Source organism: Arachis ipaensis, chromosome B6 (genome assembly GCF_059453495.1).
Source record: "Arachis ipaensis isolate K30076 ecotype BB chromosome B6, ASM5945349v1, whole genome shotgun sequence".
Taxonomy (NCBI): domain Eukaryota; kingdom Viridiplantae; phylum Streptophyta; class Magnoliopsida; order Fabales; family Fabaceae; genus Arachis; species Arachis ipaensis.
The window spans coordinates 148,727,169-148,799,257 of NC_142441.1; the positions used below are offsets into that span (position 1 = coordinate 148,727,169).

The 72,089-nt window shown below is 30.1% G+C and overlaps 7 protein-coding genes across 10 annotated transcripts; 3 read left to right on the forward strand and 4 right to left on the reverse strand.

The window, feature by feature from the left end:
- The first annotated feature begins 13,714 nt into the window (after nucleotides 1-13,714).
- LOC107648549 (uncharacterized) lies at nucleotides 13,715-14,379 on the forward strand. The gene has a single exon (XM_016352370.3). It carries the CDS (start codon nucleotides 13,843-13,845, stop codon nucleotides 14,197-14,199), a length of 357 nt encoding a protein of 118 aa, XP_016207856.1. The 5' UTR covers nucleotides 13,715-13,842; the 3' UTR covers nucleotides 14,200-14,379.
- A 5,034-nt stretch (nucleotides 14,380-19,413) lies between these two features.
- LOC107605487 (putative magnesium transporter NIPA9) lies at nucleotides 19,414-23,599 on the forward strand. Its single transcript, XM_016307379.3, has 9 exons — nucleotides 19,414-19,676; nucleotides 20,049-20,147; nucleotides 20,404-20,533; nucleotides 21,107-21,195; nucleotides 21,740-21,796; nucleotides 21,923-21,981; nucleotides 22,275-22,395; nucleotides 22,516-22,664; nucleotides 23,064-23,599. Exons 1-9 carry the CDS (start codon nucleotides 19,566-19,568, stop codon nucleotides 23,281-23,283), a joined length of 1,035 nt encoding a protein of 344 aa, XP_016162865.1. The 5' UTR covers nucleotides 19,414-19,565; the 3' UTR covers nucleotides 23,284-23,599.
- Nucleotides 23,600-24,196: 597 nt separating this feature from the next.
- LOC107647700 (RING-H2 finger protein ATL79-like) lies at nucleotides 24,197-24,817 on the reverse strand. The gene has a single exon (XM_016351754.1). It carries the CDS (start codon nucleotides 24,815-24,817, stop codon nucleotides 24,197-24,199), a length of 621 nt encoding a protein of 206 aa, XP_016207240.1.
- Nucleotides 24,818-26,722: 1,905 nt separating this feature from the next.
- On the forward strand, nucleotides 26,723-27,440 carry LOC107605491 (Nucleic acid-binding, OB-fold-like protein). Its single transcript, XM_016307383.3, has one exon. The coding sequence runs from the start codon at nucleotides 26,783-26,785 to the stop codon at nucleotides 27,245-27,247; it is 465 nt and encodes a 154-aa protein (XP_016162869.2). The 5' UTR covers nucleotides 26,723-26,782; the 3' UTR covers nucleotides 27,248-27,440.
- LOC107605488 (cytochrome P450 711A1-like) lies at nucleotides 26,745-34,548 on the reverse strand. The gene is made up of 5 exons (XM_016307380.3): nucleotides 34,291-34,548; nucleotides 30,708-30,860; nucleotides 28,909-29,707; nucleotides 28,610-28,705; nucleotides 26,745-28,528 (listed from the first exon to the last, which is right to left on the reverse strand). Exons 1-5 carry the CDS (start codon nucleotides 34,527-34,529, stop codon nucleotides 28,196-28,198), a joined length of 1,620 nt encoding a protein of 539 aa, XP_016162866.2. The 5' UTR covers nucleotides 34,530-34,548; the 3' UTR covers nucleotides 26,745-28,195.
- Nucleotides 34,549-40,225: 5,677 nt separating this feature from the next.
- On the reverse strand, nucleotides 40,226-43,134 carry LOC107605489 (heat stress transcription factor A-2). Of its 4 annotated transcripts, none has more exons than XR_001612525.3 (3): nucleotides 42,602-43,134; nucleotides 40,713-41,602; nucleotides 40,226-40,620 (listed from the first exon to the last, which is right to left on the reverse strand). XR_001612525.3 is itself a non-coding variant. In XM_016307381.3 (2 exons), the coding sequence occupies exons 1-2, from the start codon at nucleotides 42,866-42,868 to the stop codon at nucleotides 40,796-40,798; spliced, it is 1,074 nt and encodes a 357-aa protein (XP_016162867.1). In that variant the 5' UTR covers nucleotides 42,869-43,089; the 3' UTR covers nucleotides 40,226-40,795. The 4 variants fall into 4 exon arrangements, 1 of the variants encoding a protein (XP_016162867.1); XR_001612524.3 differs by having other exon boundaries at nucleotides 40,709-41,602; nucleotides 42,602-43,094; XR_002349490.2 differs by having other exon boundaries at nucleotides 40,226-40,464; nucleotides 40,709-41,602; nucleotides 42,602-43,090.
- A 10,415-nt stretch (nucleotides 43,135-53,549) lies between these two features.
- LOC107648550 (uncharacterized) lies at nucleotides 53,550-56,211 on the reverse strand. Its single transcript, XM_088491990.1, has 7 exons — nucleotides 55,719-56,211; nucleotides 55,591-55,653; nucleotides 55,309-55,397; nucleotides 54,770-54,843; nucleotides 54,330-54,411; nucleotides 53,869-54,084; nucleotides 53,550-53,690 (listed from the first exon to the last, which is right to left on the reverse strand). The coding sequence occupies exons 4-7, from the start codon at nucleotides 54,781-54,783 to the stop codon at nucleotides 53,550-53,552; spliced, it is 453 nt and encodes a 150-aa protein (XP_088348116.1). The 5' UTR covers nucleotides 54,784-54,843; nucleotides 55,309-55,397; nucleotides 55,591-55,653; nucleotides 55,719-56,211.
- Nucleotides 56,212-72,089: the final 15,878 nt, after the last annotated feature.

Consider the following 72,089-nt stretch of genomic DNA (forward strand, 5'->3'; position numbering starts at 1 on the left):
ATGCCGTCTGCCATTCTAGCAAGCTCTGTCAAGTTGCTCAGTGAAATCCAAAAAACTCCCAGTTTAGGTCGTCATGACGTCATCTCCATGAGGCAAGCTTTTAGTTGCATTCAATTTGATTTATCATTCTTTCTTCTTTGAGATTTTTCTTCTTTTTTCGACCACACACCATTAGATGAATACCTTCAGTGTAGTGTTTTTGGAAAATCCCCACCTTTCATTATGCTGTTCTGCTTTTGGACATCTTTATATTCCATTTTTCAATAATTAATAAAATATAACCTATTATATTTGAAAAAAAAAACTAATTAAGAATAAAATTACTATTCACACATTCTCGGGCCACCCAATGAGTTTTAAAATTCATTATATTTGAAAGGCTTTAAACGTGGCTTTTTAGATTGAGTGATCTAATTATCTAATATTTCCTTAGAAAATTTGGCGTGGAATTTCTTTGATATCCCTTTCATTGAATATTGTAATTTTTTATTCGATAATTTTAGAAACTACAACTAACTTCTTGAATTTTTTTTTTAAAAAAATTAATATTTTTTATTAATAGTAACGATCACTGAATCGTCCTGTTTAATTACTTCATCAGTAAATATTCATATGAAATATTTTATTTAATAAAAATTTAAGGGGAAAAATGTTTACACTACTACTATCAAATGTAAAGTTAATTTTACAATGATTTTACTTCTTTCTTTACCTTTTTTTTTTAATTACATGATAATATCAGAAAAAATAAGAGATATTTCATAAATAAGAATAAACAAATTCAATAATAAAAGACTTTTAAATTCAATGGATAGACACCGAAGAAATACTTTTTTTTTAGTAATTCGTTAACTAGTACTAATATAAAAATAAAAATAAAAAGTAAAAAACTTGTTGCATAAGTAATAACACAAGCATCCAATAATTGATTGTTTAAATAATTGAAAGTAATCAACCCTACTCAGTAATAGAACGTTAGGGGTCTCTTTGATTTAATTTGTTTTTTTTTTTTTTTACTTTTATTTTCAATATATTCTATTTTTAAATTTTTATAAAATAAAATAAAAATACAAATAAAATTATATTTTTAATTTTCAAATTCTGTTTACATTTTTTAAATTCTAAATACAAAAATCACTAAAAATAAAAAATAAAAACACAAACTAAATATTCTTCAACGGATACTTTTATGGTAAAAACTCAGGTGAAGTCAATAGTTAATACCTGAGAGCCGTTAGATGAAAATTTAGTCAAATAAGTCACAAAATTTAACGGCTCTCATATATCAACTTCACGTGAAGTCGACTGTACCTGAGTTTCCATCTACTTTTATATATACCACTCTTTAACAAAAACCTAAACAATAAAGTAAAATTAAAGAACGTAGTGTATGAACAAATGACACATTTCATGATTTAACCTCGTGATTTGAGGAACTAATTATACTAATTAATCACCTTTTGCAAGATAGAAGAAGCTCCTATGATTATAGCTATACCCTAAGATGATTTTTATAATATTGCATTAGATCACGCCAACATACATTTTATTGTTTCACGCTTCACCGGCATGCATGAATGTACAAATTTTGAGGTCATATATATTGCTATTTATGAGCCTAATCCCCAAATGTTCATAGCAACTATATATGTATATAAATAGGTTTTTTTTATATATAATTATATTTAGTACTTCTAATAATGATGATATACGAGGTGGGGTACCACAAAGGGCAAGAAAAAACTTTCCCAAAAGGGTAAGGAGCCATTAGGGTTACCCTTTTTGGTGTGACAAGAAGGATATGTTGTTAACATTACTAGTTGATTCCATGTGTTTTAAATGACAAGAAGTGACATTGTGATAAAAACACAGTTTTATTTTGTGGATTAAAGAAGTGCCACTTGCATCATCATCAACACCAATTATGGTGAGCATCTTCTTTCTACCATTGCCAAATCCTTTCTTTTCTACTCTTTCTAGAAAAAAAAAAAACACACACACATATATATATATTAAATCTAAATATTTTTTTAGTTGTCAACGAGTGAGTGGTACTCACTCGACTTACTCAAATTGATTTAAATTAAATCCAAATATAAATGAGTTGATATAATATTTTATTATAAAAATTCAGGTACAGTCGACTTCACGTGAAGTTGATAACTAAAAATCATTAGATAAAAATTTTGTTAAATCAGTCAAATCATCTAACAACTCTCAACTATCAACTTCACGTGAAATCGACTACACCTGAGTTTCCACCATATTTTACACTTTTTTATAAAAGAAATAACTAATTCTTTCTTTTATTTTTTTTTTTAATTAATATTGCTGCTAAAAAAAAGAGGTCAATCTTTATGGACTAGCACGTTCTCCACAGGGATCCTTCCAGATGTGCTACTACCACTTTCGGCAAACCTAATCTGGGCATTCATAATGCCCATCAACTCATATATGATTCCTCCAATAATCCAATTTCAACAACATATTTTAATATATATATATATATATATATATATATATATAATTTACGATAAATTATTAGTGCAGTGAATGTGTTATATTTGTAAAAAAGTTATATCTAGAAAATTTTATTTTATTTTAATAACATTCAGTTTTCACAATGACCTAGTATATGGAAATATTCAGAGATTAATTCAATTCATGATATTATATATTCAACTTTATCCTTACAGGTTAAATCACATTATTGACCCTAAATTGTAGCAATTTTTTTTTTTTGGTTTCTCATGGTATCCCTAATCCGACAGGTCAAGGACTAATCCGTTGTGAATCTGAGCTCCATTTAAGGGTCTGCCGCTAGCTAATGGGTTGCTGTATGCACAAGGCGGGATTCGAACTCCCGACACTTGCTTAAGCGTACGAGTGAGCTGATCACTCGACCAATCCAAGTTGGTTAAAAAAAAAAAAAAACAGAAGAGTCCAATATAACCGCTTTATATTATTCCTTATTAGTTACTATTTATAAGACTATGATAGATTGGTTAAATAAATTATATTATATAATAGAAAAAGAATAAGATTCAAATGCAGTAGTGAGACATAGAGAAGATATATATTGAAATCAAAATCCCACATTGGATGGTTGGGGTTGCTTTGCACTTTGCAGTGGCATATGATCAATTGGTTCATATATGTGGATTCCATAAACCCTAATAACAATAATCCCTTATTATTATTATTATAGACTATAGAGTGAGAGAGAGAAAAAAGGGGCATGTCCTTCGGAATTCGGTACAACCAGACATGTAGTGTGTTGGGAACAGGCCAACAAAGACTATTCAGTCAAACCACACCAGCCTCTCATTCTTTCTTTGCCTTATCACAAAAAAATAAAAATAAATAAAAATAAATAAAAAAAATAAAAAAAATAATGCCGATATGGAGATCTTTCTTTCTTTTTTTTTTTCCTTTAGTGAATGATTGGTATTTTGATTTTTGATTGGTTGAATTCGACCTAATTGAAGTTTTATAAAGAGATTAAATTTTTGTAATAAAGTGTATTTTTTTTTATTATTTTTAATACTTGAATTCAACATTCTAATTATTATAAAGTTGTTTTGTTACCATCTTAACCAATACAATATTAATAGGATAATGGGAAAGAAATCAATTAGAAAACCAATTTTTTTAGTAAATATTAGTTAATTTTTTAAAATTATATTTTTTATCTTAAATTATAAATTTCAAATCTTAAACTTTTAATTATTCTAGATTTTAAATTTTAAATCTTCTAAAAATATGAGAGTCTTACTTTTACAAAAATATTTTTTGATAATTTAAAAAAATCAATTAATGTTGACTAGTTAAAAGTTAATTCTCTATAATTTAATAAAAACATTATTGCATATTTATTGAATAGTTTAATAAAATATATTTCATTTACTTATAGAATAATATTCATATTCAAATTCAAATAAAAAATATAAAATCATCAATAGTAAATAATAATGACATACGGTGTATCAGAGCACAGTATCACTTTATAAATACATAAATTATAATCTTTTAAAAGTATTTTAGGAAAATCCAATAACATCTCTTGTATGGAGTAGTAGTAAGGTCAATTCTATTGTTTTTAAAAAAAAAAAATATTTAAAGAACATTGTATTTTGATTGGTTATTAATAATTTGTGATGAGAGAAGAAAGATGGTGGGGTGGGGTTAGAGGGTTTTGCCAACTAAGGGTGATATGAGGATGCATGTGACTTGAATTTGGAGGCATGTGCTATGATCACACACAGGCATTCACACACATCTTTTGCTGTGCACGCCAATCCCATATTGGCTCAGTGTGGCGGTGTAGCAGTGTCTTTCTTATCCCCACCTTTGCATTTCAACTCAAAAAGGACTCATTTCTCTTCATTTTTTTTTTATAATTATTTGGTAAATTATGGTTTTTAATTATTTAATATTTATATATATATTTATTTTATTTAAAAAATATAAAATAAAAAATTATATTTTATTAAATAATAAAAAAATAAAATGATTTATTCTCAACTCAAATAACTACTGTTAGTGTGCTTTTTAGGGTTACCTAGATTTATGCAACCTAAATTTTATATTGGCCAAACTTAGGTGTAATACACATACATGAAGATAGAGAAGTGTCATAAGTTTGTATTGGCAATTTAAAGAGAAAAACAAATGGATCCACCAATTTTTGAATTTGATATAAAAGGTAACTCAGACTCTCAGATGATCTAATTTATGGGATAAAAAATCAGATTCTTTAATTTTTGTTTTAAATAAATTAAAAAATTTAAAATATAAAAATCGAACCTTTTGATACTGTTTCTTTCTACGATTTAAACAAAAATCTAAAATTATAATATTAGAATATACCATTTATTTTGTTTCCATAAAAAAAATACTCTTATATAATGTCAATAATATTTGTCGCATACTTATAGTACATATTACATGTTATCATAGATAACCGTTTATTTTTTGTATACATATCTATTGAAATATAGATATAGGAGTACAAGGAAGTACATATATAATTTTAATTTACTAAAAAAATTGATAAAAAATATTGTTATACATAAATATCCATTAAAAATATGTATTTTGTGTTTTTTTTAAATGTTAAGACATAAATTTTTTATTTGACGTACTAATTTTTTTATCAAATATAATATAAAATTAGTATCTTCTTATATCTATATACTCTTATATATCCATGTCTATATTTTATTTATGTTAAAACAACAACTACATGTAGATAAAAAATCACTGTTGTGTGTTGTATATCCCTATCAAAGCAACCAACTTAATTAATACATAGTTAGAATTTGACTCATCATTGTATTTGCCCTAACGGTTAGGTTAATTCTTTTAGATATATAGTCTAAATAAAATATATGTAAATTACTATAATCATGCGTTGATAATTATTACTTGACATGTAAGTAGGGTGGCTTTAAGTTTGTTAAGTTGTTAATTAGTTAGTCCAACTCAGTTTGTTAGTTAGATAATAAGTTTAATTTGTTATATTAGTTATTGTTATAAGTTAGTTAGATTTGTTAGAAGTTAGTTCAATGAGGGTGGAGCATGATGTACGCTAGAAGTTAGATAGAGAAAAAATGTGGTTTAATTTGATCCAAAATTATTTACCATTTTTTCAGAATAGAAAATCACGTTTATTTTTTATTTTTTATCAAAAATAAAAAGATTCAAACTCGTAATCTCTTAAATAAGTATGAAAAATTATGTCATTTGAATTATAACTCATTGACATTATTATTATTATTACATGTAATCGGTGATGAGTTTGTGCAATTTACTCAAAATTACATAAGATGACATTAATTTAGCCAAACCTAAAAAATTAAATAATATAAGAAAGTATTTGTTTTCATAATTTTATTATTTCATGGAGTGAATTTGCACTTTTAAAAAAACAGGAAATAAATAATTTCACATGAAATAAAGAAAAATTAATTACAATTTCCTTTTATTTATTGTTGTTCTTATATATATATATAATATCTTAAGTTTTTCATATAAATGATTTTGAATAGTATAAGAATTTTCATAACAAAAAGTTTGAAAATTTGATCCTTATTATTTAAAAAAATATAAAATAAACAAAAAAAATCTATAAAAATTTTAAATAAATAAGAAAATATAATTAAAGTGCAAGAAAATTATAATCACATAGTAAATTTTATAAAAAATTATGTTATTTATAAAAGAAGTAAGTCATGAAATCAATCATGTATATAAAATATATATTAAAATATAAAATATTTATTAAAAAAATATAAAATAATATATAATAAATATATAAAAAATATTTAATAACTAATTTAATGATTGAATTATTGTGTGTTTATAAAATTTTTGTTTTACGAATTTTTTGATTAACACTATATTGTAACTAATAAAGAAGAGACAGTAAAAACACTTTAATGGTAATGTTGTCAGCCTAACGAAAGAAGAGACGTATCTTTTTTTTTGTTCATGAACAGGGACGAAATATACATATCTTTATTTTTTCTATTGAGCTGATAAAATAAAATACTTGATCCACTAAACGAGGCCCAAACAGCTGATTGGGCTATACAAGTGTTAATAGGTAGTAAGTACATCCTTTACAAAAAATCATATATGTACTAAAATAAAACACATGAAAAGATGTCACACCATGAGATGAAATGACTAAATACAAAATTTTGGTAAATACAAGAAAAAAATATATTTAATTTTTTTAAAAATTTTAATTTTTAATTTGGCTAATTTTTTTTATTTATCAATGCAGAAAATCACGGTTACAAAAAGCAACTATTCTTAATTTTTACGTTTTACTAATGGACTTTTAGTCATTAACACTAAACATTTATTTACCTTTTACAAATTTTATGCTTTACGTATATTATTGTATTATTTATAAAATTCTTATTATTTCTGTTTATATTAGCTTTTTTATTATTTATTATTTTATTTTTTTAACTATTTGTTTGACATTATACACTCTTATAATTATGATTTTGTGTATTATTTTAGTTATTATCTTTTTATAATATGATATATTGATATTCACGAGCTTCTTTTTTTGAAAGGTAAAGTAAATTAAATAAAAAACTAACCGTAAATAATAATAGTAAAAAATTATAACATACTAAAAAAGAGTACTAAAATATTAAAATTATACTGTATAAAAAATATCATCAAGAACTTTTAGATTTGTTTCGATCACTATCAAAGTAAATATTTAATTTTTTATTATTTTTAGTACTCTCTTTTATAATTGTAGTTCTCTTATACTATGTTTTAGTGTAATTTTTTTATAATATAGATTATGATCCTATTAAAAAAGACAAATTAAATAAAAAATTAACCATAAGTAATAATGAAATCATAAATGTTAGATTTTAAAATAATATTAAGAATAAGATTATTGAGAGTATTAGAATAAGGATACGATATAAAAATATTACTAAATTAACATTCTCACGTTAATACTTAAAATTTTAAAAAATTTAACATATTTGATTAAATATTCTTTTATATATAAAATTTATATTTTTTGTTTTAATTAAAAGTATATTTTGCCAATTTTTATATGTTATTTTTATTTTAGTACGCAAATATTAATTTTATTATAAAATTAATTAATAAGATCTATTCAAATATCTAAATTAAAATGATAGGATAATATAAAAAAAATTATTTCAGTTGAAGTCTATTTTAGTAATTTTTTTATCTAAAAGTAATTTTGAATAATGTAATCCAGACAACATTTATTTTACTATAATCCATTTTGATATAAATTAAAGATTGCCAAACATAAATCACCTTAACAAAAATTTGCTTTTCATTGAAATCAGTTTTATTTGTAAATTGTAATCCAAACACACACTTAATCCTTTAGGCAGCGATTGTTTTGAGGTATTGAGACGAAGATTGAGAGGTATTGAGACGAAGATTGAGAACTGATATTTAGTATCATGTTTGTTAGTTCATAGACTGTATTAAAATTTCAGTTCCATCCTCAAAATTTCAGTATTTTAGTACCTCAAAAAATTAAGAAAACAAGAAACTAAATTTTTTTGAGACGGAGACTAAAATCTAAATAATATTTTCTAATCAAAATACCCTCGTTCTAATTAATTAATTCTAAATTTATTCTTTATACAAATTAAATTAGGGCCACTTCTTTACAGCTTCTCATTCATTTACCTTCTCATCCTCAGGACCACTGCTGTGTGGTTGCTGTTGTAGCTCCAACAAAAAAATTTGAGCTTGAGCAGGTTCCTGAAAATTATCACACAAAAATTATCAATCAAATTATAGTTAGAGATTATGTAATTATCTAGACAAAAAATGTACCCCAAAATTCGGATGATATATGACATGAAAGAGGAACGCAGAGATGAAGAGAAAGAGAGGAGAGCAGAAACACAATTCTAAAATGAAGAACAGGCCTAATAAGGAGGAGGTGACGAGACAGAAGACGGCGAACAGTGACGGATCTAGAAAATTTATGTTGGGGGCAAAAATAATACACATTATTATCAAAAGATATATTAATTTAAATTTAAAAATATAAAAATGCATATTCATTATTCGAATACAAAAAAAAAACTAAAAATTACATTAGCTGCTAACTTTTTTCTTCGCTTCAATTCTAAGAACTTCTTTTTATTAGAAGAGAAGACTAATAGAGTGATTTTAGATTCTAGTGGTAGCTTTTTTTGAAATATTTTTTTATTATTATTTCTAAAAATAAAAAATATATATTTTAAATTAGTAAATTGATCAATTTACTTTAAAAATTTATATGCAACATAATTACATATAATAGAATAGAACGAAAGATAAACAAATAAATAATAAGAATCACTAAATTGAGAATAAAATAAAATAAAATATATAAATTTATGAAGAGAATAAAAAATAGATTAATACCTAAATTATAATTATTTGAATTAAAATTTACAATTGAAAATATAAAAAAGAGAAACAATGAAATTGAAAGATATATAGAGTCATAGAGAGCTATATAAAATAAAATAGAGAATTTAAAATTTACCTTTTGATGAAGCGAAGATGATCTCTAGATAAAGAATAGAAAAAGAAGATTGAAAATATGAAACTAAGAAAATGGTTTAAGAGAATAAATGAGTGACGGCTGTGATTTGAAAATAAAAGAAGACTAAATTTAATTAGATTAACTAATAGTCAAAACAATAGAAAGATAAAATGGGTTTAGGGCTTTTAATAATGGTGAATTCTACTATGTAGATGGCTGTTGACTTCTATAGGTATAGAATTGTAGTGATAACTTATGGTTATGACAAGTGTCACGGAAGGATATATTTTTTGAATATTTTAAAGCATGGCTGCAGGATAGACAATTTACTTTATACTATTCATCCATGTGATGAGAGATTATTGTGTTAATAATTAATTTTAAATTTTTAATACAATAAATTAGTAAATGCTTAATAGTGGACCTATATCTATTGGATTAACATAATTTTTGTCCCTTTTTAACAATAAAAAAAACCTTAGTTTACAAAAAAGTATATATGAAGTAATTACAAGTCTTTGATTTTTTTTTTCTCTTTAATTTGAGGCATGCTCTTAATCTCAGCTCTTTGTTTTTTTTTTAAGTAGTTTTTCAAAATGTAAGGCATAAATTCTAATATTATATATATTTTTTTGTTATTAAATATATGATGAATATTTATATAAATGTCTTTTAATTTGAGATATGCTAAAAAGGATTTTTTATTTTTTTATATCCAATTTTTTTTATCCAAACGTATTCCATAACAACATTTTTAGGGTGCAAACATATATACTATAATTATCAATTTATCATTAGAAAATTTTTTTTGTTTATGTTCATAGCAACAAATATTATTTTTTTTATAACAAATTTTTAATAACTTTTTGCTCTTTAAATTTTTTGTTGAGTATAGTATATTGATATTTTTAATAACTTATTTATAAATTATAAATTTATAAAAAAATAATTAATATTTGTAATTTAAATCATATAAATAATTTCATTAAAATAATATTTTAAGCATATATATTTTAGTATTTATTCATAATTATATATTTTTTATTTTTGTTTCTTTTGCTTATATTTGTTTATAATAATGTGTTTAAATAATATTTAATAATATAAAAAAATGTGCAATTCTATAAGAGAAAAATTAATTTTTTTACTATTATTGTATACTTGAGTTTTTTTTTAAATTCAAATAAATATAAAAAAAATAAACTTTATTATTTGATTTACTATTATAAAATTCTTATTTTAATTTAAAATGATTCATTAAATTAATATAATTAAAATTAACTATAAATTGTTTTATATAACACATGCAGATTTAATTAAATGGTGTTCAAAATTATTTCTAATTATTATTATTATTATTATTATTATTATTTTAATATTAACTTTTTTTGCATATGGATGACTATGAGGGTAATGTATGAATAAGAAAATGGCATACATAGTAGTAGTCAGAATATTTTTTTTTTTTGGGTATTGAATAGTAGCAGTGATATTTTTGTTTTTGGGTACTGAATAAGAGTAATATTTTTAGACTTAAACATGAAAACATCCTTCTAAAAACGTGAAAAACCCAAAATACAGGACAATGGTAATCAACTTTAACTTAATAATCATAATAAAATATAATTATCAAATCAAAGCATTAATCTCCTCTACTCCTCACATGAATACCACTAAATCTTTTCTATAAGTTTTCTGCCAAAATTCAGATTCTGTCTCCTTTTGGGACAAATGTCTTCATCTATATTTGCCACTACAATTCTATACTTATAGAAGTCAACAACCATCTACATAGTAGAACTCATCTTTAATAATTGAACTTAATTTATTTATAATGAGGTCATTTAAAATTTAAAATAGAGCATATATTATCAAATCAGAGTGGGGCAAGTGCCCCCCATCATGATGCTTGGGTCCGTGCCTGGCGGCAAAGGACACCAAACAGACGACCATGTGAAGTACTTGGTGGCGCAATTGAGAAGCTATAGAGACGCTGTGGTGCGCTAGGCTCAACGGGAGAGACTTTTAAGCCGGCATAAGCGACAAACGGAGAAGTTGACAGACAACTTGTGTCCTGAAGCTTTGTGAAATTTGACATAGATTGAGAAAGGGTTTGGATTTTATAATTTTAGGGTATTTAAGTAATTTGTAACATTTTCAATATTTACTTTTATTTCAAATCAAACAGGATACCGAGATATAATTCAATTTTGTACACTTTTATACCAAACACAATATTGATATTTATTTCAGTTTCTGTCTTCTAATCTTAGTCTCAGTCTCTCTTCTAAACACTACTTTGGTGCTTTTTAAAGGCGGAGACACAGGAACTAAAATTTTTAAAAATAGAGCAGAAACTTTAATAACATTTCTTTTTAAAAATATTTTTATTTAACTTTTTAAATTCTAAATATATCTTTCTATCTCTATATTTATCTTAAATCAAATATTAAACTAAAATATAATTTAATCTTATATATTTAATACTAAACATAATCCATAGACTTATTTAATTTTTATCTTTTGGATTTTATCTTTCAATCTCTATCTTTCAGTTTTTGTCTCCTTTTTAAATGTCTGTCAAAAAAAAAAAAGATTGTCCAAGTTTGTTTCGCCAGAATGATCTGCCGCCGGATGCCACTGCATGGGTGAATAGGCAATTGTGATGTTTGGGGTTAGATTGAAATGAATTAATTCTGATTTAATGTTTGATATAATATTTAGAGTTGTTTTAGAAATATAAAAAGTCATGTTTAAAATGAGCAAATACATACAAAATAATAAGATTAGATAAATATATATTATTCTTGTTATGTTTACATTCTTTATAATTTTAATATTAGTATTTTTTTAATAAATAAATATTTAATTTTTTATTTGATTAGTTTAAAAATAATTTAAATATATAATTAATTAATTAATTATAATCGTATTTTATATAGATATTAAAAATATTTAGTGTATGAATATTATTTTTAATATATTAATATTTTTGACGAATCTATTACTCCAAGTCAATGGCAAATAATGATTTCCTCCAAGCACGCTGCATAGACAAGAAAATTCTACGGCCAAAGTCAGTAGTATTTGTTGGAATTTAGATGAGAAAATGATTGAAACTTGTCTAGCTATGTGATTAGCTCATTTCATTTTTCTTTTTATTTATTTTGTTTTTCAAATTGTAAGGTGTTTATTAGTGCCGTCAATACTGAAGAAATCTCCTTTGAAAATTTGAAAATTTATATTTTTGAAGTGAAACTGCCTCTAAATGAAACCTTTCTTAAATGGAGTTTTTTTTTTTTATAATAATAATGTCTTTCTCAGTGACTTAAAAAATATTCGTTAAGATTTTTAAAGTGAAAAACTTTAATTGAAAATATAAAAATTTTTAAATTACAAAAGTATTCAGTATATTTAAAGTTTTTACTCCTACAAATCTTATGAATATGTTTTAAAGTTCTTATTAACAAATTTTTCTTTATAATTTTCATTACGTGTGTCAAAAAAAGAAGATAGAGACTAGAGGTGGCAATATGTATCCTACTCGCAGGTATCCAATCCGATTCCACCCATTCGGGTAGAGTAAGATGCAGGTAGGGTTTTCGTGCAGGTCGGATAGGGTGCGGGTTGAACTTCAACCCTACCCGATCAGCCCGCACTCTATATATATTTATATTATATACTTATATAAAAATATATTTTAAGTAGATGTTGAATCAAAGATCTCTCACTAAATGTAAAAGATCTTTAGCCACTAAAAAAAATCATTAATTGATAATTTAATATTTTTTTTTACATAAATATCAATTTTATTTTAAATTATCATCAAGTTATATAATAATGTTGTATATTTTTTGTAACCTGCGGGTTAAGAGCGGGTAGGGTTAAGGTTGGAATATTCTCAACCCACAAATAGAATAGGGTTAGATTTATATAAAAATCTCAACCCGCGAGTAGAGTTAGGGTTGGATTCAAACCCTATCCTACCCTACCTATTGCCTAATAGAAACTCGTATTTTCTCTTTCAGCTTTTCAAAAATGTACAGAAAATAACGTGATTTTTCTTTTTATTTTTTATTTCTTTTTTAAATTTTATCTTTATCTTTATTTTTATAATGGAAGAAATTTTTGTATCCTTTATATCTATAATCCTATCCTAAAAGTACAGTATCCAAATGCAGCATTAAACATATGTTTTAACTTTTAACACTCCTTAAGGGAGATAATAAGAGTGCATTTGATTTATATTTATATTTTTAGTATTTTTTATTTTTAAAATTTTGTAAAAAATAATACAATTTTTTTATTTTTATCTCTTGTTTTCTTTTTTTTTTCTTTTTAAACATATTTATAAAAAATATTAAAAATAAAAAACACAAATGAAATACTCTATAATTTTTCTTAACTTTAATTCTTTGTTAATAAAACAAAAAAAAAATATAGAATAAAAATTTAAAATAAAAGTAAGACATTTAAATAATATAATCTTCTCATCCTCATTTATAGGTTTCGAATTCGAATCTCACCCCTAACTAAAAAAAAAAAAAAAAAAAAGGCAAGGCATCCAAGTTCCAGTTCCAGCCCTTAATTGTCTCTATTTTGGACCCCACATTTCCACAATCCCCTCAAAAATTCTCATTACCCCTTTTCATAAAAGAAGCCTTTAGAACCTTAAATAGAAGAAGAGATTAGAATATGCAAAAATACAAAAATCCAATTAATCTTCTTCTTCCTCTACTACTATTTTCTTTCTTTCTTTCTTTCTTAGCCCAATTTCCATGGAAAATTACAACAGATCAAGGTCCTATGGAAATAATAATGGGCAAGTAGTGGTGCATATGGAGAGCTACTATGGTGCACCACCACCAACTATGCCTCATGATGATCATGATCTAAGGTCCTATAGTAGTGTTTCATATGCACAAAGTAAAAGTCATCAAAGGGGTATTAAGTTGAAGAAAGGGAAAAGTGTTTCAACAAAGTCATGGGGTTTTGGAAGTGATCCTGAGTTTCAAAGGAAGAAGAGAGTTGCAAGCTATAAGATGTATTCTGTTGAAGGAAAAGTCAAAGGTTCTTTTAGGAAGAGCTTCAGATGGCTCAAGTATAAGTACACACAAGTTCTTTATGGATGGTGATGAATCAATGATCTAATTATTGGTAATGTTTGTTATTAATTCTTTTTGTAACGTTTGTATGCTCTAATTATCTGTTTACAAATTTGAATATTCTGTTCATGAGGATGAGAAATTAATTGTAGATTCATGGATCTTGATATAATTTTATTTGAGGACTGATAAGTTTATTTTGTTTCTATATTATGTATTTTCATATATATTTTATGAATAAGATTGATTGATTTTGTAATCAAATAAACCGCTTCATTCATTAATAGGGAAATAAGATTTAAATTTCCGACCAATTAGTTCTTCATTTATCAAACTAAAAAAATTCTATAAAAAAAATCTTGTAAGTGTCCTTTTAAAGATAAATATTTAATACATTAAAGAGAAAAATTCAAAATAGTCCTGACAATTATTTTAAAAGACAACGAGATCTTTGACAAAAAAAAATCTAACTTGACCCCTAATAATTATCTCGAAATGACAACGAGATCCCTATGCCAAAAAAAAGTCAATGTTATTTTTTTTGGCACAGGGACTAATCAGTCTCCAAAAAAGATCAGGGATCGAATCGGGTGTTTTTTTTTTTTGGGGCTTCATTGTCATTTCGAGGTAATTGTCAGGAGTCGGGTGGGATATTCATTCTAGATTAAATGACAACAAATAACTTATTAATCAACTTATTAATCAAATAAAAATTTGATTTACAATTAATTAGCCATTAATCTATGAAAAAAAATGTATTCACATAATTTAGAATTGAGCTAGGGACTTATAATGCAATTTTTGTTGAAGCGGTTTAGGTGTAAATTGTTGTGATTATTTTATAATAATAATAATAATAATAATAATAATAATAATAATAATCTACTAAAGCCAAGAAGCAATAACTCAAATGACATAGTCTCCCCATACTTAACTAAGAGGTTGCGGGTTCGAATCTCCATATCTTCGGTAAAAAAAAAAAATAGTAATCTACTAAATATTAAATATTTTTTTTACTATATAGTATAGGAAAATTATCAGGTGTACCGGGAAACATCGGTGTTCCAGTTGTTTTAACCGTTGATTTTAATTAATATATATTATATATATCTTTTATAATTAAGATCAACGGTTAAAACAACTGGAACACCGGTGTTCCCGGTACACCAGATAACCTTCCTATAGTATAGTCTTTAATTTCTATCAATCCATCCCATTTCCCATCTAAAAGAAAGTCTTTCTGTCATATCAACACAAAAGAATACCATTTCTAGTTTTCTATCTGAGAAATTACTAGATCGGATGTTCATGTTATTATATATTATATATTAACAATAAAGATTTTACGTGATGATCTAATTGAACCAAAATTTTCTTATCCATTGTGTATATTTTTTTTGGTGACTATCCATTGTGTATATGCTAAATCACCACATTTCTATCTAATAGAAAGTATTTCAATATTTAATAATTAATTAATATAGTCTAAGAGTGAGTATATTATTCTAGAACATAAAGAGCATAATTTGTTTCTTAAAATTATTGTTGATCATGATTATTCAAGAAGCTCCCCACTTGTCATGGCCCATTGATGATGCTTTATTTCAGATCAGAGTACTTATCATAATTTATAATCCATTATCTTCACTCTCAAGAAATCATTGAACATTATATGATGATTTTTTCTTTTTGACAAATAAAAAACTTCAAATAATTTTCAAAAAAAAAAAGGGGGTATGGACTAAAAAGTCCTTTTCATATGAAGTGCTATAGGACTTAACCTAGCATTATATTGGACATATTCTAATTTAAGGGTGTTAAATTTAGTGTTGAATATTTCTAGATTTTTATGTATAAAACTATAAAAGTAACAGTAAATCTTACTATCAAATAAACCAAAACAATAGTTAATATCTCAAAAGGATTTTTTTAAATTTTTTGACGTAAATTTTTCATTCTTTAGCCTTTAGTTAGTGCCTTTTAAAACCTTGATTAAATTGCTACAAATTAAAGACTATTATATAGATAGATGATATATACTCCCATCCCATGCAATAATTTCTTCTTTCTTTTCACACAACGATATGATATGATATATATGTTATCAAAATCAAGATCTTTTTGACACAATACATGATAGCATGCTTTGATTCCACTTATCTTAGTGTTATACAGTTTGTGGCTTTGTGCAATGCTGTTTTTTGTATAATTATTTTGCAATTGTCATTTTCCCCAAACATTAATTAAAGTTGTCTCATAGACATATATAAAGCATGTCATGCATGTGGACCAAAGTGAAATATGGTAACTCACCAACAATAACATTACTTTGATAATGTATTATTGAGCCTAATTCTACCCAACACAAACTTATAAAAGCAACTAGAAAACGTGTCTAACCTTTTCTTTTTGGAAAAAAAAAAAAAAACACAAATTTAGGTTTTTCTTCTTTTTTTTTCCCTACAAAAAAGCATAAACTTAGAAAAATTGCTTTTAGTAACTGAATAACTCAAACATTGGCCAATGAGAGACCTTTAAATTGAACCTAGATTCGTGACGAATTAGTCCTTAGCATGTCAGATTGAAAGATATCGTAAATAACAAAAAAAAATAAATAACTATTTTATTTAAAGAAAAAGATTTTGGGTCTCTGTTTAATTATTTATGGAGTTATTAAACACATTATTACATTTTTGGATTTGAGCAATTAACTTTAAGTACCATTAAGTGGGTTAGGCCTTTGTACATGTGGACTGTGCCCAAGTTTAATGAAACCCTAGGCAAATATGAAAAGAAGATCCAATTTGGTAATAATATGCTTAAATGTAGATGTGTCCAATCCAACTCACTCACTTATGTTAGGTGAGGTGGTTCTCTATAGCAAATACAGGGATAAAAAAAAAGAGTTTTTTAAGACTTTTTTATTAATATTTTTTGTTATTTTAATAAATAGATAATAAATATATTAAAAATTCAAATTTTATATTTTTATATATTATTTCTCAATTAATAAGAACATATATTGACTAAACATATTTTCTTTATTATATTGTATAACAAAATATATGGATGGTTAAAAAAGAATTTAATTTATTATAAAAGAGTTTTATAGAAACATTTAATTATGTATTATAGTGTACTATCCAATATATAAAAATGATAGGTGATCAACATTTTTTTATTTTTATCTTATATTTCATCTAACACTAATCAATTTTTTACACTAAAAATATTGACTTTTAATATTATCTAATATATTAACTTCATTTGATAACTGTATAAAACTATTTATATTTTTAGTACATCACAGTTAAATTCTAAAAATACTTATAAAAATTATATCTAAATAACATTGAATAAAGAATCAATTTGGATTAATTTAAAAAAAATAATTATTTTTTGAAAAAAAAATTAATAGACAAAAATTACTTAATATTTGAATAAATTTTTTAAAAAGAATTTTTAAATATTAAAATGTCTTTTATTTTTAATTTTTTAAAAACAAAATATTGTTGTTTTTAGAAAAAACAAAATTTATTTTTTAATAAAAATATTTTTTTTAAAATACATCCAAATAGATTTAAAATTAAATAATTTTTTTTTTTACAAAAAAATTTGCCTTTTTCAATAAAAAACCAATCCAACCAACACTAAAATTAAAAACGGAAAATGAAAACATGGTTTCGTCTGTTTTTAAAGTAAAAGGGATATGCTAAGCATCTAAATTTCGTGTTGTAGTGTTCTTTGCTTTATTCTCAATTCTCAAACCCTTTTTTGGGTTGAAGGTGCATGCAACAACCGGTAGTTCCGTAGACCGTACCTATTAGTAATTAATTAATAATTAATTTACTGATATTAATGAGTGATGTGTACCAAAATAAATAAATAATTAACAAAAAGGAGGCAACGCTCACCCATACGAGCGTGTTGCGAGTGTGTCAACACGCGCACTACTCAATGATTTTTGAAGCATATTTTGTGTTCATTTTCTTCCTCCTTTTCCTTCTTTTTCTCCTTCTTCTTTACGTTTTTTCTCTCTTTTTTCACGTGTTTCATTTTCATCGTCGTTTTTTTACTACTGTCTCATTCTCTTTCTATTGATTGTGCAACATTATGTATTTTTTTTATTTTTTCTTCTCAATAAGAATTATGAGAATATGAAATAAGAAGATGAAAAAGAAGAAGCAGCAAAAGATGAAAAGGAGGAAGACGAAGAGTTTTGAATTATGCATAACTTATTAGAATAAAAAAACACCCAAAATTCTTAAAATACATCCAAATATCTTCGTGTTACACTCAAATTTGTTGCAATACAGACAAATATTTCTTCTAGTGCTGCATTTTTTTCTTTATTTCTTTCTTTCTTTTTGTTAAATGAATGTAAGTTCATCCTCTTCCAAGTAATTTTGCAGCATTATGTGTTTCTTCTTTTTTTTGTTTGATTTTTTTGTTTTTATGCTTGTTGAGAGAGTAAAACAAGAAGAAACTTGAGAAGATAAAACAAAAAGGAAAAGATGAATAAAAAAAAAGTAATAGAAGATGAGAAGGAGGAAGAGGAAGAGTTTTGAATTATGCAGAACTTATCAGAATAAAAATACACCCAAATATCTTCGTGCTACACCCAAATTTGCTGCAAATACAGAAAAATGTTCTATTGCTACATTTTTTCTTCTGAATTGAACACCTCAGCTACTTGATTGAATTTAAAACAATAATCAATTTTGTTCTGGTTCAATTGACAATCTGAACCTGAATTATTCATTTTCTTCAACAACGAGATAACTAATGACAGAGGAGAAAGAGAAAAAGAAAGGAAGAGAATAAATTCCAATGAAAAAAGGAGGAGGAGGAGGAGGAGGTGATGTTGATGACGATGAAGAAGATGAAGAAGACCCGTGCAATAACGGTACGAAACGCGTGAATATAAATGACTTATAAAGACTTGTATAGAAAAAAATGCTTTTCTGAAAGGTGGAAACTTTGATGCAGGCGACTTCATGTGAAGTTGATACTTGAGAGTCGTTAGATAATTTAATTGATTTGACTAAATTTTTATCTCAGATATCAACTTCACGTGAAATCGATGTGAGTTTTTACCTCTCTAAAAACACATGTTAAGACGATCAATTAGAAAAATTTTGTTTGAAAAGTGAAAACACAAAAAGTTTAAATTTTTACTGCATTAAAAATATTTAAAATATTTTATTAATAGTGATTTTATGATATGTTCTTAAGGTACATGTTAACTAAACCCATCAATTAATTAATTAATTGCTTTGTTAGCTATCAGTCTCTCAAAACAAGCACAGATCTTGAACCACACCAAGAAGGAAACACAACACAGCAAAATAATAAAAATAATAATAAAAAAGCATTGATTTTGAGAGATTGGAATCATGTGGGAATCCATTGTGTTAACGGTGGCTGCCACCGCCGGAAACAACATCGGAAAAATCCTTCAGAAGAAGGGCACCGTCATTCTTCCTCCTCTCTCTTTGAAGCTCAAGGCATGTCTCTTCTTCTTTTTTTGGTTCATATTTTTTAAAAAAATTTCTTATTTTGATGTGCCTCGTGACTCCATCTCATTAAAGGTTTTACCTTTCTTTGATAACAACTTGATTTGAAGCTTTTGAGCCATATTGGTATCCCTGAAATTAGAAATTGTATAGCTTTTAATGTGAAAGCTGCAATATATAATGATGAAGTTTGAATATTTTCAATGCATGCGTAAGATTTTAGTGTGAATCTGGAAATGGGTTAATGACAGGTTCACATTTTTTTTAATCATTTAAACCTTAATTCAATGCTTATGAGCCATTAGTCACTGTTTTGTTACTGATTCAGATATTGTGATCTCTATCTGTGTTTGTTTCATTCAGGTGATAAGGGCTTATGCATTTAACAAAATCTGGGTTATAGGTTTTCTGATGGATATAGGTGGTGCATTATTGATGTTAAGAGCATTATCTTTGGCCCCGGTAAGAACTCTAATAACACTTGTTGTCTATATTTAAAATAAATACATACATTAATGAATGAATGAATCTGAACTTAATGAAGATGGATCAGATTTTGTTTCTAAAGTTGTGTTGAAAATTCTTCTATGTACTTAAAACTGCATTTTCACTCTCATACTAAACTGATCTTTTATCATGATCTGGCAGTGTTTTGCATAGATTATTGAAATTGGGGATCCTGGGGGATCCTTGTGGGTTTTTGTTGTCTAATATACAGGTATCTGTGATCCAACCGGTTTCGGGAGTCGGACTAGCAATTCTTTCAATCTTCTCTCATTTTTATCTGAAGGAAATCATGAATGCTGTTGATTGGGTTGGCATTGCCTTGGCAGGTGTTGGCACAATAGGTAATGTAAGTTTTGAATCGCCTGCATAGTATTACTTTATGTTTGATTCTTTTGCATCATGCAAACACAACAATGAGCTAAGTTGTAGGCAGTACTCGGTAGTTATAAAAAGATTTGTAGACTGTGTATCAAGGTTATCGACTCAAGAGTTCACTTACACTCGTGGACTTTAGGTACACTTGAATCATAAAACTCTACTTGTCAACTCATAAGAGTTTACTTGTAAACTTGATTTGGGACCCAAGCTTGTAAATTTACAAGTTAACTCAGAGTTTTATAACCTTACTTTGGATCCATTGTTGTGAGTTGTGACCATTTTCTTTGTGTATATACTAAATGCTACACTCGTTGACAATGGACGAAGGCTTTGGGGTTTTTGTTAAATCTTTTGTTTGGCTGCTAATAAAACTGCCTTCGGGGTTTTTGTTAAATCTTTTGTTTGGCTGCTAATAAAACTAAGCATGCAGTCTTTTAACTCAATCCGCCAAATTGTCGCTGTACTTCTATATGCATATGCATTTGTGCAATGCTATTTGTTAACTCTTACATCATTACATGCTTTTCGAATTTTAGGAGTTGGTGCCGGAGGTGAAGAGCAAGAGGCGGCTACTCTGTCCATTTTTCACATACCATGTCTGGCATTTGTTGTTGCCATCTTGTTTGTAGGTACCTTGTCTTATGAAGAAACTACTTTAATTTTTTCACATGCTTTTATATTCCAAAATATTCAACCTTCACAGTTTTGTGTATTAGCAAGAACTCATTTGTGTCACTTGATTTTACAATAGTGACTAGCTTTTGAGGAAATGCATTTGGAAAGACAAAAAATCCTGTTATTATCTGGAAAACTACACATGGAATTGCTGCAAACTCATATCGAGTCTTGAATCTGATGCAGTAAACCCTTATTAGTGGCATATAATTGTGCACAATGTTGTATACATTTTTCTTAATCATTTCGTATCAATATTATCCCCGTTAGGCCTCTTGGAATGCATTAAATTGATTATGCTTTCCTTTTTCTGTATGTGGTAGGTGGTAGCATTATCAAAAGACAATTGGTCATTACAAAACTTATGAATGGAATTTTTTATAATAGGTTTCAGCAACTCCTCTTTAGAATATTGTAATCCAGCAGTGCAATCGAGTGTTATTACTTTCTTTGAGACTTCATTATTCTTTTAATTGATATAAACAGTTGTATAGGTATTGCTTAATGGAGGGCTTAGAATATGCAGGCGTCATCGAAGAGAACAAGAGATGGTAACTCGTGCTTTCATCATATCTTTAGATTTACATGTTTGTGTTTATTTTCATTATTATCACCTGCAAATAGTGATTAATGAAGTGTTTTTTTTCAATCATTTGACAATTTTAAGTTATATACAGATGGAATACGATGTTGTTGAGGAAATTATTTATGGCTTGGAATCTGGAATTTTGTTTGGGTACTTTTCCTTCCCTCCCTACTCTATTTATGTGTCCCCTTCTTTTAGAGTTAAATAAGAGTTTCCTTCTTTAACACGATTAAATTAGCCGTTTCTTGCTTTGGTAATATTGCATGCATTTGTATTTCACTTGTTTTAACGCAATGCTTTGGCATTGGTTGCGATTGTAGCATTTCTTTCCGTTTGTCTAATTAGAATGGCTAGTTTATGCGACAAGCGCATTCATATGGCGTAAAATTAGAAGAACTTGATTATATGTCTTGACTCTTAATTATGTTTACACCAAAATGCAGGATGTCTTCGGTAATTTCGAAGATGGGATTTCTGTTCCTAGAGCAAGGTTTTCACCAACTGTTGGTTCCTCTGTGCATCATATTCAGTGTGTGTTGTAGTGGAACAGGGTTTTACTACCAGGTATTATGAAGGCCTATTTTCTATGATCTAATTCTGTGTGAACTTTAATTCAAGTTCTACGCTGCCGATTCCGGTTTTGATTACCTCAAATAAAAATTTGTTGTCTTCTGTGCTATGCAGACACGGGGACTAAAGCACGGTAGGGCTATTGTGGTTTCTACATGTGCAGCCGTGGCATCAATTGTGAGCGGTGTACTAGCTGGAATGCTTGCATTGGGTGAAAGACTGCCTTCTGCCCCGAAAGCTCGCTTGGCACTTCTTCTTGGATGGTAATATAAGATTTTTTGCTTTTATTTGTTAATTCCAATTACTTACATAATCTTAGTATAAAAATTTTCACACCATTACACATAATATTAGTATAAAAATTTTGGTGGTTATCATTTTTAGATCGAAAAGTGTCCATCCAAGAATCCAAACTTATTACTCTTTTTCATATTGATCTGATCAATAAAAATTTCTACCTGACATTTAGTTGTCCGTTTGAAACATTTTTCGGCTTTTATCGAATTTTTGTTGCTATTAGGAGAATTGGGATGAAAGACCTAGATCAGTATCATTATTATGGTAGGAACTAGTCTAGCAATTCTTGTTTCGCAAGCTTGTCGCGCAGTAGCTTGAAAATAAGTTGATACTTCATACATGATAAACATTATGTTATGTTGCAGGCTACTTATAATCACGGGTGTAATTTTACTCGTTGGTTCGACGCGGCTAGTGAAATTTCTCTCGTGTTCTTCAGGACGCACAAAAAGAAGCAATGCTGATAAGAGTTACAGCGCTAGGAGACCAAGTTCTTTGCGTATAAGGGAACCGAATCCAAGCGCCGTGATACCAGCCACGACGTTAAATCATCTGCTACCATCGGCTTCCAAAGAAAAAGCATGAATGAATGTTATTTCATCGGTTTGGCGAATTTAGGGTTAAGGGTTGTATACTGTATAATGATCTAACAGTGTTGCTTTCATCAGAAGGCATGAATGTTTTTAGGATCATTCCTTCTGGTTTCAAATATTTTGGATTGATTTAGACACCACCTTGTAAAAACTATTGATGTACTTTTAAGGATTGTATATGAGAGTGCTGGTGGCAGTGACATTAACACATTTTATTTTATTTTTGATACAACACAGAATTTTTGCATGAAAATGAATTTGTAATGCACAACAATAATGATATAATATAATTATTTGTGTGCACTGGTGAAGTAGTGATACTTGCATATAAACAATAGCAACATGCCCAGAAACTATATTAAAGCTTAGTTAGCTTTTAACGTATAAGAATAATTTATATCTTTATATATATATGCCCAGGTTAACAATTTTGAGTTGCAATAAATCTGGAGAAACAATATAGATTTTGGATGTTATTTTTTTTAATGTACAAATCTTTTGTTAGTTTATTCTTCTTGTTCCCATTAGAAAAGACCAATTGAGTTAACATTCTTGGTTTGATTAAATATTGTTATGTTAGAAAAGAAAAAAAAAAGTGCAAAAAGACGCGAAGGCGATTGATAATTATCTTCAAAAACACTCGAGTTTAATAAAATTCAGAATAACATCACAAATTAACCAATTCTTATTGTTTGTGTAAAGTTAATTTACAGAGACTGATTTAACAAAACAACTATTAGAATTATACTTTTAAAATTACTATTTATTCACATTTTTTAAAACAATTAAGATAATAATGCTACATAATTAAAACAAATTAAAGAACCCTAGGGAACACAAAAAAAAAATAAAAGAAAGGTTCCTTCAAGTTGTAGTGGTGGGAATATAGCATGGTGAAGATGAACCTATTCATCATCTATCTCTGAAGTTGAAAATATGATGCCGCGGCACAATGGGCAAGAATATGGCAACTGACAGTTGGCACAGCGTCGGAGCCAGCGGAGCAAGCAGCGATCATGAAAAACATGCTTGCAATTTGTACGAACAATTTCTACGCTTGAATCTTCGTTACCATGGTCAAACTTCTCCAAGCAAATGGCGCATTCAGCATCATCATCTTGCTCATCAGAATCTTGAACAACATTGTACGAGGTAACATGAAGGTTCACAACAATCTCCCGCGTGTTGGAGTCACACCTTCTTGCAGTTTCGCGTATGTCAGGTAAAATTTGGTCTAATAGCTCAGGGGACACACCTAGTGAAGAACAGATTTCATGTAACAAGATTGTGTCTTCTCTGCTGAGCTCTGTGAGTGGAGTACCACTCCATAGGATCTCTGAAGGAATCAAGATTGCTTCAGTGGCTGTACTTGTAGTAGAACAAGACTCAACCTCAGCACCTGGGTTTGAGCTTTCAATAATTTGGATCAATTTCTTGGTGCAATTGAAGATGACGGAGAAGCAATCACTGAAATAAGACACTTCTTCAATGGGAGTGATTTGCAAAGAAAAAGAGGAGAATTCCATGGAAACGTATTATAAGAAGCTATTAGGGGATTAGGAAGTTTAATAAATTGGAAGTATTAAAGTCTCAACAGAAGGGTTGAAAAATGAGATAACAAAATTATGTAAATTACCTCAAAAAAAGTGTTTAAATAGACGCTAACAAACTAATTAAAAGATAAGATAAAATAACTTAATTCAAATTTTTTAAAGATAAGATAATTACCATAATTATGTATTAAATACTAAAGATAAGATAACTAAATTGAAACTTGATTTATTTTAAGATAAATTATATTTATTTAATGTAAATTAAATTTAATTAATTTGATTTATATTGAGTTATAAACGAGACAATCATATAACACAATTTAATTTAAAATATCTACTTAATATTAATTTTCAATCTATTTATTCATATAATTTATCTAAAAATAAAAGTTGTCTTGTATGAATATGAATACAGATTTTTCGTGTTGAGTAGTTAAAATAGGTGTCTAAAATTAATTATATGTAAAAAATTAAAAATAAATAAAAATATTTTGATTTTAGATCAATGAAATTAAATGTATAAAATAATTCTTAGCTAATGATTCTTTTCATTTATTTACTTTCTTTTTCATTTATAAATCTACTAGTAAATATTAAATAGTAATACTTTTTCACTATAAATTTGATGGTAAATCTTTCCATATTATAAAAAGATGTAGATGTATAATATTATTTTATATTATATTGTGGTCAATTATATTTGTGTAGCATTGTTGTACTTTTTTTTGAAAGTAACTGAATTTTGAACTCCTTACCAAAAGTAATACAATCGTTGTACTAACTAACATGAGTTGCATAACGGTTTTAATTCAAAAAAAAAAAGTTTTATTTCTAAAATTGTTGAACAACTAAATTTAGAATATTTTTTAACTATGTAATAAATTAAATCAAATCATAAGGATTTTTTCTAATTTTAGTCATCGGCACTGCATTAACTCCTAAATTCAAGCAACAAAATTCGGATAATTTTTTGTTCAAGAAACCTTAGGGGGGAAAAATTAGGCACTTGATTATTTCACCAAAATTCATTTTTTTTCTTTTTTTTTTTCATAGGATTTCCCAGACACCCTTCTTTCCTAGAGCCTTGTCATAGGAACAAAAAATTTTAACCACAAGAATACTAACACATGCATAGGAAAAAGAGAAACATATTATAGTGATAGTGGTATTAAAATTGCCTAGACCCCCTTCCAATTTTTTTTTTTTATTATTTTAGGTGATGGGAAGAAGGGTCCCTGATAACATTTCATTGACAAAACCATTTGCATATTTTTCCTTTTACTTTTTAGGTTTGATTGCAACCATGGCTATAATCACAACTCTATGTAGTGTTAGATTTAGAAGAAAAAAAGCATCAAAGGAATCTCAGAATCCAACTGGCACAAGTCCTTTGATGAATGTAACTTCTCCGGATCGAACCACGGAAGCCGGGTCGGGTGCGGTGTCGCCGGATCGGCCTCAAATGTCAAATTTCACAGTGAAAACAAACAATAAGGATAATAATTTGTTGGAGAAGGAATTACATCTTTCGCCCACAAAATTAGAAACTAAAGAGTCAAAATCATTTCACATGAAAAATGCAATTTCTAAAAGGTTATCTTTTAACGTGAGTTTAAAGTTACCGAAGAGTTTGTCTATAGCAAAAAATCATGATGGCAATGACAATGGAAAGAAAACAGATAATTTAAAGAAAGATGATGCTGTTTGGATGAAAACAATTATATTAGGAGAAAAATGTAATCCGGATGAAGAAGAAGAAGAAATCATATATGAAGAAGGAAAAGGGCGAAGAATGTCATTCTCAGCATATCACCCTAGAATGTCACTCTCAAATTGACAATAATACCCTTTCTCACCAATAATATTAACATATATATAGAAAGAGAAAAGCTTATCCCTTGAAAAAGAAAAGAATTTGATTCTCCCAAAATCAGAGAAATGTTAACCTCATCACCATCATCATCCTCATCCTCATCCTCTTGCTTCTCACTGAACACCACCCCAATCCTCCGTCACCACCACCATCATACCCTCACACTCTCTCTTCCCCCTTCACCTGTCACTCTCACCCTCCACCACCGCATAACTCCCTCCTTCCTCCGCCCATCCCCGCTTCCACCGGCGCCGGCAAACCTCCTCGTGCCGCACGCTAAGCCCCCTACGGCCGACAAGTCCGGCGAGCAGAAGTGGGTCCACGAGGGCCTCATCACCGAGTCCCTCCCCAACGGCATGTTCCGCGTTCGCCTCGACAACCAGGACCTCATTCTCGGATATGTTTCTGGGAAAATCCGAAAGAATTTCGTCAGAATATTGCCCGGGGATCGCGTCAAGGTTGAGGTCAGTCGCTATGATTCTTCCAAGGGACGTATTGTTTATAGGCTTCGTAGTAGTAGTTCGTCTTAGTATTAACATGGACATCAACTGTTTGTGAAAATGTCTCAATGCACCCCAAATTGGGTTCTTAGCTTTTTGTGTGATTTCGTAAGATAAGGATGGATTTGTTATTGTTTATCTGATTTATGCTGAATTAGAAAGAATATACTTTGAGCATATGGTTGTTGTATAAATAGTGATTCATGTTTGATTTGGTTCCATATATTTTAGTTTTGTTAAAATAGTGTTGTAGTTTTCGACTCTCAATAGCATTTTTGAAACACCCGCACATGGCATTATGGTAGTTTAAGGTAGTACTTCTTAACATAGATGTTTGATTGAAACCTGAATTTTTGGCAACTAGAAAATTGTATGTGGCTCCAGTTTTGTCAAGAAGTAAACACAGCTAGGCTATAAACATTGAAACCATGAAAAATAGAAGTGGTCTTCTGCTGTTGACTTGGACTTGCTGAATTTGTGGTGTGGATAATAGAACTATAATCAGTGTCCATGGATTGTAGAAGTATAGCCTTTGGCATAGGTTTAAGAATGTTCCACATAATTTCCGATGATGCAATTTCTAATTGGTGGGACGCTGTAACATTTTCGACCCAAGACCATGAATTGGAAAATTTGAATTTGGTGGGACATTGGTGGATTGTGGCACACTAAGGGAGATGCCTGTTGAGTTAAGGAAGAAGGTAATGTTATTACAGTCATAAAGTTGAAAGGAGATGGTGGGGATGATAAGGTTGTTATTCTTGTCAACATCTGAGCAACCTTCTTATAAATACTTCAATTCTCTGTGATAGGACTTCAATTCTTTCTTGTGGGTTTAAATCATATGATCTACATACTCTATTTGAAAACACACATTTTCATTTAACAATATTAATTATTGCTATAATATTTCTTAAAGCTATAGCATCACAATACAATTTGTATGGTCTAATTAAACTTTACGTAGGTCACTCTAGCTTAATTTGTTCTGTTTATGACTCTAAGCTTGACACCATGCTTGAAATTGAGAACTATACCATATTCTAGTTCTAAAGGCTTTTCCATGTTAGGTGAATGGCGAAACAAATATTTCCTATACAAATGAATTAGAGAAAGCTTGATCTCTTGTAGGGAAAATTTTTTGCCAATACAGGCACGAGGACCAATTCCAAATGGTATAAATGCATAAGGGTGCCTTTGTTTCATCTCATCACATTTAGGGTCAAATCTCTCTGGTTTGAACTTCTCTGGCTCTGGAAATTGTTTTGGGTCTTTTGCTAGAACTCCAAGTGCTAGCCACACCCATGTTCCCTGCTCATAAAATAAACTACATTAGTATTCCATCAAGAATTTAACCCAATATTTAGCATTGGACAAAGATGTAATTATTACCTTTGGAAGGAGATAACCTCCTATCTCTACTTCAGTTGATGTTTCTCTTGCAACTAATGGGGAGACAGTGTAAATCCTCATGGCCTCTTGAATAACCTGAAATAATTAAATACACCATAAAATATTTGCTTGGTCAATGAAAGTTAGTTTGCGAACTTAATTACCTGAAGCTTAATAAAGCTACAAAATATGAATACAACCAAGATGGTATCAGAGGTATGGTTGGTGTTACATAGTTAGCAGTTAGTACAAGACATATATAGTTGATCAACATCAATCATCATCAAGTTTTAACTTACCTGATGAAGATAAGGAAAACTATCTTGAAGATCTTGGGCAGTCGGCATCCGATCAGGCGGACCGAAGTCATCGATCTCTTGAATCAACTTGCTCTCAACTTCAGGATGGCCAGCAACCAAATAAACAACAGAGGACAGTGTAAAAGAAGTGGTAGCTGACCCTGCAAGCAAGTGTTCATAAGTAACAGCACTAATATAATCATGTGTGAACACATCCTCAGACACATTTCTTGATTCCCTTGCATTCAAAATAAGTGACAAGAAATTCTTGCAACTCCTGTTACTTTCTTCCATCCTCCTTTTCACAATCTCGTCGAGTCGGCGGCTCAATTTCCTGTTGGTATTCTCTATTTTCTGATCCATGGTACCCGGAATCAGCTTCAAGATCCACCGAAACGGTTCTTGAAGCAATGGTACAATTAATCCTAGTATGATAGAAAATGAACCGGATAGGTCCATTTTCAGTTGTGTAGTGGAATAAATGTGTTGATTAATGAAATCAGAAACTTCCTTGTTAACATTAACATTATTATTGTTCTTGATTGATAAATCACAATTAGATGAATAATTGGGATTTGAGAGTCCAAAGTTGACACCAAATGCAGCATCACCAATTACATCGGTTGCAAGCCTAAGTGAGAGATTGGAGAATGTTATGTCTTCATTAGTATTTGTGATGTGATCTAGATTTTGTGTTGCTGATTCTATGAATGATTGCATTCTTGGCACTAAGCTGGCCAAGTGTGATGGTTGGTACATTGAGATTATGGTGTTTCTCATGGTTGACCAACGTTGACCCCTGCAATTGCAAATATTACTAGATTCATTTTTGGATTTAATTTATTTTCTATTTGCTAACAAAGTGAAATAATTTTACACTCAACCAATAAGAATTAAAAAAAGGCCTTAAATCATTTAAAATAATTACCCAACGTGCACTTACAAAGATTTCTGCTAGATTATGATTAATAAATTTGACGCGTCTTATCTTTTTATGGCTAAATGCAAAAATGATATTGAAGGTAAAAACATATATCGGTATGAGTTGACCCTAGTGTGAAAGGCAAAAATCCTCCTAATACTATTTTTTTAAAAAAATCTATCATACTCAAATTTGAGGTATTATATAAGAAAAAAAAAATATATCATGCTTATTGCATGTTTGAATTCCATTTGCACCATCAAAAACAAAAATAAACTATGGGTAAAGAGGAAAAAAATTCATGCTATAACTAGGTAAAAAAGACACAATCTTAGAAGAGTAAAATCTCAACCCAACTCTTAATTATTGTTCAAAATGATAACTTATTCTTTATTTGATTGAATAATTAATTACTATTAAATTTTTATTTTCATAATATGTGAACCTTACTATTTAGGTGCAAGTATCAAAATGTAACATAAAACAGTTAAAAAATATTTACAAATGTTATCTTAAATTTGTAAATAAATTAATATAAACAAACTAATACTAAAAGGGAAAAGTGAAAGGGAATGTGATAATAATTTCTTATATAATCCTGATTTTTTGTTTGAATAATGACACTATAAAAATTTCTATCCACTTTTGTCCTTTTCCCCTCTAAAATGCCATCCATTGTACACACACCTTATATGATTTTTGCAAAGGGCATTCCATAATCCATATTTTATTGTGGACATGACAATTAAGTGGGGACACAGGATTTTCTGAAGATTTCTAAGTTTACCTATAAGTAAATACTATAGATTATAATAGATATAATTAATTATATATGAATAAATAAACAAATAAAAATGATAAAAAAATTTGTATATACCTGGTGAAGAAGAGACCTTTTTGGTGAAGTGGGGAAGCAGAAATAGGAGAAGGAATGCTTCTATTTGAAATTTGTTTGAACTTTCTTATTCCAACTTCAGTACAAAGTTCTGCTTCTGCTATTATTATTAGTGGCTGTCTTCCCATATGAAATCTGTTCTAATAAATAAATATTAATAATTAATAACATCATTAGCACTAACAATTAATGAAATTAAAATCATATAAAAAGAAAACAAACAAAAAGGTAACAAGAAGAAATAAAATAGTTATTTTTATCTTCACATGATTTCTCCTGCTGAAGAATTTGTTTGGATATTTTTAGAGTTTTTATCAGAAGTGATAAAATAAAATAAATAAAAAAATTAAAACAAATTACATTGCCACTTTAACCAACAATGTCATATTAATGCATACAAAAAGCAAAATGGTCATATAAATGAATATAATAGAATTTGAACCTTTTGTATATTGAATTGCTAAGAATGAAAGGGAAGTAGTTGATCATGAAAGGGGAAATAAATTATAAATTTAGTGCTTGAATTAACATTAACAAATTAATTTCTAAATATATGACATTACATTATTGATTTATATTCATATTTCTCTATGTCTTTTTTTCCTCATCTTAAATCATATCTATAAGTATCTCTTTTATGGTAATAATAAAAAGATAATAATCTAAAATTATCTTATTTAATTTAATATTTATAATTTTATATATATAATATCTATAATTATATATTTATTATATTTAAATATTTTTTGCTTCTTAAACGTATGATATTAGTAATTCATACATCTTAAATTTAAAACATTATTGTATTAACCTTTTTTATTTTTTTACTTTTCTTTTGTTTTGGTGCAAGATATGTGTTTTTTTCTTTACTTTCTGACTTAGTATCCCACTATCAAAAAGAGAAGGATTTTCCATACATACATACAATGATTAAGATCCTAGTCGCTAAGTCACCCAAGCCAATTGTTTGTCCTTTTTTCCCTTTTAATAATATCCGGTGCATTTTCAATTTCAACAGAACAACCGTGCTTTAGAAATTAGAATAGAAAATAACAAGCGTAAAATATTATTTTTGTTTTTTGAAGTTTAAATCGTCTTATTTGTATCTTTAATATTTATAAAAATAATTTAATATTATTTTGTTATCAATTATACTAATGAATTAATTATATTTTTTAATTATTCTTATTTAGATATATTTATTTTTAATTAGATCTTACTTAAATGTGCTTGATTTTAATATTGTATCTATTATTTGTATTCGTGTTTAATTATATTTCTAAAAAATGAATTATACAAAATGTTGCAGGAATTAATTTCAATTTTTGATGAATTATTATCTAAAATGAATCATCAGTTCTGTTCCAGACATTTGTATTTTAACTTCAAGAAAAAATTTTTAGAATTCTTACTAAAGCTCATAATGTATAATTAACAATAGCATTGAATCACTTCTACAAACGTCAGAAATACAAATAGGACGATTTAAATATATATATAATTAATTTTAATGTATAAATAATAATTTTTATATTACTTATTAGTCAATGACAATGATATCAACAAACTTCAAAACGTTTCTACAGTCTATAGAAGCCAAGGCAAATTTTATTAGTACATACATAGCTACATATATATCATAATAATTAAATTTAAATTAATATTTTAATGACGGACGGCAATGCTTCCATTCATTTTAGGTTCTTATCGTACGAAAATAATTAATTAACGGCTAGTTACACTTATCTTATTGAGATTTAATCAAATTTAATTTTGCTCGACTTTCTAAGATTTAAGTCATAATAAATTAATAATTTTTATATATTTAAAAACCATAACAATAAAATATTATTATAAATACAATATTAAAGTCTTCTGATAATTAATTTCTTGTAAAAAAATTTCCTCTAATAAATTAATAAAGTGAAATCACAAAACTTAACTAAACTGAAATGTTATGAAATTATTTTTAAAAGATTAAATTAATAAAAAAATACATAAATATTTATATCTTTTAACATATTTTTGTAATTTCTTATGTAAAAGTTTTTTGAGTTACAAAAATTTTAATATTATATTATAAAAATATTATTTATCAAAAACTTAAGTCGATAAAATAAAGGTTAAATTACATAGTTGGCTCCTACACTTTCAGTGAAATTGCAAATTGGTCCTTATACTTTAAAAGTTTATAATTAGGTCCCTAAAGAGAATTAAAATTTATAATTTAGTCCCCATCATTTAAAAAGTATTTGATTTAACAGAATATTCTCAGCATATTCTCTATTTTAATAGAATATTTTCAGTATATTCTGAGAATATTCTGTTAAATCAACACTTTTTGACTGGCGGGAACTAAATTACAAATTTTAATTCTCTTTAGGGACCAATTTATAATTTCACTGAAAGTATAGAGACTAACGGTGTAATTCAACCTAAAATAAAATACATAAATAATTATATTTCTAACGTAAAAATTACTATTAGCGAATCATAACAAATGGATACTTTATTTGATTATTTTATTTTTATTTTTTAGATATGCAGATAGTTTATCTAATTATATATGATTACCCAATGTAACTATTATTTATTTAAATTTATAAATTAAAATCATTTAATTAATCACTAAAACACTGGCCCAACACTTCACAACTAAAAAATAACTAAGTTCGCATATACATCCAAAAGGAATTTGAGGACTTAGAATAGCTTGTATACAATATCACATATCATATCAACAATAAGAACCTTATTGGCTTTTTCCTTAATTATAGAGACTAGAGACATACTAATTATAATGGCTATAAAAAAAAACCGACCTATAGTAGCACACCTACAAACTACTCTTCATTATTGGTTCAAGAGAATGTTATTTAATTTATAAAACTTATTCGGTTCGAGAAAAGAAGATTTGTATACAGCATAATAATTTCAACGAGAAAGTTAATATCTTATTGTATTTTATCTTTTCTTATTTTTTATGTTTTGTGTGATTATATTAATAGTGTAAGAAAAAGCATATGTTCTATGGACATTTGATTATAAAACTTCAATTCATCCATCATAAAACTCATCTTCTTGCTTGGCATTTTGTTTTGTGGTGAATAAAGTTTTAGTTTCAGATTTTGCAAATGAGAAAAAATAATGTTGGAAGAACTTGAGAGTAAATTTTGAATATTGGTATTTTATAGGATAAAAAAGGAAAACAAAACATAGTTTAACATTTTTTTTTTACCAAAAATAGGAGACTCGAACCCGCAACCTCTTAATTAAGTATGGAGAGACTATAGTTTAACATTTGATTAATTGGTTTATAAATAGTTTAATCTCCATATTATACAGAGATACACAAATGTTCATGTCTCTAACATAATTAATGAATCAATTAATTATGAGATATTTTATTTTATTCAGAAGTTGGGTTAAAACTTCAATCCTTTCCTCATCCCTAACCCATCTAAAGCTCTTAGAGAGAGGAAGAACTTCAACTCTAAACAAATTAGATGAAATGGATAAATTTTAGATATTAGTATCTTATGATTAAAAAAAAAAAAGGACTAACCTGTAAATTGGGCCATATTGCTTTGCAAGGACAGAGAAGACATCAGGGCCATACTTAGCAAGCAATGGAAGGTGTCCTACAAGAGGAAGAGATGGTGGGCCGGGAACTCTTCTTAGCCTCCAATAGGGCCCATAAAGGTACCATACAAACCCTACTAGCATGGTGAATAATATTGATGAAACCATAGGTACACTTGGAATAAATGGAAATAACCACCATTCTAATTCCATAGACACCATTTTTGGTTTTATAGATGATGATATGAGTTTTTCATTTGATAAAAGAAAGAAGGGTGCTTATATATATATATAGTATAAGTTGGTCAATTGGTGTTTTAATATTAAGGTAGTAAAATGTGGGGTAGGGCTAAGATGGTATTTTGTCATTTTGTTAATGATTATCAATTAGAATCAGATTCTTTTTTACACTGCGTATGTAATCCCATTTATTTATTTTACTATTATTATATTGAATTATGATTGTGGTACGGTCTTTATTTAAAACTTGTGGGTTTTGTAGGGTGGAGAAGATAATGGAGCATTCTGTATCTTCCTTTTCTATTTTTTTTTTTGTTGTACAATGTCTTGGTGGTAATGCTTATGTGATTATACATTCACTAAAAAAAATCTATGATGCATACTTGTCGAATGCTCATTAGATAGCACGAAATAAATATCAAAACCAAAAATCAAGTTAAATTGGTATAATGGTTAGTTTATTAGTTCGATTAAGTAAGTGTTGAGAACCAATGAGAAATAGTTTTGGTTTGGCGCCCTTGTATATAAAGAACAACGCCGTTTATATGATATGTAGCATGAAAACAATTTTGTCTCTAATACAAACACTTCACTCGTCTCTTCTTCTTCCACCCTCCAACTTCTTCTTCGTCTCTTTGTCAATGGCGTTGGCGTAGAGTTCTGTTCTGGGGTTAAAAAGTTGAGAAAAGAACTAATCCGACTGAAGAATCTTTTAGTTGTTCCCCTCCTCCACTAGAAGTACGAGGTTGCGACATCCTAATCATACTTAAGGTAATTCTTTTTTTTTTTACCTTGAACTTTCAATAGAGTGTTGGTTTTTCATTATATGGTCTTTAGGAATGTACCATCCAAGCTTATCAACGGACGACAGCCAGCCTTGAACGCATTTTTACAACCATTTAAACACACATACATTTTATCAAATGTAACTTCACCATCTGGTTGTGGTGTGGTACATATTTGCACCGTTGATAGGCTTGGATGTTGCATTCTTAAAGACCATATAAGTCTAAGGTAAAAAAAAGTTACCTTGAGTCTGATTAGGATGTCGCAACCTCGTGCTTCGTGTGGAGAGGAGGGGATGGAACAACTAAGTGTGTGTTTGGATTAGAGTTTGCAAACGATATTTTGTATAAAATTGATTTTGGTGTAAACTCAAGTGCAGTCGATTTCACGTGAAGTTGATAATTGAGAGTCGTTAGATAATTTAATTGATTTGACTAAATTTTCATCTAACAGTTCTCAGCTATCAACTTCACGTGAAGTCGACTGCACATGAGTTTTCACCATTGATTTTATAAACTTAATTTTTTTATGGTTTCAGTGGCTAAGAGAAGGGGGGTTGAATCTTAGCCCCCTTTTTGCTTAGTAACACCTGCTGGCCTTTGAAATAACTTCAGGACACTTTTCTGTTTTTATCTCGTCCCTAGCCACGAGACTTTTTAGTTTTGTCTCGTCACTTGGCACGAGATATTTTTTGTTTTAGCTCCTGTGCAATAGAAACAGAAATGGAGTAGTAGAGAAAGAAGATTACACCCAGATATATCTTGGTTCAGCTGCTAAGTGCAATGCAGCCTACATCCAGTCTCCATCACAACAATGATGGAATTTCACTATAATCAACTTGATTACAAACTGTAAAGTGCTAACCCAACTTACAAGGGGATTCCCACAGAATCATGAAACACAACATAGACGTACAAAGGAACTCTAAGACATCTATGGATTTTTCTTTTAATTTTGCACTCTCTGTCTTTTTCCGCTTTATGGCTTTTTCATACAAACCTCACTGTTTGCCTTTTTCCATGAGACTCAAGACATGACAAAATTAAATAGAAAAATACTAAACAGAATACATTGAAGGAGAAGAAAAACTGCTAGCTTAGGTAGCTCTGAGACTTCTGTGTCTTGCACTCTCAAATCTTACTCATTGCTCCAAACGGTGGCTGTTCTCTCTTTTTATAGAAGAGGGAAGCCTCCACTTTTGAAGCCAAAAACCAAGCCAACTTCTTCTTCTCCAAGAAACAGATCTGGTTCGGCCACATAGAGAGAGAAGAGATAACCATGCAAAACCCAACATGCAATTACCTCTAGTCCTTTCTTGGTCATCACTCTTCATCAATCCGGGCTCTCCATCCTTGGCTTGCTCTCCAAGATGGATTTCTGGCCCTTGATGCTTCATGATGATGATGACTTCATCTGCTTCAATCTTTGCCTCTTCCATCACTTCGCCACTCTAGCTACTTCCTGTGGTGGTTGAGCAGAATCAAAGACAAGCCATGCCTCCAAGAATCTCTTCCTTGCTGGCCGAATCTTCTTCTTTCTTTTTGAGCATGAAGAGTTCGAGATTACCTCACCAAATCTACCCATATTTGGTGAAAATCTCAGCCACAGCACACTTTTATTTTGTTATATTTTCTTGCCATCATCATGATGGTCTTGTAGAGTGTTCTTCCTTCACTTTGGTAGCTCATTTTTGCTTCCATGGTTTCCTGGTTAATGACCGAAGAGAAGAAAAAGATGAGAGAGAATATAAAGTGGAACTAAAAGCATGTAAAGAGTTTGAATAAAGTAAAACAAGCTGAATTAATTCCTACTCCCCTTTCTTTCTTGGTGGCGTGTAGCATTAATGAAGCCATCAAATCAATTGACAATTTCTCTCTCATAGTTCCCAAGGTCTACAATAACTCCAATTAATAAAATTTGGATTCCATCAAAGGATAAAAGTGATATCCGTTGAAGCATGCAGCACATAATCAAAGGAATGGGTTTCTTTTGTTAAGTGAATAAAATAATATTGTGCCCCATTTCCTTTTAATTTCGGACCAAGCATTTTTGGTCTCATACCAAAACCTTTAATTGGGCTTGTTATCACAATTGCTGGCCTAATTAACAATAACACAGCTACCATGATCTCAATAATTTAACATCTAGGCTGAAAGAAAATTATTCCAATGGGCTTGCTTTATTTTTGTTCTTCTCTGTTCGGCCCATAAAAGAAACTGCACAGCAAAATTATTATAATTAACATATTTTAATCAAAAATAAATTAATAATTTTACTGTTAATAATGTTTGATCATCATCAATTTAAATTAGAGTTTTTCAAACTCATCAATTTTGATAAAAAGTGAGTTGGTATTAACGTGATTTATATTTGGTAATTTTGTACCAAAATAGATTATAGCAGAATGAATGTTGTTTGGATTACATCATTCAAAATTATATTTAGACAAAAATTACTAAAAAAGACATGAATTTATATCATTCAAATCTATATTATTTTAACACTTTTTGACTATAATTACTTTTGAAAAGAATTTAAATTTATGTGTTGAAATTTAGTACTTTTTTAGTTATAATTTGTTAGTACTCTTTTTATATTTAATTAAATATATCTTTCTAATAAAATTTATATTATGAAAATTAACAATAATAAATAAAATATATACTAATTTAAAAATACATAGTAAAAAATATACAAAATCAAATAAAAAAATAAAGTTCTATAAAAAAAATACGTATTAATAAAAATGATTAAAAAAAAGACATATAAACAATGAATACTAAAAATTCTATTAAAAAATACTACATAAGTGAACATAAAAAAATTCTAAACAAAAATATCCATACTATTAATAAAAAATAAATAAATAATTGATAAAAATTAAAACTTAACTAAGAGTACTAATAATAATATTAAAAAAATATTTGTGTGTAAAGCATAATCATAAAAAAATAATTCAAAAACTCTAATGATTATTTTTAGTATATTTTATTGTAGATAAGATTGAATGACAAAATCAATAGAATGTCAATTAATTTTTTAATTTATGAAGTGAACGCAGAAGCTAAATGTAAAAGTTACAATTTGTTGCTTCTGTTGAACGGGAGTTCAAATCCAGAATCATGTTCATGTGTAGAAGAAAAAAATTAGCCAAACAAAAATGACAGCGTTCAATGAAGATTGAACGTATTTTTTGTGCTTTCAACGTGTTTACCAAACACAAACTCTTTAGTCGGATTAGTTCTTCTCTCAACTTTTTCAACCCCAGAACAAAACCCTACGGCAACGCCATTGATGAAGAGACGAAGAAAAAGTTGGAGGGTGGAAGAAGAAGAGACGACTGAAGTATTTGCATTGGAGACAAAACTGTTTTCATGCTACATATAATATAAACGGCGTCGTTTTTTACACACAAGGGCGCCAAACCAAAAATATGCCCATGGACCACTATAAGTGCTCGGAGTTCTATCTAAAAGATTACTATAGAAAAATTAGAATCTTGAGGACTACATTAGGTATTTATTAAGTATTTGCACGAATCTCAGGGACTATTAAAAAATTTTACTCGATATTAAAGATTTGATTATCGTCTTAAATGTGAAAAAAGATTTAAAATTCCATACTATTTTGTTTATTTAGTAAAGTACCTACAAGCTAATAACAGATAAATTCTCATGATAGATTGATCCCGATTTATATTTTTTTCCACATTGTCTTATCAATATACTAAGTATTTTGTTTATAAGAATATTAAGTAGTGATTCAATATCACTAATTCGATCTGAATTTGGATAGTAAAACACTATTTAGCTTCATGATTTCAACATCAACTTTAAAGATTTAGAATGATATTTAAATTCTTGTTAAATATAGATACTTTATGCATACTAACAATTTAATATACAGAATTAATTTGAATTGACCAAATAGCCAATTCACTCATCCTAATCGTGATTTGAATAAGCAATTACTTATTAACTCACAACAAACCTTTAAATAAAACTCAAAATTACAGTATATTAATTTTTAATTTGTCGGATTAAAAAATATCATAAACAACAAAAAACGACAATTACTTGATTACTTTCCCCGCTAAAATATTAGAATTATATAATGATTACTTCAAAAATCATAAATATATTACAATGGGTCAATGACAAAATAAAAATAAAATTATAAGGTGTGCCACAACATTCATTTCAACGGCAGTCATGGTTTGAGAAATTATTGTGTCAGCGGCACCCAATTTATAAGAAAACGGCCAATTATATGGTAAAACTTTTCATTTGTTTAATCATGCACTAATGCACTTTATAACTTTCCAATCATTCCAACATCGAACGGTTAACAAAGATTAATTAGAAGAAACAAATAAATAAATAACTTTTTACAATTTGATAATAATATCTATATGTTTTATTCCCCTGAAATGCTTCATTCTCTTATTATTATACAACTTTAATCTGTATATTATTATTATACAATTTTAATCTGTATATTAGAATCCCTTATTTCAATTACCCTCCACCTCTGAAGAAATATCTACAACGTAAGCTACTAATTGCAAATGCAAGCTATGCAAATAAATTTTGAACTGATAAAAAGGAGAAAATAGCTTCCTGTCTTTTACTATAGCAAGTTTTCCATTTATTTTTCTTTATTATTATAGAAGACTAATATAGCCTGACCACAAGATAATCGAAAACAACTTTAGATTCATTTGTTAGTGTAGCTCACAAATTACAAAATAAGTTTCAGTTTTTCCACTGTTATTGTATAATTTTCTTCTCTTCTTTTTTGTTTGAAAAGAAAAGAGAAAATTCATGAGCATATAATTTGTACTTATTATTTAGTTAAAAATTAATAGATTATGTAGAAAAAATAAATTATTAAGAAGCCAATAAAATGTCCTCCATTGATAATCACAACAAAAAGCCAAAACGTAAATCAAAATACGCCAGAGTTTTGTCTTAATATTCAATTATTGTTAATTGGAAGAGACCATATTTAAATTTTAAAGTCCAAAGTTGCACAAGAACCAATATGATTCCATTGGAAAGAAAACTTGAACTCATAAACACTGGAAAATGCAGCCATTATTCTTGTGCAGCATTAATCCTCTTGATGTATCCTGCAAAATAAAGCAGACATTTCATCAGAATAAAAAATACAATACCAACATTAGCACTAGGCATATTTCACAAAACTTGTTTTCCAATTAATAAAATGATCCAAATGAAGAGCCATTTCTGCTTGTTCCTTTGCTTGTAGCAACTACCATTCTCCCCTGTTGCATGCAAAAACCGTTGAAATTCATCAATTAATTTCAACGTTTCATATTTAAAAATAAATCGGCAACATAAATCAAACTATACCAACGTGATGCAATATGGGACGTTGAAGACCCAGGAGTAGTAGAATACCAACCAAAACCACCATGATATTCATCATTTCATATTCCACTAAGGTTTGGAACCAAGATATCCCATATGATTCACAAGGTCCTGCAATTCCTCAGTCCAATCCTTAGGCGTTGCTGCCAAATCCTCCGCAGGAATATCAGTTCTTGAACAATCACCAATCACAACTTCATCCTGTGGGTTCCCAGTTACCAAATCTTCCTTGAGAAAATCCTCCAAGATTGTATCCCCGGATACCGAAGTTGTTGATGCAGGGTCATTATTTTCGTCGTTAGGCTCAGTATCATAAGATGTTGCGAAAAATGTATCCATCTCGAACTCGATATTTGCAAGTTCTTGTTCGTGGTTCCGATAGTCCTCCACTACTGATTCAATAGGCACTGCTGCTACTGATGTCACCGGATCCACGTTTGGGCTAGCTGTTAGTCTCCTCTTCCTCTTAACTTCAACGCCAAACAATTGCGTGTTCTGGGAATTCTTATCAGCCAAATGCTGCATGAAAGATGGATTGTTCAGAGCTTTGGCAAGGAAAGTCATCATCTGTTGTTGTTTCTTCTCTGTGGCTTGCAACCTTGTCTCCATCAGAAGCACCTCATTTCGTGAATTATGCTGTTGCTGCCTCAACTTCACGATTTCGGCCATCAACACATTCCGGTCTCTCCTCAACCTTTCAACCTCACCTTCCAATCCATACTCCCCCAACTCGAGACAAGGACCTCCACCTCCTCTTTGCTGTGTTCCCTGAGATACATTTCTTCTTCTCTTTATGGTCTTCAACAAGTGCTTCTGTCCCGCCAAGAAACCTTCGTTAGCGAATTCCCACCGATCAGGATCAACTTTCCGAAATCCCTGGGGACATTTGTTTTTCACAGTCAGAGCATGACTGAAAATTTAACACTACAAAGAGAAACATTAGGGAAGTTTGTCAAACTATAAATGTAAAGCATTCAAGCCATGATTAACAGTAGAAAACCACATTCAACTAGCTAACAAAACATCCATTATTGTACATCTTATGCTAATTAAATAAATTTTAGACATAGCAACCATTTTTTTGTCGACAAATTTAACAGTAATCACCTCAATCTTTCAAATTTTTTTCCTATTAAATTTGAAGTTCAAGTGTTCAACTATCACCATCAATACAATGTATTCAGTAAATAGCCAACTTCAGAAAACACAATCCATGAACTGATCAACTGATGGATACTATAAAACATTAAACATTAAACACTTCATGTTCCCCAAATTGATTTCAAACAAGGAGACAATCCAACACATTAAATTATTTCTAACAAATACCATTCATATGAGTACTTTTAAGGGAATGATGTGTTGAGGGTGTACAAATTAACATTATTGATTTCAGAGAATAACTTTGCATACTTTCTTATTCATCTATAATCTTCCTAAACATCCTCCTAACTACTAAATAAGCAAACAATCAATTGCTTTTTCAGATTTCAACAAATTGAAACTATCTACTTTATAGTACTTTCTTTAGTTACTATTATTTAGTAACACTCATAAATTATTATATCATTACTCTAATGCAAGATTACAAAAGCAGTGTACTTATTCTATCTACAACACCATTCCATCCTAATACTTCAAAAATGCATGTTATTGTTACTAATGCACCTCCAATTGTAGAGATCATTACGGCAATTGCATTATAACAACAATTTAAAACCATAATAGCATTAGATCAGAAGTCATCAAAGCACATTGCCACCACAAACAACAACAACAACGAGATTCTACAAAGACTTAGTATGAACTACAAGAAATCAAATCGTTGGAAAGAGAACAGTGTATATAAGATAGCAGAGAGAGTGAGTGGCTCACATATGTGTTGAGCTGGCGAATGAAGCTGGAGAAGTTGGAATGCTTGAAGTAGCGAGGCAAGATGGTAGTGGAGAAGCTGTGAGGGTCCCAAACAACAAAGGAGTTGCGAGTAATGCTCCAAGAAACAATGGAGTCAATGGAAGAGTCATCCACCATGTCGAACGTCTTCGTTAGAAACGGAGGTGGAGACGCGTCGTTCAACCCTTCCCGAGGTTGAGGTTGTGAGTGTTCCGATTCTTCTTCCTTCACTCTAACTGCTCCTTCCATTCTCAGTTTGATGGCTACGGTTACGGAACAGTTGTGTTAGTTGTTTTTATGGCGGTGGAGGAAGAAGGTTCTAGAGAGCAGAGAGGCGTCTTCAAAGCAAATTCTATGTCTTCTGGAATCTTCCCTTCATATTTCATAATCACCATTACCAAACCAAATCTCTCTGCGTCTCACTTTGGACTTTAATAATACCAGCTGGAATTCTCTTCAAATATCTAAACATTGCTGTGTCTTTTTGGCATATTTTTTGTCAGATATATTTTCCCAGGATTAATTTGTCACGAATTGAGTTATATTTAAGAGTTTATTTACTAAGTACATAGGCCTTTTTATTTAACATAGTTTTTGGGTAAACTGAAGGCCTTTTTTTGGTGATCAATAATATTGGGATATGATACCAGTGGGCCTTCTGTTATATGCCCAACAACAACTTATACGCGCTCCCGATGAATATGGGCTTCAGATCCCAACAAGTGACCATACAAATTTACTACTTCCAATCTTACTACCACAAATAGGGAGTAACAGTGCAATAACCATAAGCAAGTGTCGAGATTTAAATTTTACTTTGTGTATGTAATAATTTTTTAATTAATAATAAATTTTTAAATAAAATTCAGATCACAATGAATTAGTTTTTAACTCTTTGGTCTGTCAAGTTGAAAAATACTATGGACAATTAAAAAAAATGTACTAAATATAAATACACAACAAATTAAAATAAATTAAAATTTTATAATTAATTTTAATTTATCAAAAAAAATATGAAAATTTTAATTTTTATATTTATATCTTTTTGTATCTTATTTTTAATCTCTTATTTTATCCTATTTTTAAAATTAAGAATAGACATATAGATTCATATCCTTATAAAATTTAAAATGTTTGAACACACTATTAATCCACTTGAGGCTAAAAAGTTGGACATATAAGGTAGAATTTAAATTTCAACATCTTGACCATAGGAGAATAATTATCACAAAAGCTCACTATTACTATAGAAGATTTTAAAACATTATAAAAAAGAAAAATAGACAAAAATATACCCAAATTTTTATACGATGGACAAATATACTTTTAAATTTTTTTAATAAGTCATTTGTGCACACTAAAATAAAATTTTGTTGTCAATTTTACCCTTATGTAGCGTGAGTAATTTTTTCGGCGATGGTGAAAGTCAGATGGCATGGGATTATGTGATGTGGTCAATTTGGAATGATACAGTAGAAAATAGAATTATTACATTATTAAATTTGTTGAAATAAATATTAAAAAAAAGGCATAATAGAACCACTATTCATCTTTTTCCTTCTCCAATTTCTTCGAACCCTAAGAATCCTAACACAGAGTGAAAAAAATTCTTCCTTCATTCTCTTCATTTTTCTCTGTACATTTCTTTCTGTCTGTCATAATAGGAGTTTGAAAACTCTAATATATTAAAATGTCACACTCACACTCTCAATGAAGGAAGAATATACCTCATGATTGTGCCAATGGATGTGGTGACTTGTCTTCTGCGCCAAAATATAGGAAGAAGAAGAAGTTCGACTACAACAATAGCAAGTGTCTGCATAAACTTGACGCATTGGTACTTGAGTCTGCTACATAGTGGAACCCTGAAAGATTGTTTTTTCGTTGTTTGTTATGGAAGGTATGTGAATTCTGATTTTGTTTATGATGACAAATGTTGTGAATCTTATGTAAAATGGTTGAAATTGTCGTCGGATTCATGATGAAGAAGGTTGAATTGAGGTGTAATTATTTCATTTGAGTTGATGAAGTTGTTGATGCTGGAAGAAATTGTAGGATTCAGGAGTAGAATGAAAAAAGCAAATGAAAATCTGCAGAAGATAGCAACTAGAAAATAGAAGAAAAAATAAAGACGTTGCAGACAATTGATGGAATTAATCAAGAGTTGAAAAGCATTAGAAAATGGATGCAGTATGTATGTTTAGGAAGAATTTTTTTCTACTTGTGTTAGGATTCTTAGGATTTGAAGGAATTGGAGAAGTGAGAGGATGAACAGTAATTTCATTATGCTTTTTTCTTATATTTATTTCAACGAATTTAATAATGTAATAATACTATTTTACACTGTGTCATTCTAAATTGGCCACATCATCTAATACCGTGCCACTTGACCTCCACCACCGCCGAAAAAATTACTCAGCTACGGAAGGATAAAATTGACAACAAAATTTTATTTTAGTGTGTATAAATAACTTAATAAAAAATTTAGGAGTACATATATCTACCGTGTGAAAATTCAGGTGCACTTTTGTCTATTTTTCTTAAAATTCTTTTTGAATGTTCTTGGAATATTTTTTTAGATATTTACTCTATTTACTTGATGGGAACTCGTAACACCAAATCACACGTGTCTGGTTGGATTTTGAAGAAATTTTTTATTTTATTCTTTATAACACAATACACCTGTATTATATAGAATTAAGCTCTATTTTAATTTGTAAGGTTGGCGAATTACACTAATTTAGTATTTAAATTTTTAATTGCTACAAATTAGTTTTTAAATTTAAAAAAATAAATCAATGTAATCTCTCGTGTATTTTTTATTATAATAACTCAACATCGTTAGTAATGTGGTTCAAGTCTTACCACGCTAGACATATTAAAACGACAATGTATGCATTTTAGTGCTAAAGAAGGCAGTAAATGACATCGTTTAAGGAATTTTAACAATACTAAAATGTTACACCCCTTCTTTTTTATTACTTCGTCTTCTTCTTTTTTACTGAACTTCAAACAAAAAAAATATATCCCATCCATGGGTGAAAAGAATCGAAGATTGCTGGAGGAGAAAGTGTTTGTGGTCACCTTTTGGTTTTTGCAAAGTGAGTATAGACATCCGTAGATCAGAGGTTGAGAAAGGATTTAAGACTTTTGCGTTTGTCCACAGAAGTTGAGTTATGGTTTCTCACATTGTAGTTTGGGCATCTAAAAAATGACTTATTAGGGTTCGATTCTGTCATTGACTAACAGAAAACAAGATGACATCTGCAGCCACATCACCTTGATACTCTCGGTGCTCTGCTTTGACTTGGACCCCTGATAGTTGAATGAGTAGAACTCTAGTTACTACTTGAAATCATGATCCCATACTAGCAACTTTGTACAACAAAAAAAAAAAAGAACGACAAGAAGAAGATTGGATAGAACGTTCTCTATTTTAGGTTTTAAAAGGGAAAAAAGGAAAATGACTAAATTAGTGCTATTGAAATTTTTTCTCTAGCTCAACTGACTGTTAATATGTCTAGTATGGCAAGACTTGAGTCACGATACTAATGGTGTTGAACTCTGATACCAAAAAATACACTGGGGACTATATTAGTGCGCTTTTTTAAATTTGGGAAACTAAATTTTAGTAATTGAGAAGTCAAAAACTAAATCAGTACATTTCACTAATCTCAAGAACTAAAGTAGGGTTTAACACTATTATACACTACATACTACATTTTTACACTTATAAAATTGTTTCATATTAAAAGTTTTTTTTCATATGAAACCATTTGTAGGACTTGAGAACAAAAAAATCGTAAATCACTAATCTGGGCCTGGTCCCTAAACCACAACCCTAATACCATTACGTTGGTATAAGTATATAAACATTGGAATTTTTGCAGTATGAAAATAAAAAATATATGCTAAATTAAAAATAACAATTTATAATGATTGCTACAAGTTAAATAGCTCAATTGAAAGTTATAATATTCATTCAGGTTGATCATGAAAACAGTTCTAAAAGAACCAAGCTTATAATAGGGTACGTTAAATATGGTCAAAGAATCCGATACTACAACTGTATGTGTATATTTGAAGAACATAGAAGACAAGTTGCAAATAATAATAATGCTCAACGAAAACACACTACTCCCACCATATATGCATGGACAGTGAGCTCAACAAATAATTATTAAGGCATGGTAACCAATCCTTTCTTTTACTTTAATTTTTTGCTGTCCATTCAAGACGAGGAGAAATTAAAGTGAGAAAGAAAAAATCAAGAAATAAAACAAAATAAAATGATTTAATGCATGGTCCAATCATCCCATTAAGATTTATTATGTGTGCTGGATCTTGAATAATTCAATGTCAATATGATTCGAATTTTTGGAAATATTCCAAAAGCTAGCTTCTCCTACGTTAAAGAGAAACGGTGCACATGTTAATTAATAATAATAAGCTAAGGCCTAAGGTTGTTTTAGTTTTAAAAATTAGGTTTTAGTTTCTACATGTGTAGTGAATTTCGATTGTATACTAACTTCTTATACCTATATACTAAAAATAATTTGGCACAGTAGGTCTTTAATTCTTTATATATATATCAATTAATTAAAAAAATTTGACCTCGGTCTTTATGGTGATATTAATTAAATGGTGGAAACTCAAGTGCATTCGACTTCACGTGAAGTTGATACCTGAAAGTTGTTAGATGATTTGATTGATTTGACTAAATTTTTATCTAACGACTCTCAGGTATCAACTTCACGTGAAGTCAACTGCACATGAATTTTCACCTAATTAAATTATTAGTCTTTACTATTAGTTATTAAAATATAATCTTATTTTTGTTTAAGGTGAGTAATCATAAATATAGGTGTTTTGGATCCGATCACCGATCTCCTATTGGAGCATAGGTCTGGGCCACCACCCGGCCCAATAACCATAAATTTCTAATCAACTATCGAATTTAAATATTTTATTTATTTTAGTCAATAAAATAAGATAAGTTAACAATTTCAAATTATATAAAGGGAGTCAAAGGCTTCCACATGTATACTATACATTCGTAACCTCCACATATACTTCATATATTCATTTTAATTTGAACATCGAAATATCTTTACTCTTTACAAGTACCACCCCACTGCTTTAAGAATGTCCGACCCCGTCATTGTTAAAGGCCAACGAGTTCTTGATCCTCCTTTCAACTTGTACTAGGAAAATCCTGTATAATAGGACATAATATAACTTAACCTATACATACCAGTCTTTCATTAAGATTTCGAATAGCTGTCCCGAATTCAAGTTGATTATATTTCGTCTCTTTCTCGAAAAAAGCGATATATATATATCGCTGATTAAAGTGTTAAAAGATAGAATAACCAGTATATATATATATAACTAAAAATATAAAAGAATATTCATATATAATTCTACCAAAAAATAAAAGACAAAGTAATAAGTCTGTGTAAAATATAAAAGAAGAAGGTCAATTTAATAGAGTTTAATTAGATAATGACTAACTCTTTATTAGTCAATTTTTTTTCTAAAATTATATTTTTAACTTACATTAATATTAAAGTCTAAATTTTAAATTATAAATTTTAAATATTAAATTCTAAATCTTTTAATTCTAAACCTGACTCTAAATTTTAAATTTTAAACATTTTTTTAAAAATATTTTCATAATAAAAAATAATTAATAATATTGGTTAAAAAGTAATTCTTTATATTTATTCATTTTGAAATAGTATAACCGCCTAATGAAATACAACTATAACCTAATGGGGATTAAGATTTTTTAGTGTATTTACTAAAGAATTGTTTTAAGGGTGTACTAATTTTTCAGAAGTCTCAATCACCATTTTTAATATAAATATATCATTTATATTAAATTCAAAATAGTTATGAATTCAAATAAACAGGTATCCTCAATAATTGATAGATTAAATCTTTATTTGAGGTAACTAACTAACTATTAAGCTTAGTGCTGTCTAATCGCCAGCTTGACAAATGATGAACAAATGAAAATTAATTAAGTAGCTAGAGCTATAGCTACTTTAATTTTTGAATATGTTATAAAATGGATTTATAACTATCCTTTTGGAAAATTATACTGTGAATGTAATTAACTTAAGGAGTTGCAACTACACTACTACACTATCATTCATCGTAATTATATATCTATAGACTTTGATGACACTCCCAAAAATACGTTATTATTACAAGAGTCACCTTTGAGGGTTACAAATAAGTAATCGACAAGTGTTTTCCAATTAGTACATTCAATTTCAAGTTTTTTTTTTTTTTATTGGAAACTCAATTTTATTTCATATATCTTTTTCTGTTTTTGCTAACAAGTCCTCCTACTAATTATTGTTTGTTTTTCAAGTGTGATAGCAATTTAATGTCACATTTTCAGAATAATTACCATTTTAGAACATCTGTTGTCGTTTTAAAAGAGTAAACCACTAAAATTGAATTCGAAAAATTCAAACATCTATATAAAATTAACTTAATACATCAAAACAATAAAAAAATCTGAAAATTTTAAATATTTTATAAAATAACTAATCATTAATTAATTAAGGAAAAGTATTGGATACGAAGACTTTATCTGCTAACTTTTGACAACAATAATTAATTATTATTTTTTAATTACGATTAGGAATGTTTTGATAGGTCATTAAGCAAATTTTGAAAAATTAAGATTCTACTGCACCTCCATTTCATTATCACGATGCTTTTCCTTTGGTGAAACCACCAACCCCCCTCGCCACACATCCCAAACGTGAACCCCGTCACCCCAAACCTCAACCTTCCGATCCTCATGCTGAACGCCATCATCCATTCCACTGCATCACCAACCATATATATCACCAGAAGCTGCCCCAACGCCTGTCATAATGCATCCGAAAGAAGCACTTGCGCCCTCAGTAACACCACTGACAGCGTCCCGAAGCTGCCAACAAAAATCTCGCATCTTTCGACCACTTTGTCGATAGAACGTACATTTGGAGAAGAAAGAACGAATACATCATTCATTGATGTAGGTGATGAGTATAATTGTACTGATGGCAATTATAAACGTGTTTCAAGAGGTGTTTTTTGGTCCTTTTTTTTTAATAATTGTGTCTTCTAATGAAAGTGTCTTTTTATACATGTATCTTCAAAAAATCTTTTTTTATACATGTGTCTTTTAAGGAAGGTGTCTTTTATAGATGAATCTTTTAAATGGAGGTGTCTTCTCGAAAAGGGTAGCCGTCGGAGTTGGAGGATGAGACTGGACTTGAACAGTAAAGGATAGGGTTAATTATCAAGGTTCTGAAAATCGTACTGGACCAGCCGGTTCAATTGGGTTAACCAAAAACCGATCAGATAATCAGTCCGGTTCACTTGCAAAACTGTGCTGCAAAAAACCGCCAAAAAAATGCCGAACTGGCAGGATTTCAGCAAGTACGGGTTTTCCCTAAAGCCACGAAACGGCGTCGTTTTGGCGCTATTAAAAAAAAAAAAGGGGAAAAAAGGCTGGAGCATCAGTTTCTCTTCGAAGACTTCTAGTCACCTCCCAACCCTAACTTTCTCCGTTTCTCTTCAACCTTCTTCCTATTTCCTACAAAGTACAAACGCCACCGTCACCTCCAACAAATGCCTCAGCGAAGCGTCACCGTCACCGAAGCGTTGGTCGTCGTCTGGCTCTAACCTTCTGTGCTCTCGTCCTCTCCCGCGGTGAGTACTCAGTACTTCAATCTTTTTCTTCTTTCAATTAATTTTGTTTATTTGGTGACAAAACTATATGAATTGGACAGACTTGAGTTCATGGATTTTTTGTTTTTTCAATTAAACTTTTATTCAATGAAGGGCAAATTTGAGTTCACAATTTCAGATGCAGAGTTCTTCTTCTTCTGAGTTCTTCTGCTTTTCAATTTTTTTATTTTGTTAATTATATGGATTAATCATTTTGTAATTCTAGGGTTCTGAATTTTGAATTTTGCTATATAAGTTTAATTCTGCTCTATTGAATTTTGGTGAATTAGCTGTATAAATTGCTGAATTTAATTATGTTGAATGCTGTACGAATTGTATGAATTGATATAATCGTTTGGATTCTGAATTGTTGTCATTCTGAATTTTGTTATAGTTTAATCACTTCATTACTGTATCACACTACAAGAAAAACACCCATTCAGGTACACTTGAAAAGTGTAGCCAAAAGTGAAAAAAAAATGATGCCTTAGGCTACGGCTACGCTTTTTGGGGTGATTCCTATTCGGCCGTTGCCTATTCTCAAAGGCTACGCTTTTCTGCACCAAGGGCTACGCTTTTGGCATTTGGGAATAGGCTACGCTTTTCAAGTGATGCTGTCCAGGACCAAAGGCTACGCTTTTCAGCTTCCATTTTTGCCAGAATAGGCTACGCTTTTCAACGCTACTGCATCACTTGTAAAGCGTAGCCACATTGTATACCATAGCTATTTTTTATAAGTGTAGCCTTAGGTCCCTCATTTTTTTTTGTATACTATAGCTACTATATATAAGTGTAGCCTTAGGTCTCACTTTTTTTTTGTATATATATATATATAATATTCTACTAATTATTAATACAACATAATATTTAATAATATAATTACATGTATAATAATTCAGCATTTTTAATTAAATGAGTTAAATAATATTATAAAATAAAAATAAATACATAATTATACTAAATAATTTTTCTATATAATAAAAATTATCTATAAATAAAATATATTTATAATGATCCAAAAGTATTAATATTCATACATCTCACACTAAATTAAACATAGCTATATCAAAATAAACATGAGACCACTTAGAATTTACTACTAATACTCTACCAAAAACTAAAATATTGTATCCTAAATCTTCTCTGTCTTCACCATTTTATTTTTTGAAAGAGGAGCTCAACACAAGCAGTGGAGCAATTCTATCTTCACCATTACCACTTCCTATAATCCATGCCCTGCCAAAAAGGTTAAGAGAGAAAAAAATTCACATCAAAATTCACCATTATTTGGATGATTAAAGCTCGTAATCTTTACAGGGGGCTTTCCCTCTCCAACATGTTCAGATATTGGAAAGCTATGCTTCATAGATAAATCTTTTGTTTGCTTTGCTTTTGTATGGGGGAACCCTTATCCCCAATTTGTATTATCCTACTCTCTTCCTAATGAAATTCTTATTTTTTCAAAAATAAATAAATAAATATATCAAGGATAAGGTGAACAGAAAAGAATGTCAAGTTTATGACAAAGCAGTTTAAAATAAACCACTTGATGCATTTTCAAAGAGAAAAAAATGCCAATATAAACCATGATGCCTCTCTCATCAGTATAACTGTCCTCTTTACATTATTGCATCATGATTGTTTGAACTTTTAACGAAGTTCCCATTTCGGACATGCAAATGGACTGGCCATCCTACTTTGGAGTATATTTCTATATTTCACTCTCCATATAAATGTTTCCTTATTCTATTCTCTTCAATTTAAAATAGGAAATAATATCAAAGTTCTAAAACAGGAAAGGAGGAGGAGGGTTGGGTTTAAAACCTTAGGTATCACTGGTAACTCTGAGACTCTGCAGTTTCAAATACATAAAGATATGACCCCGAAAGCACCAGAAAACATGTTTGCCATGTAGCAACTGAATTCCCAATTCCCTGTAAGATGAGGGCTATTTAGGTTTCTGATTTAACGAAAAAAGTTATTACCTCAAATATAATCGCTAACGGAAACATTTTTAAAAGGTTTGCAGAAGTACCTTCCAAACTAGGATTCTACCATCAACAACTAGATCATGACTCCAAGGAGCAAGTTTGGAGTGTAAACTATCAGGTGTAGGCTGATTACATGTTTCCATAGTATTGGCAATATGTTCAGCAGTTCCATGATTCTACAAAATCTCTTTGGTGAAAAGTGAATGCAAAGATTTGGCACTTGAATGGATATACATGTCGATGGGTAACTTGGATGAGGCACTTTAATCTTCAGAAAACCAGAGGCACAAACAGGATAAGAACAAATTATGCTCAACAAAAATGCGATGCAGATCATTACTGTAGTACAGTTTTGATAAGTACACGACAGACAAACCTGATTAACAAGTACTGCCATTCCACACCTATCAATGACAGAATACACATTATCAGCTTCTTTGGCCCATGGTGAGCTTATTATTTGACTATCATGAGTTGGTTTAACCAAACTGCAACTCCCAAAATCAGAGCCACAGTCCATAAAAAGGCAGCAAAATCACGTTCTGATATGTAAAATCGAGAATAAAGATTATGCCTCTGCTCATCAGACTGGCTTTCCTGTAAAAACACCAAATCATACAAGAGAAGGCCAAACAACGTTGTCAATAAAAAGGCCAAACAACAAAAGTGCAACTCAATTCCCCACAGCTCAAGCAGCATACCGCAGTGTGTAGTGTAAAATGACCAAAGTCCAAAAGAAAATGACTATCACATCTGGCTGAACCACGAGATCTGAGAGGAATTCTAACTTTTGGAGCATCAAGATCAACATCGAATGCAAATCTGAAAGATCAATAAGAAATAGGAATCTGTAAATGAGCCTTCTATGCCTTTCTAAGTTAACCAAAAAATTATAAGATATTCGAAGTTTGTTCATCTGCTTAAAAACGGTGAAAAATTTCCCCTTGGGGCACAATAACTGCATTAAACTACACATCTCATGAAATGTAGTTCAAGAAGATCCCTACCCTGGAAATTCTTGTTAGAGGCAATAAAGAATTGGATCGGGACACAGGAGAATATGTCTCTAATACTTCGTGCAATTTTCATATTATGTTTGGGAATAACACACGTACAGAAATTATTGTGCATCTTATCTTTTATCCTAGCTTCATGTTATTTTCTTCTTATTTATGGCTACTCTAATCCAATACCCAATATATTCAAAGTAACAAAAAGATTAAAGACAGAAAATAAAACATAAATAATAAGAAAATAAAGATAAAAACAAAGAGAGATAACCTGCTTTTCTCCTCTAAAACCATCTGAAATTGCTCCTGTGCTCTACGAGTCACTTTCTCAATCTTAAAATTCAGTTTTAAAATCATTACAATTAACCAAAAATTCAGTTTTAAAATCATTTTTTAACCAATAAGGTACCAAAAATTTTCAATCAATCCTACTTGAAAGACACAAGATTCTGTAAAACCACTATTTTTCAAACACAACATAATGATCAGAGAAATTAAAGTGTATACTTACATTTTTCAGCGAGAGCTTGTTGGGCAGTCCCTTGCAAAAGCCCAGAATACCCACAGTTGTCACAGCTTCCACCACCGCCTCCGCCGTTGTACCTACCACCGCAGCTGTAGCAAGCACCATCACCACCGCCTCCTCCTCCTCTGTATCCACCACCACGCGCAATAACCGCGACCACCACTGCCATAGCTCTTGAATGGCTCTCACAAAAAGCTTTCCCTACAAAAATTTAAATTCAAAATAAGCATGATTACAAGAAAGGCATCAAGCTGATATCCATTTACATAGAATCAGCTTCATAATCCACAATGCATTACAATTTCTAAGAGTTGCATCAAAGCCGAAGTTCATATTCTTTCTACAAAAGCACCGCAAACAGAAGTCTTTTATGAAAAATAGCACAACTCAAATTTTATTATTTTTCTTTCAACAATTATATTAAATCAAATGTAGTAGAAACACACCAGCCAAGAAGAAACACCAGGCCATTCAGGATACAAATGAATACAAAAGTGCTTTTCCATCCAGGGTTGGTGTAAATAGAAGCTGCAAAATGAATATGAATTTTAATAACAAAAAGATGAAGTACCAAACCATGTTTTTAATTAATGCATGAAAATCAGTTCAATAGTTCATAGCCCCAGAAGTAAAGATAAGATATCCACATGTTTTCTTTTTCTCTAAATTTGCTTCTTCAAAATTCAAAATGTGGACATTGCTTTTACACACATCAACCTTGATATGAAGACTATTAATCACAATCCCAACAGTTCCGATCAATGGCTTTGCAAGCTTAGCAAACATCAAAATACTCATTTCATTTGTGTCCCAATCTAAACCCAGTTGTAGGACTCGCTGTGAAATACCAAGAAAATGCTCATTTCATTTGTGTCTGAATCAAAACCTGCCGAATTGCATACTAGGCAGAGCCCCAATAAGATGATGGCGATGTGGATTTTAGCCATTTCGTGCAACCACCTGAATACTGCAACAAGTTCAAGAGGATTTCGATTAATTCCAAGTACATAAAAAAATATGTCAATTGTGTGCATATGCCTCAGATTCAACACATTGAATCTCAAACAAGAACAAACCCCTCTCAATGTATAAAAGAATGCACAGCTTCTAGGGCTAGTAGAGATGGATCACTTAAAAGATGGTGCAAAAGAAAACTAAAATGGAACATAATGTTGATTACTCATTGAAGCTGGCAAAGTGCAGTTGGAAACTTGAGCAATTCATTCACTTAGAACCATCAAGATTTAGGATAAAAATTAATTCATGTGATTTCACAGGAACAACTTTAGCTCAAACCATGTGGAAAAATAATTCATGATATAGGGATATCATGAATTAAAACCTAATCATGTCAAATATTCTTAATAAAATATCAAAAACTACTATTTTTCAGGTTATAATATTGAAATGTGAAGGAAGTAAAACCTGATCAACATAGTTGACCAACGCATCCCTTGAAGACCCACACTAGGAGGGCATGAACCCAATGAAAACTCCTGCAGCTCGACACTTTCCTACAGAATGATTTCCCTAGTTTAGCACGCATGTATGAAATTTCCAGCACCTATTGCTTCCGTTTATGCCAAACACAGAAAAGAATCATAACAAATTAAGAATGAGAAGGCGAAACCCCCAAAATTAGAAAATCTAAAATTAGAACCCAAAACCCCCAAAAATTCACAGAACCAATTGAAAATTGATACATACCTTCTGTATCTCAATTAGCCATTGCAGTTCATCATCACTATCAAAATCATACACACCTTCGAACTACAAAGTGAGAGCGAGTTAGAGAATGAGCAAGAAAGAGAGGATACAGAATAGAGAATGCTTACCTGGTGACAGAGGATACGACGATGGTGTTGAGCAATGATAGTGAAGAGATGAGCGGCGACGCAACGGCTTGGAGACGGTGCAGCAGCTCAGTGGCGAGCTCCAATCGACGGCAGCGCCGCGACAGAGCACGAAGGCGGCGATACATCCCTCCTTCCTCCCTTCGAGCTCCTCGGCGGGGGCACAGAAGCCCGACGGTGGCAGAACGGCGACTTAAACAAGCCCTAGCAGTGGTGGTGGAGCTTCAGCGGCAACGGAGCACCTCCTTTTTCTCTCCTCCATCGCGTTTCCTCTCATCCTCGAGCTCTCTCTCTCACTGGCGCTCGACGACGACGGCGACGGCGGCGGAGCCCTAGACGGCGTCGTCCTCTCTTTCCTTCCTTCCCTTCTCCTCTCTGATTTCTTCTCTCTTTCGTGTTTGTGTATGTTGAGTGAGGATAAGAGTGTGTGCTGCACTGCTGCGTAAGTGAGGGGGAGGGCCAACAAATTTTTTTACTAAGTGTTTATTGAGGATTCCCATATTAGGAGACATTTTAAAAGCGCACCCGAAACAGAAAAAATAAGCTACTCTTTACAAGCGTTCCCTTAGATGAGAAAAGTGTATTTATAGATATTTAGATAAGGCTACGTTTTATAAGTGATTTCTAAAATACCTAAGGCTACACTTTTTAAATGATGCCACAATTGTGTATCCTTTTCTCATATAAAAAGGCAACACGGAGAAAAGCGTAGCCTATTCTATGAATAGGCTACGCTTTTCAAATGTAGCTTAAAAAAAGTGTGGCTGAATGGGTATTTTTCTTGTAGTGTCATCAGAATTTATCAAGTTTGAATTTTATCTATTTTTGGTGCATTTTATGTACTTAATTTTTGTTATATTGTGTTGGTGGTGAAAGTATTTGAAACTGATGCTTCGGAACCTGCAAAGGAGGATGTCCCTCATGCATCTCCTCCTGAAGATTATAGAGAGAATGGAATGTGAAGATTATATTGTGTTCCATTTACATAATTTTATTTAATATTTAATTAAATTAGTTGAATTCCAGTGAACTTCGATTGAACCATTAAACCAGTGAACCAGTTACTTTACCAGTTCATTGACCAGTCCAGTTCTCACAACCTTGTTAATTATGTTTATTAGTGGTAATTGGAGGTGAATTAAATTTACCATGAGTGATTGGACATGTGTTTTTTATTTTTGAAATGAACTCTGGAGTCCAACCTAATGGAAATTAACAGAAATTGGTAGAATTCCTGTTAATAACGTAGCGAAATTGATTAATTAATTGGCTTATACCAAACTACAATAGGGATCACACAATATTAAGAATTTTAATTTGAGCAAATCAACACTAAAATCTTTGCATCTTCAATTCACATACAAGTCTCCGTTATAAAAGTTCAAACACCATTTTAAATTTAGAAAATTATAATATCGCTCTCATTTTTTACAATGACATTTATAGATACTTTTTTTTTTGTATTATTTGTTAGCATACATTTATAAAAAAATGAGTAACATCATCTAAATAATAAAATGGGAGTGAAAATATTAATTCTCTTAAATTTAACATGAAATAAATGTCAGAAATTTTTATGGTCGACTTTTATATATTAATTGTCAAATTTTATATTTGTCAAAATAGGTTGAATGCTTAAATATAATATTTTTGTTTAAATTCATAAAGTTGTTGAGTGATTCAATTTATTTTGGATTTTAGATGTCATTATATATTATTACTTTTTGAGCCTCATAATTAGTTTAGTGGGTAAAGTATCGTTTTTGTCCCCAACGTTTGGGGTAAGTCCCAAAGTTATTCCTAACGTTTCAATCGTTTTATTTAAGTCCCTAGCGTTTCAAAACTGACTCAATGTTGTCCTGCCGTTAGGGATCCGTTAACAGAATTGACGGCGGGACAAAATTGAGACGATTTTGAAACGTTAGCGACTTAAATAGGATGAAAACGTTGGGGACAAAAATTATACATAGAAATAAATTTTAATTTTATCATTCAATAATATCACTCTTTTACTATACATAGTATTCAATTATTTTTTAATCACATCTAAATAAATTACACTTAATCATATTACTTTCATTTTAAAACAATTAATTTTTTTATAATTTTACTCTTAAAGATTTTTAGTTATCATGAAATGTTTGTAGAATGACTAGTATATAAACTTGCAGAAAAGAAAAAAATAATATATATACAATAAAATATAAATTATACATTTTGTCTCTAATGTATTAAAATTCTTTGAAATTATAAAAAAATAAATTTATTTAAAATAAAAATAATGTGATTAAGTGTAATTTATTTAGATGTAATTAAAAAATAATTGAATACTATATACAGTAAAAAATTAATATTATTGAAAGATAAAATTAAATTAAAATTTATTTTTATATATCGTTTTTGTCCATAAAGTTTTCGTCCTATTTAAGTCTCTAACGTTTCAAAATCGTCTCAATTTTGTCCCACCGTCAATTCTGTTAATGGATCCCTAACGGAAGGACAACATTTAGTCAATTTTGAAACGTTAGGGACTTAAATAGGACGATTGAAACGTTAGGAACAACTTTGAGACTTACCCCAAACGTTAGGGACAAAAACGATACTTTACTCTTAGTTTATATAATAAGATCAGATAAGAGATAATGATATACATAGGACTCTTGTGACTTAAATTTCATTTAGTTAAAACTTAATCACTATATTACTATAACACATAACCAGCTTTTAGTAGCGATTTTTTAACCACTGTTTTTTTTTAGTGGTTAAAAAAAAATTGCAAATGTTTTATGGGAGTTTTGAAAAAAAGAAAATGTGGCTTTCAGAGGATATGAGGTGATGAATAGTTGAATACTGATGATGGATACTCGATAACTTGTGTTATTCAATTGGTATATATTTGATTTAGAGGCAGTTGGTTTTAAAATCGTCGCTAAGTTGGGAGATTTTGCAGCACAACCTAAAACCGCCTCTATAACTGTAACTATTCAAATTAAATTGTCGCCGCCTTATGCTAGAATCATTGTAGTATATATATACCTATTAAAAGAAGAGAATTACTCAAATGAAAACACTAATATAAAAATATTTTTTTATAAAGATATTTTGTATAAAAATATAATTTATTTATATGATTATATTTTAAATAAAAATAATATTTTTATAATATATTAAAATTTAATTTTATAATTCATCAACCAAAAATAAAAAAAATGTATATAAAATTAATTATAAAATTTTTATTGAAATGTCCGCCTTAAAAAAAATGTCTATACTCACATCTAATTTTTTTTATAATTATTAAATCCATCACGCGTCACTTTCAAAAAATTTAGACAGACGTGTATTTTCGAATATACTAACATATATATATAGGTATACTTTTATACAAATGAGATAACATAATAACATTATAAACGTGAATTCCTCTTACGCATTGTTATTAATATATATTTTTATTGTTTTGATATTATAGTCCTAAGTATAGATCCATTAAAATCCAACAATAAATCGAGTTATAATAACCATTCTTTCTAGGGTTAATTAAATATATCAAAATTCAAATCATGGATGGAGTACACTAACAAAACGGTCACGGTAAATCATGTACATAAACAGTTATATATGCAATGAATATACTTGAATAGAATTTATATGAAGCGACAGAGATTCAGAGCATGAAGTCATAGTGTCCCACCGCTGACATGACAATGTCATTTCATAAATTTATATATGACGTCATCCCATGTGTCACACCCAACAATTCTTGGTCAACCACCATAAATATATTTTTTATTTGTTTTTAATTTGAGGCTTCAAAACAAATTAGTCCTCCATAATCCAGCGGCGCCGACAGGTTTTTTCATCACTAATTAATAAACCCTCCTCCATCGTCCAACCTTCTAATGTGCAAAATGTATTTAATTATTCATTTCGTGGTTCTTCAATTAAGGGAGTTATATAAATATTGCAACTTAATGCATTTGTATGTAGTTAATGGGATTATACTAATGTGTTTTTTTTGTCGCTATATGATGCATGAACCAAAGTATATATTGAAGTAATTGATATGCTTGTTAACCAAGTTTGGTTACGACAAAGAGAGAGTAATTTTTGCATGAAAAGTGGTATTTTTGGGATCATGGAGTGAGTTTTAAGATTGATCACGTGATGCTAAACTTATGGGTTATAGCTTAGGAAATATTTCAAATGCACCGAGGAGTACCGGTGTACCAGTTGTTTTAATCGTTGATTTTAATTAATATATATTATATATATTTTTTATAATTCAGATCAACGGTTAAAATAACTGGAACACCAATACTCCTAGTGCACTTGAAATGTTTCCAATACTATACTATTCCGAAGAACACAATAATAGGCTTGAAATTAAAATTCATTTCTGTTATCAGAATTAATTAGCTTATCATCTTTAACTTATTAGAATCCTACGTCTATATATAAGGTAACCGAAAATATGGCTTATATTATATAGTATACTTGCTTTTATTATTTTTAGTTAGGGTTTAGGGTTAGATATAATAAATTGTGCTTATCTTCTCTCTATTATTAGTCAATATAAATTAGGTATATTTAGGAACATTTGCAAAAATGATTTTGGCATCATTTTAGAATTGAATATATATGTTTAATTTGATCTTCAATGGATGTGAGCTTTATAATTTCATAAAAGGTTAAAAAAACAAGAAATGTATATGAATTTTTTGAACTCTTAGATATATAATTATTCATGTGGTTTGTTCCTCCTATCAATAAAATTTTTTTATAAGAATTAATTTTATCATATATGATATCGGAGTTTCTATAATTTAAAGACCTATAATTCGATTGTTGTTGATCCCAAAAAAAAAATAGCATAAGATAGAAAAAAGTTACCTTTACAAAAATTTATATAAACCCAAAAAAAAAATTATTATGTGAAAAAAATGTATTAGAAATAAAACAATTTATATACTTCCTATTAGCTTGATAAAAGTGGTTTCATGACAAGAACATTAAAAAACAATGGAAAGATGTCCAAAAGTAACAAAAAAGATATTTGTTACAAAATAAAAAGAATACCAAAATAAGATCTTTACTTTAATTTCTTTAGAAGATGCAACAAATTTAAGGACTCCGAAGAGCAAATAATAATAATAATAATAATAATAATAATAATAATTACTAAAAATATTTGTTTAAGTTATTAAATATAGAAAAAAATTATGTCATCACAAGACTAGAAATTTAAAAAATTTAAAGTATTTATGGTGTGAGAAATACATAAAAAAACTAACATTTTAATAATATAAGTAACCAAACTAAGAACCCTAAATAGCAAAACCCTAACTAAGATCGTCAATTATGTAATAATACGTGCATGGTGACCACGAATGATGCCTCCACTCCACACATAAAGGCTTTGGCTAATTAAAAGACGAAGAAGCCTTTTTGGTCCACTAACTACTACTTGGTATCCATGGTGTGCATTATTGACTCCTCTTTGAAGCCACGTCATTTATTCCCACTCAATTTGAATCCACCCATCCAATCAACATGGAGCTTCTTTTTTTTTTTTTTTTCCTATGGAGGGAAAGTCATAGTGATCATTAAATTAGTAAACTTGCAACTTAGTAATTAAATTAATAGAGTATTGCCTTAATTTATTTTGAAGACATTTATTTTAATGATGACATAGGTTTGATGAATCGACTGCTTTTTTATTTAGCAACTCATTGTTAGAGATATAATAATTAATGGTATCTTTTTTTATTAGCTTAAATTTATGATATTTATATTTAAAAAAAAGTCTATACACAAATCAAATAAATCAGGCAAATAAAAAAATGATACATAAATCAAACAAATCCAAATGCTTTCATGACACTCATCACTCTCTTTATGAAAATTTTTTTTATACTATGGACATTTACATATGTCTTTCATCAGTAAATAAGATAGACAATAACTGTTGATTTATTAAATTATTATCTAATAATTTATAATTATCTGTTAAAAATTTATAATTTTATAAATTATTTATGAACAATATATATATATAATTAATTAATTACACTCATACTAGCTATTTTATATTATATGATTTATATATATATATTGGTAATCTTATTTATTGCAATAAAAATTAAATAAAATAATTTATTATTAATTTTAGTTTGAGTTTAAAAGAAAAAAATTAGATATTTTATTATATTTAGACTTTAAAATTTAATAAAAATCATATTCAAATATAAATAGTAACTTAAGATAAAAATTCAATAGATTTTAATTGATAAAGATTAATTTAGAATTAGGAACAACAAATCAAGATGTGTATGGTGATCAAGAATTGAGTCCATATAAAGAATTACTCATTTTTTAATGATTTAATATGGATAATTTTGAGGTTAAGAAATTTAAAAATTCTAACATTATCACCTTCACATGAATATATTTTTCTGTGAATATTCACAAATATAAATTTATATTATTAAGAAGTGTTTTAATATTAACATTTAAATATATTTCTTTAAATAGGAATTAAAATAAAATATATGAAAATTTTTATGTATTAAATGTTTTAAATTTTTTGTTACTTTGATTCTTTAAAGAAAATGTATTAAAAACAATTACTAGCTTCTCTGCTGGATGCAATTTTGTAATTTTTATCAACAATGAAAATAGAGACACACTTTGACAATTTCTTAACGCAGTACTCAGCAACCGACACCGACGATTGGATTATATGCTATGTCGCTGAATTTTCGAGAATCACAGTCTCGGCACCAAATGACGTTGCTTCCTGCACCAGACCCTTCTTCGTTGAAGAGCCTCTACACATTTTTAGTTTTAAATCAATCTGCATTAAAACAACACGAATTCAGTTCCAAAATTCTCTCTAGAATGTAATTATATAATGGCTTCAAATATCCAAGCTTAGAAACAGAAAATAACTGCTAGTAGCATACAAAAAGCATAATAGAGATCAACATGAACACCTTAGTGTTTTTCTGTTTTGATCTATACACGCACCTAAGTCCCTCTTATTTAATGATTCCAATTCCAAAACTAGGAAGCACATCCATGACCAATTCATACCTCTAATAATGATAATGACCATTTTTTTTATTTATTTGTTCTAACTATCAATTTCAATACAAAACACCCATTAAATAAAAAAAAAGTAGTACCTTCAAATTTCTAACTCTAAACAGCAGCAATTAACCCCAATTAATGGAAAGATATAGACAAATTTTTTTTCAAAATTCTGAACAAAAAATGAAAACAAGAAAAAAGATCAAAGTGGAAGAACGAATCCGTGACAGGAGAGAGGCCGCGATAAATCAAATTGGCGCACGGTGGAGGAGGATGTAACGGTTTCATGCGGTTAAGGAGATGGGAAACTTCGACGCTGGTGAGAGAAATACGGATGGCAGCTACGCGTCTCGGCAACCCACACAGAGGCGCAGGGTGGAGCAGAGGTTAGAGATTTCGCACACCGTGGATGAGGAAGTTTGGGGTTCAGGAATTGTGGATGAGAGGCAAAAGTTCGATGCCAAATAGAGGAGGACGGATCGACAGTAGTTGGGCATGGTAGAGCAGCGATGGCGATGTTTCACGCGCGCAAGCTCACGTTGCGGGTTTCTACAAAATTGGGGGAATCAATTAACTATGATAAGATAAAAAAGACAATAATTAAAATCGAACTATGATAAGATCCTCACCTAGCTGCGTTTCTGGATCGGACCGCCGTTGATATTGCGGCACACAAAGAAAACCTTCTTCCGCAAACTTGTTTTGCGGCGGCAAGGTGAAAGGCCCCAATTTTCTACCGCGGTGCTCCGTTCGTGTTGTGGTGTGTGTGTGTGTATATATATAGGTGAATGCTACCCAACCCCCTCTAAAATAACATGTAAGTTACCCTTCATTATGTGTCACATTGTAATTGGTCCTTATCTTAACCATAGTTGGGTTATTTTAATAAGAGCAATGCTAGGGAACCAAAAGGGTATTAGCCAAAAACCAGCCAAAATATCTTTGGTGAATCCAAAATTTATACGAGTTAATATATATGGATGTTTCTTCTGTTAAGTATCATAATGTTTCTTTTTCATACTAAATGGATGTTCTTTTATATATTTTTCGAATTTTTTTGTATTGCAAATGTAAATGTGTCTATTTCTTTAAAAATTTTATATTTTTTTAAAATTTTATAGATAATTAATTATTTTTGCTAAAATATAATTAGATATTTCTCTTGTTAAGTATTAGGATGTTTTTTTTTATATTAAATGAATGTTTTTTTTTTTATATTTTTTGATAAACCGTCCTCGAGTATTGCTTCCACGGCCTACCAAGGTACGTTTTCACAACACTAACGCGAGGGGCCAAATCTTCAGCAGGTCGAATCGTTGCGTTGTGTATGGAGATTCCGGTATTTTGGTTGGGATCGGTTCTGCCTTGTGCGGTAATTGAGTTGAATTGGCTGGTCATAGGGAGGCGGGGGAAGATGTTACAATTTTGGAAGACTACGGCGGCGTTACCGAAAATAAAATCAACGGTGCCATAAATGTGGCAGTCGCTATAGAATTGACGCATGGAATGGGCGTAGAGTGTGCCTTGGTAGCCCTCGAAGCTGCACATGTAGAAGGCTGATAAGTCGGCTCCGCTTCTAAGGGCAACTGCTTGGTGCTTGCTTGGCCCTGCTGTGTTTTGGAATGTTATGTTCACTGCTACAAAATAGAAGTGGAAGCCATCGGAGGAGTGGGTTGTGGTGGGGAGGCGGAAAGAGCTTGACGGAGAGAGAGAAATTTGTGCGTGTGATTGTTAGAGGTGGGTAGGTTAATGTGAGAGAGAAGAAAAAGGTTTTTATAAGTTTCAATTTAGGTTTAGTTAATGAATTTTAAATTTTTTAAATTTTGAATTTAAAAAATTTAAAATTAATTATTAATATAAATTAATATGGTTTTGTTTAGTTTTGGCTGGTAACCTTTTGGTTCCAAATACTTTTCCTTTTAATAATGGAAAAGTATATGGAACCAAAAGATGATCAGCCAAAAAGTAAACAAAACCGTTTAATTAGAATCACTTTTTGAATAATATGTTTGAAAACTGCTCCTGGGATCACGGAGCACAAACGAAAACCCGATTTTTCATGGAGCACAAACACATTTTGGCTGGTTTTTGACTGATATGCTTTTGGTTCCTTAGTTGTTCTCTTTATAATTTATTATTCTTAAAATATCAAAGCTCCACTCCCGTTAATTGAAGCATATTCCACTCCTCTATTTTTTGTTCATCACTTCATCACCTAGATTTGGTCCTTCCAAGTACCGTCGCGTTCGTGACAAGAAGCGCCAACGTCATCGCCATCTACTGCCCTCCCACACAACCCCTATTTCTTTAGTGCATAATTCCTTATTCACGTCGTTGAATTCCGTCGCCCATAACTTGTTCTTCCCAGTATAGCCAGCGCCTCTTTTTGCCATGGATCACTACTTATCCACATAATTAATAGTTAATTTTGGTTATTAAATTTTTTTATTAAAAAAATATATCTTTATTTAATTACGTGATGAAACATATATTTATATGTAAAATATAATATAATAAAATAAATCTATTCAAAGTATTTAAAAGTATAATTAAAATTATAAACATACAAATATAATGATAAAATTTGTACTCCAAACAAATAAATATATTTTTTTATCATACATATATTATTTAAAAAATAAATATATTATTAAAATTAATAACAGAAATTTAAAATGATAAAATTTAACTTTCTTATCGTATTTTTTATAGTATTTTTATTTTTTTATTTTTTAATTTATTAGTACTTTATTATTTAATTAATAATTAAAAAAATTATTTTTATGAAAATTTATTTTTTGTATTATATTAGAGAAGAGACCAATATAGCAGTTTAAAAAATAAATTGTATAAATATTTAAGAGATAAATATGAAATACATACCTAAAATAAATAAAACAGACAAAATAGGAGTACTCTTGAGAAATGGAGAATTATTTTTGTCTGTTTTATTTATTTTAGGCATGTATTTCATATTTATCTCTTAAATATCTATCTATATAATTTACTTTTGTATTTAAAAATTTTAATATTATCTATTTTTTATTTAAAAATCATTTTTACATTATTTTTTAAACTGTTATATTGGTCTCTTCTTTAAGATAATACAAAAAATAATTTATCATGAAGATAATTTATTTAATTATTAATTAAATAATAAAGTACAAATAAATTAAAAATTAAAAGAATAAAAATACTATAAAAAATACTTGTGAGAAAGTTAGATTTTATCATTTTAAACTTGTGTTATTAATTTTAATAATTTATTATTTTTTAAAATAATTTATGTACGATAAAAAATATGTTTTTTTCTGATTTTAATTATACTTTTAAGTACTCTAAATAGAGTTATTATATTATATTTTACATATGAATATATATTTTATCGTGTAATTAAATAAAGATTTGTTTTAATAAAAAAAATTAATAGCCAAACTAAATATTACTTAGGTATGTATTTCATATTTATCTCTTAAATATTTATACAATTTATTTTTTAAACTGTTATATTGGTCTCTTCTCTAATATAATATAAAAAATAATTTTTCATACAAATAATTTGTTTAATTATTAATTAAATAATAAAGTACTAATAAATTAAAAATTAAAAAATAAAAATACTATAAAAAATACGGTAAAAAAGTTGAATTTTATCATTTTAAATTTCTGTTATTAATTTTAATAATATATTTATTTTTAAATAATATATGTATGATAAAAAAAAATATGCTTATTTGTTTGGAGTACAAATTTTATTATTATATTTGTATGTTCATGATTTTAATTATACTTTTAAATACTTTGAATAGATTTATTTTATTATATTATATTTTACATATAAATATATGTTCTATCACGTAATTAAATAAAGATATATTTTTTTTAATAAAAAATTTAATAACCAAATTAACCATTAATTATGTGAGTAAGTAGTGATCCACGGCAAAAAGAGGCGCTGACTACAATGGGAACTGGGAAGAGAGGTTGTGTGGGAAGGCAGTAGATGGCGATGACGTTGGCGCTTCTTGTCACGAACGCGACGTGCTTGGAAGGACAAAATCTAGGTGATGAGGTGATAAACAAAGAATGGAGGAGTGAAATGTGTTTTTTTTTTTTTTTTTTTGGTGACTAGTGAAATGTGTTTCAATTAACGGAAGTAGAGCTTTGATATTTTGATATTTTAAGAATAATAAATTATAAAATAACCCAACTATGGTTAAGATAAGGACCAATTACAATGTGACACGTAATGAAGAGTAACTTACATGTTATTTTAGAGGGGTTGGGTAGCATTCACCATATATATATATATATATATATATATATATATATATATATATATATATATAAGCAAAGAAAAAATGCACTTATTAACTACTACTATTATCCTATAGAAAATATTGCAATTATACCATTAAATCTTTCTTTTTCTAGAAGGACTCATAATTGGAGTGAAGTGGGAGAAGCCCATATGAAACTCTACGAGGATATGAAAAAGGAAGAAGTGAATAAGGAAAGCAAACGCATATTTGTGGAAAAAAATAATAAATAAATGCACAATTTCCTTTTGCACTATACTACTTGCAATTCTTTTATTAATTGAAGCATGTCAAAAAGAGCATATTAGAAGATATATAATTAAAGTGAGAAATAAAAATAATTTGTTGGTGGTGACTTTTTTCTTATAAAATGGTGAGACTATTTGGCTTTTTTATCTTAACGCTCTCTATATAGGATAATTAGTATAAAAAAGAGTAAAAGGATACTAGAGCATGTAGAAAGAAAATGAGTTTAAATTTATTAATCATATATTTATATCGGATGTAATTAATAGTTTATTTAATTAAGCATTTTGTATAACATAAAGATTTATAAATTATTAAATCACAAATTAAATTTTTTAAATAACAGAGAATTTAGTAAAGAAAAAATGATGCGACATAATTAAAAATTAAATAAAGTTATAAATTAATAAGCCTTTTTAAAAGAAAAAAATGTTTCACGTATGAAATTATATATAAAATTCATCATTCTTAAATATTTAATTTCTACTCTAATTTTTTCCTAAACCAAACACACTATATATCCTAATATGAGAATCTAAAATCAAACTCAAATTCTGCAACAATATATATTAATTTTAAAATGACTACGACATTCTTATGTTTGCAAATATTTGATAGATAGCTAACATATAAAAATGAAAACAATCACTAGTTAAAATCCTCACCAGTAATCTTAATTATTATATGAAAATTAGTGGAAATGTGGAAATTAAATAGGATAAAGGGTGGGTGACGTTAGTGAAAAACGTGGAAGTGGAGTTGGAAGTTTATGGTTTTTTTTTTTAAATTATTAATAGTAAAATAATTTGGTTCCAAGAGAGGAGGAGGGGCCCGCCGGGCCGGGCCCTTAAAAAGGGTGACGCAAGGCATAGTGATGACATAGCATATGGCAGACACAATATCTACTTATTTTTGCACCATCAACGGTCCAAACTTTGCATCTGATGTGTGTTATGGCTCTCTATTATTATCACTATATATAATATATCACTATCACTTTAGAATCCATGATCATCATCATTGTGGGAATTAGGGACCCACACCCACCACAACACAAATTAAATTAAACACCTCTATCTCGCACTTTTTTCTTATTTATTTTTTAGGGCAAATCACTGATATAAGGTAAGGAGAAAAAAAATTTAACACGAATCAGCCAAATTAAAAATTGGTTCATGAATTAACCAAGAGATATTTTTATATAGTTTGAATCAATCAAATTCAAACTTCAATCTCCATGTAATTTGAATCATAGTGATTCGAATTACATACACACGCACACACCCACTAATTCGAATCAACCTGATTTGAATTACACACAAAGTAATTCGAATCAAGGTGATTCGAATTACACACCACACGCATTCCAAGGTAATTCGAATTGGATTGTTTCGAATTACTCATGCTTCGGCTATAAAAGGAGTTCGAACCAACCTCATTCGAACCACTTTTTCATTATCATACCCCACCAAATCCCAGAGAAAACGACCCAGAACGACTCCAACAAAGGCTCGAGCAGGATATTCAGCCCATGCGGGATGATCCGAAGAGACTATATCGTTTGGATGGACTAGCTCATATAGCCGGAGCCATCAACGAAGAGGTTAGTACGTAATCTTTTTTTTTAATTAGGATTAAGTAACTTATTCGTTTGTTTATATACGTTATGTTAGTAGTTTTGATGGTAAATGATGTTGGTAACATTGTATGTGGTTTTGTTAGTGGTTTTGTAAGTGGTTTATGTTATTGGTTTTGTTAGTGGTTTTGCAAGTGGTTTATGTTACTGGTTTCGTTAGTGGTTTTGCAAGTGGTTTTGTTAGTGGTTTTGCAAGTGGTTTATGTTAGTGGTTTTGTTAGTGATTTTGTAATTGGTTTTGTAAGTGGTTTTAATTATCTGGTCCATTATATGTGCAGCCCCAGCGATGCATCTCGAGCATGCGACGGCAGCAGGGCATGCGACTGGACGAGAGGTACGTTCCGTACTTGCAGATGGCGGGATTATACCATCTTGCGAGACTGAACGAGAGATGGTTCAGATTGGATGAGCCCCTTGTGAGTACTTTCGTCGAGCGGTGGCGTCCGGAGACGCACACGTTTCACATGCCATTCGGGGAGTGCACGATCACACTTCAGTGGTTGCTTGACGGATTTCCAGACATACATCCAAGGTGGCTGTCCAGCTTGGGTGTAGTTCCAGGAGTTGCTACGTGTGTTACTTCCTGTGAACCAAATCCAGAAGTTTGCAGTGAACTGCAGCTGGTTCCAGGAGACGTTTAGAGAGTGCCCTGCGGGAGCCGATGAGGAGACAGTCAGGCGCTATGTGCGGGCCTATATCATGATGCTGTTAGGCATCCAGCTGTTTGTTGACAAGTCCGGCAACCGTATTCATATTAGGTGGCTACCCTACATGGCTAGGCTTGAGGATATGGGTGGCTACAGCTGGGGGTCGGCAGCACTCGCGTGGTTGTACTGGTACATGTGCCGAGTGGTCAACAGGCATGTTGTGAAGTTAGCCAGTCCGTTACAGCTACTTCAGTCTTGGATCTTCTGGCGCTTTCCTGGGTTTAGACCTGCTGGGTATGATACGTTCATCTGGCCCTTGGCATCGAGGTACTGTTATCATTTTTTCTATTTCGTCTAAAATTTGTTTATTCCGTGTCCGCTTATAATGTTATACTATGTGGTGATATTTTGCTTTCGTTATACCACCGATGTGAGTTGCAGGTGGTCAGGTCACAATCCTTCTACTAGCGAGAAGGGACCTCGAGTGCAGATGTGGAGGCTGAGGATAGACCTGTTACAGCTGGGGATGTAAGTATACGAACCAGTTGTTTTTAATTAAGTTACCTTTCATAGTTCGCATCACGGTATGGCCTAACGTTGATGCTGTGTATTTACAGTTTATTTGGATGCCGCATAGGTCTCCCGACGTCCTTCAGGTTGTGCATCCGGAGGTGTTGGAGCCTCGGCATACGGCGTTATGGCGGTGTGTGACGAAATTGATATATTTCGCCATGATAAAGTGGCACCAGATTGATCGGGTGCTACCGCAGTTTGGTGGAGTATAGCCCCACCCCAGCCCACCCTAAACATCGACTTCTTGATGTCGAAGGATGGCAGAGGTGGTGATCGTTGGTTCCCATACAGTTTGTAGTTATAGCATCTTCATTGGGAGAGCCATGCGGATCATGTTCTCCGATTTGATGTTGTGCTGTCACCTGAGATTACCTTGGAGATCCGAGAGCCGTGCCTATTCCGGTCGAGGCGACACAGAGGGGTGCCGGACGAGTGCCTGAGATAGATCGTGTTGATGACGTTCCGGATAGGCGTCGGGTTGAGCGGAGAGCTCGTGTTGGGACGCGAAGGAGCCAGCGTGGGTGGAGGTGGCTCGACCAGGACATGGAAGATAGTGACGCTATGGGGAGGGATGGAGGCAGACGACGAGGCCGTGGAGGACGACGCAGGGCCCGTGCTGGAGTTGACGATCACGGTGGCCATGGTAAGGATGAAGATGATGGTGACCAGCATGGGGATGGTGGGGAGAGGACAGAGGCCATGATGGTGGAGGGGGCGGCGGGATCCCTGCTGGGATAGGGGGCGTTAGTCCTCATCCCGGAGGTCATGGTGGAGAGTGGTACGGGTCTGGTGTGGGAGATGATTTGGACCAGGGTGGCGGTGGACTTGAAGGAGGGCAGTTCGGCGATTACTTCGTCGGTGTCCCCAACGACGACCACGCAGTTCATGAGAGTCAGACATGGGTTAGTCCGGGGCAGCTATTTTCAGCCTTACTGACCAATGATGGTCTTGATGCGGAGTTCGGCGGTTCACACTTCCTAGTTGAGATCAGTGCCATCATGCAGGAGAATGATGCGGCACGTCGGCGGACGCAGATTACGGGGACGCAGGCACATTTAGATGTCGACCTGAACGAGCCTCCTTCTGCTCCTGCTCATGAGTATTTTGCATTAGGTGGTACCCCTCCTTCCGCCTATGTTAGTGGCATACATTCAGTTGCTGGAATGTCTACGGCAGCCGTCCACAGAGAGTCAGTTCCGTCAGGGTATTCCGCACGTCCTTTGCCAGGCCAGCCTATGCCACCTCCACATGCAGACCCGGATGATGACGAGGATGAAATTGAGGACGAGGAGCCGCTCGTCCGGAGAGGCCAGAGGACACGGCATCCTCGTCGTTGCTTCACGGGATCACATCTATTTAGATGACCTGTTTATTTGTATCACTTTTATTTATCATCAGTGTTGTACCTTTGCTTGCTTTATTTATTTATGTTATGGACCTACTTTGGTTTTCGTTACTTAGGTTACGTACCTTGGCTTGCTTTCTTTATTTATGTTATGTTATGTACTTAGTGTTGTACATTGGCTTGCAATATTTTGTATCACTTATGTTGAAAATTGGTGTGTGTTATTTTATTGGCATACCTTTTCTTATGGTCGCCTGAGTAGATTACATTGAGTGACGTTTAACTGATTCACAAGCGTATACTTAAGAAACGGAACACATGGAGCAATTAAGTATGATCGTTAAATACATCACATTAAGTAACCAAAGTTTCATAATTAACAACGTCAAGTAACAAACCCTAAAACAATGGAATCTAAATATAAAAGTGGTAATAAGATAGTAATTCATCTAACAATACACCTACTCATCTCCCCCAGTGTGCCTGGGTCCTCCA

What these genes read in the sequence shown, in the direction of transcription:
- LOC107648549 (XM_016352370.3), top strand. Translation starts at nt 13,843, where the DNA reads ATGGAAAATTACAACAGATCAAGGTCCTATGGAAATAATAATGGGCAA.
- LOC107605487 (XM_016307379.3), top strand. Translation starts at nt 19,566, where the DNA reads ATGTGGGAATCCATTGTGTTAACGGTGGCTGCCACCGCCGGAAACAAC. An exon ending in CTCTCTCTTTGAAGCTCAAG is followed by an intron (nt 19,677 to 20,048) that starts GCATGTCTCTTC and finishes TGTTTCATTCAG; the next exon opens with GTGATAAGGGCTTATGCATT. An exon ending in GAATCTGGAATTTTGTTTGG is followed by an intron (nt 21,982 to 22,274) that starts GTACTTTTCCTT and finishes ACCAAAATGCAG; the next exon opens with GATGTCTTCGGTAATTTCGA.
- LOC107647700 (XM_016351754.1), bottom strand. Translation starts at nt 24,817, where the DNA reads ATGGAATTCTCCTCTTTTTCTTTGCAAATCACTCCCATTGAAGAAGTG.
- LOC107605491 (XM_016307383.3), top strand. Translation starts at nt 26,783, where the DNA reads ATGTTAACCTCATCACCATCATCATCCTCATCCTCATCCTCTTGCTTC.
- LOC107605488 (XM_016307380.3), bottom strand. Translation starts at nt 34,529, where the DNA reads ATGGTGTCTATGGAATTAGAATGGTGGTTATTTCCATTTATTCCAAGT. An exon ending in CAATATGGCCCAATTTACAG is followed by an intron (nt 30,861 to 34,290) that starts GTTAGTCCTTTT and finishes TTATTAGAACAG; the next exon opens with ATTTCATATGGGAAGACAGC. An exon ending in GTTTTCCTTATCTTCATCAG is followed by an intron (nt 28,706 to 28,908) that starts GTAAGTTAAAAC and finishes TAATTATTTCAG; the next exon opens with GTTATTCAAGAGGCCATGAG.
- LOC107605489 (XM_016307381.3), bottom strand. Translation starts at nt 42,868, where the DNA reads ATGGAAGGAGCAGTTAGAGTGAAGGAAGAAGAATCGGAACACTCACAA. An exon ending in TTCGCCAGCTCAACACATAT is followed by an intron (nt 41,603 to 42,601) that starts GTGAGCCACTCA and finishes AAATGTCCCCAG; the next exon opens with GGATTTCGGAAAGTTGATCC.
- LOC107648550 (XM_088491990.1), bottom strand. An exon ending in CTGGTGTTTCTTCTTGGCTG is followed by an intron (nt 54,085 to 54,329) that starts GTGTGTTTCTAC and finishes AAATTTTTGTAG; the next exon opens with GGAAAGCTTTTTGTGAGAGC. An exon ending in ACAAGCTCTCGCTGAAAAAT is followed by an intron (nt 53,691 to 53,868) that starts GTAAGTATACAC and finishes CTGAATTTTAAG; the next exon opens with ATTGAGAAAGTGACTCGTAG.